Here is a 72,089-nt window from a genome sequence, read left to right as displayed (position 1 = left end):
GGGGAGAAAAGAAATCTGGTAATGTCCAAGTCAGACAACATCAGGCTTAAGATCAGCAATGCCAATCAGCAATCTTAAGATCATTACCTTTAGAAGGTATAATGGAGCCCTGCCTTCAAAGCATTCTGACTTTAAAATCGTAACTGATAACATTATGAAGACATATACACAAGAACTTGGAAAGCATACCATCCATGTGCTTCTCTTGAAATAAAAAAAATACATATATGGCATTACAGTTTTTCCTTTTTTTAAAGATTTATTTATGTTAGAGAGGGATATAGAGAGGGAGAGAGTGGGGGCAGAGAGGGGCAGAGGTAGAGGGAGAAAGAGAATCTCAAGCAGACTCTCTGATGAGCACAGAGCCCAACACAGGGCTTGATCTCACGACCCTGAGATCATGATCTGAGCCGAAACCGAGAGTCAGATGGCCAACCGACTGAGCCACCCAGGTGCCCCGGCATTATATTTTATCCTACCTAAGTGAAAAGAAAAAAACAAAAACAGAACAAAACAAAACAAAAAAAACCTCTCCTGTTACTGAGAGTATAGGGAAATAAATAATGGTATAGAGAAATATGTAAATTAACTTGTTTCTGGAGAATTTAGCAAAACACAAAAATCCTAAAAATATTCCCACCTTTTGAATCAGCAATTTCATTTGCAGAAATCCATTTGAAGAAAATTAGCATCAATATAGGCAAAGATTTAACTACTAAGATGTGGCACGAAGCATCAAATATAATAGCGATAGGAAAGAGCCTAATGTAACTAGGCAGGCATTAACTATGATGTTGTAATTTTTAAAAATTATACCTTTGAAGTAAATACTTTGCGTCAACAAAATTTTTAAAAGATATAAAAATAATCTTTTTTTTTTTACTCTTATGCTCCAGCCACTGAGTTTCCTCCTCGAAGGCAACTGTTCCAATTTCCCTTTCAATCTTTCCAGAGACATTCTTCCCTGTATGTGAATACATGTATAACTAGATTATATAGTATATTAAATTATATACACATATATGTATTTTATAATGGTAGATACTGCTGCTACATTGCTCTGCTCTTGGCCTTTTACACTTAATTCTTCTTAGAGATTATTCAATATAAGCATGTGGATAATGACCTCATTCTTTTAAACAACTGTAGAGTATTTCTTTGATACGTGTCCCTTAATTTACCTAAGCCGTTTTGAGAAGATCACATCTGTAAGGGATTTATAGAAGAACATTTAATAACATGCATAGGTGTTCCTGATTTGTTAAATGAAAAAACAAATGAAGCAGATTACAAAGTGGTTGAGAGCTATAGTAGTCTGCAAGTCAACAGATGGTCTCTTCCAAGTGCTCAGGACACATACACATATTCACATGAAAGCTTGGACTGACTCAACTACTGTGCCCTTTGTCCTAGTGAGTTGGTCTTTGTAACCAGGGAAACAGCCCCAGTTCATTATCTAAAGAAATATTGCAGAGATAGTCCAGCTAAAGATAAGGAACAGGGTTATATTATTCTCTGGGTACTTGGTGATCTCTCTCTGTCTTTTTTTTTTTGGTTTTATGACTTTGACAATCAGTGGTTAGTTCTCATCCATATTGTCTATAGATAGATATTTGTCTATAGATATTTGAAAGTGGTGACAGGTACACAGGCAATCAATGTTTAGAGTTTGGTGAATCTTCATCCTCATTACGTTTCCTAGACAAGCACATGTGTATAATGTATAGCACATTCTTTGACCCAGATACTCACCTGAACCAGGTGTCGGTACACATACCTGGCATTTCCATCTCCTTCCAGCAAATTTCCAGATTTCTTTGAGTGCCTGAAGGGTTTGCTTCTTGAAGTCCACTCCATGATGTACATGGGATTGTCGATGGTATAGTCTCTGGTCACTACCCCACTGATAGCAGAATGACCCTTCTCTCCACCGTTCTTCTGGGAGCCATTCTGCAGGGCCCAGGTTGGAAAGACTTGGTGATCTTAATACACTTTTCTTTTCCAGGGCTTCTTGTGATGCTGGGCAGTGCCATGGCAGAAGCATCCAACCCCAGACTTCCCCGCTGCTTAGTCGAGCCAGGAGTGGCTCCTACCTCCTTTCCCCGTTAAAAATTGAGTTAGAAATAGATCAGAGGAAGGGACTAATCCATGAGTGACTAGAGGCCTTTCGGTCTTGTAGAAACTATAAAATCAACACTAATAGAAAAATGGGTTTGAGTGCTGGGATCAGTCCTTCGGGATCTGCCTGCCCTGCGTGGTCTGAGTTTTCCCGTTTGGCCTTACTATGGCTGGACACTGGACTCTCCCTGGGAAGCAAAGACAAGAAGGGAGGAGACCGGTTCAGACCCCGATGGTGTGAAAAGCCTGTCACAGCTGGAATCTTATCTCTGCCTCCCTAAATGCTATTCATATTGAAACAAATATCCTTTAAACGGCAACGACAACAATACAACCTTTTATTTTGGAATAATTCTAGATTTACAAAAAAGTTGCAGAAAATGACTTATAGTTCCCGTATATCCTGACCCAGTTTCCCCTGATGTTAACATCTTCCATTACCATGGCACATTTGTGAAAGCCCAGAAACCAATATTGATTCAAACCGTTCACAATTCTAGATTTTATTTAGGTTTCACTAGCTTCTCTGCCAATATCCTTTTGCTGTTTTAGTATCCAGTCCGGGATCCCACATTGCACAGAGTCATGTCTCCTCTGCTCTATGACAGTTTCCTAGCCTTTGTCTTTCACAGCCTGACAGTTTTGTAGAGTACTGGTCAGGTATTTCGTAGACTCAACTTTGGTTCATCTGATGTTTTTTCTCATGATTACACTTGGATTATGGGCTGTGGGAAGAATACCAGAGGTGAGGTACCCTTCTCTTCATCCCAGATTGGGGGTACAGGACACCAGCATGGCTGATCACTGGTGACGATAATTTGGATCAGATGGGCAGGTGCGGTCTGCGGGTTTCTCCACTCTCAAGTCTATTTTGTCCCTTTCCATACTCTCTTCTTTGGAAGAGTCAGCAAGTCCAACCCACACTCAAGGGGAGGGAAACTGGGCTCCATTTCTTGGAGGGAATAGTGTTTACATAGATTATCTGGCACCGGTCTGTAAGGAAGCTTTTGTCCCTTGCTGCCCTTCCTCCCTCATTTATTGATTTATGTGTGTATTTATGTATGTATATACAAGCATCCTTTTAGTTAAAAGTAATAAATAGTCTTGTTTAAGTAAAGGGGCTGGGTCAGTACTTAATGAATACAGACCCCTCTATGGGTTCCTAATGGATATAAGAACAGGGACTCTAAAAAAGACAGTTTAATCTCAGCTCTGCCACATATTAGCTATATTACCAAGGGCAAGTTACTTAATCTCTCAGTTTTTCTTTTTAAAAAATGGACATATTATATATAAAAAATACTATTTAGTGGTGCCTGGCTGGCTCAGTTGGTAGAGCATGCGATTCTTGATCTTGGGGTTGTAAGTTAGAACCCCACTTTGGGGGTAGAGATTACTTAAACATAAAAGCTTTAAAAACTACTATTTTGTAGAGGCATAAGAATTTAATGAGGTAATTTAAACGCATAGCATAGGGTCTAATGAATAGTTAATGCTTAATAAATATTAGTTGTTATTTATTACATGATTTAATTTTATCAAATTAAGTATGTATGTAATATATGCATGTGAATACACATAGACTCAGCAGTTGATGATATCCTTAGTGACTTTCATTTTCTTCTCTTTGCTTATTTGTACATTTAAAATTTTCTATAATAAACATTTTTTTACTTTCCTAGTCAGAGAAAAAAAAATAATAAAAGTCTCCAGATTGATAGCACCTGCTCCTGCCAGAAGTATAGAAAATGTCCACTTTCTCATATCACTGCTGGGGAGAAAACTTGCTAATTTTTTTCTGAAGAATATACTGGCAATGACTAGCAAACACCTTAAAATTTTGAGGACCATCTAACTCAGCAATTCCATTTCTAGCTATTTATCAGATGAAGATATTACAGAATATACACACAAAGACTTATCCTTATAAATGTTCAGTGCATCAATTATAAAAGCAAAAACTGGTAATAACTGAATCTTATATATGAATTACAGTCTTGGGTAATCAAAAGGTCATTTCGTAGAAAAGTATTTAATAAAATTATTAGAATGTTGACAATATATCTAAGTGACAAAGGGCAAAAATTATGACCAGTATAATTTTATTTTTGTAAAGCACACACAGAGTTGTTTGAAAAATATGTCTAAAGGGTGACAGTTGTTGGATCGTGAGCGACTTCCTATTTTCTTATTTGGGTTTATCTGCATTTTCCAGATTGCCTACAAGGAACCTAAATTATTTTTGGAAATAGAAAAAGCCAATGCTATTTTTAACATGTTCATCAAAGAGAATTTGGAAAATATAAAATTTTATATAGAAGAAAGTAAAGTTACAATTTTACCAGTTAGGACTATTACTAAAATGTGTTATATTTCTTTAATTCTTTTACGTAAATGTGTGTATAATCTTTGCCCCTCCCCCCCCACAGATTAGGATCATACCATGTGCAATGTTTTGTATTCCCCGTTTCTAAAAAAAAAAAAAAAACTTAACACTGTATCATTAACATTGCCCTAACTCTTGAATATGTTTAAAAACAATGTTTATAAAAAATACCAAACTAGTGGGCCAAATGTGCAGGAACTGATGTATAAAGATTCATTACAAAGCACACAAAGCAAGTTGCAAACCGTATTACACGGTGATCATATAAGATAGTCATCAAAAGCACATAGTTTCGATTATCTTTTAGGAGGAGGAATTATGGGGAAATAGTTGGAGGTTTAAAATTTTAAAATAATGTGTATATTGTTGTTATCTCTGTAATAAAAAAATAATGCAGATTTTCAAATAGATAAAAACATTTTTAAAGGGCTGTGCAATATTCCACTAAACCATAAAATGTCCCGTTGGACATTTGGATTTATTTCTGCCTTTTCATTATATGAATAATGATCATTGTAGCGTGAATATCTTTGCTTTCAAGCCCTTTTCTGAGCTCTTTATATCCTATGATAAATTTGAAGAAGAACTCCTAGGTCAATTTGTGTGTACTGATCTTAAAGGATTTTGCTTGAAATGTATGCTTATACGGAAATGTATGCCTCTATATACAGAGTAACAGATTTAACTTTCTATTTCTTAATAGAAATCAGCAAGACCACTTAGTTTATAGTGTCTGGTTTACTCAGAGAATTTCTCACGGGAAAAAATGTACTCTCTTTTGAAATATATTCCAGAGTCTTATTTGAAAACTCCAGTAGAAACTTCGAAAACTGGCTAATAGTCTACAACAGAGAAATGGAGGCAATAGATCAATGTTCTTGATTCATTAAGCTAATGTGATGCAGGCCAATTCACTAGCAGTACTCTGACATGGAATTCAGAAGAGAGACTAAAATAAATAGAAAAAATTTAAAAAGTCATTAATCCATGGTTTTCTCCTCTATCCTATTTTAAAAAGTAAATACAGGGGCACCTGGGAAGGGCTCAGTCAGTTAAGCGTCTGACTCTTGATTTCAGCTCAGTTCATGACCCTGGGGTCCTGGGATTGAGCTCCCCCCCCGCTCGTGCTTTCTCTCGCTCTCTAATAAATAAATAAATAAATAAAATTTGAAAAGTAAAAAGTAAATATAGCCCTACTCTTTTTAAAAAGTAAGTTTTATTGAGGAATAATTTGTATATCATAAAATTTACCTTTTCAGAGTATACAGTTTGATGGTTCAGTATATTATCACTGTGTAACCATCTCCAACTTGTTTTAGAACATTTTCATCATTCTTGCTTTTGGAAATTATTTCCCCATTTTATTTTGTAATTATTATACACAGAAGCTGCCTCAAATCCATTATCAAATGAGGCAACGAGGAGACGCACGTAGTTAAATAAACAAATACAGTTTTGACCACCCAGTTAATCTGTGTTTAACATTTCTTTGGGGCGTTGAACATTTTCAAGGCCTTGGTTTTCCTATCTGTAAAATCAGACGGTTGGTGTGCTCTCACAAAGGACTCTGACTTAAATTCTATCTTTTTGTGTAGCATTCATCTGACTGTTCATATTTCATGATAATTTAAGTCCCGTCACTTTGGTTAGAGCCAGGCCTTGCATACACAGAGGAGGAGTACGCAGATGCCTTTGTTACCAAATGTGATGAGATCTACCCAAGAGAGACACCACCTTTTACAGTCTGGGGCTGGCCAGTTCGCTAAGGACACATGTTTCTACATGGCTACTTTAGTGAGGATTGGCCTTAGAGAGATTACAAATATCAGGCTGTAAGAATTTAGTGAAAATTGAAAATGCCCCAAAGCAAGGGACCTGGCTTCAGACAGTGAATGCTTACCACCTTTAAATGCAAAAATAAGTGAAAAGTTTGGTGGAAGTCTTCTGAAAATTTTAAAGCCAGCTCTGTCAATTCCTTGCTACCTCTCTGAACCTGAGATTTCTTACTTGTAAAATGTGGCTAATACCTATTTACTCCTGTGTCTGGGAGAGTATGTGGGAGAGTATGTATAAAACATCCAGTCCAGTGCCTGACATCTGAGGAGGGCTTACTGTAATTTAGTTCCCTTGGACCAGTTCATCTACCAAGAGCATAAAGGTCATCAGGAAAGAGGAGATAATACATAATATAATATGTGATACATGCATAAGTCAGGGAAATTAAGGATTAATTGAAAAGCTATGGGCCGCCTGGGTGGCTTAGTCAGTTAAGTGTTTGCCTCTGGCTCAGGTCCTGATCCCAAGGTCCTGGGATAGAACCCCAGCATCAGCCCCCCTGCTCACTGGGGAGTCTGCTTGTCCCTGTCCCTCTGCCCTGCCCCCACCAACCCTCCGGTTCCTGTTTGCACGCTCTCTCTCAAATAAACAAATAAGATCTTTTTTTTTTTTAAAGGAAAAGCCATAATTTGCCTCCATAATGCATCAATGATTTGTATTTCAAGTATGATAGCTGCTTTATATTTAGAATATTGATTTAAAATATTTCTTTCCTTTTTACTATGTAAGTCTTGAGATTTCCATTATTACTTAGTGCTTCTCTCTTGCTTGATCCTATCAAATTCCCTAAAATATCCACAGCTTTGGTCATTATTGCTCCCTTGTGGGTTTAGAAATTCTGAAAAATTAAGGGGTGCATGGCTGGCTCAGTCAGTAGAGCATGTGACTCTTGATCTTGGGGTCGTGAGTTCTAGTCCTACGTTGAGGGGTAGAGTGTACTAAAAAAAATTGTTAAAAAACCCAAATTCTGACTATTAAAAAAAACATACAAGAAACACTTTGTAAATTTGTGCAAGATAGGGTCTGATGGTTAACAAGTTGAGATAAAATAAAAGTACCATAAAAAATGTTCTAGGATTTTATATACTGAGAGCCCTGGAAAATTTCCTAGCAATGGAACTAGATGGAGTCTTCTTGGGGATCTTGGCCAAAAATTTACTTTAATCCTTAGGAATTGTGCAATTTGAAAGTGGAAGTTTCAATTTCACTTGTACTTAATGGCTATCTTTCAGCCATACATATTCTTCCTTGTCGATGTTATCGATCAAAGGGCATGTTGTGCACTTACTGGGCAAAAATGATATTCTTTCTCTTCAGAGTGGAATCCAGCTTATCTATTTATGGCATGCCATAATCTGTGGCAACAAGGAGTTTAAAGTGCTTACAAAGGCAAAACAAAACAACAGCAATAACAAAGCCAATACCAAGCCCAGTGTTGAATAACGTAAACCCTCTCGTACCTCTTACGTATTTCTGGATTGCTGAAAAATGGACAGCTGAGCTCTTGCAAAGCAACTGCACCCTTAGGATTTCACACTTGCCACCACGGAGCTAGCTCTCTGTAGCAGACAGGTTGGAGAAAGGAGATCTTAGAGTAGATCGGGAAGGTGGAAGGACCCAGGACTAGTCCCTTCCTTGTGAGGCAGTCAGAGCATGATCCCTAGCTAGGTTTTTGCTCTGTCCTCGTTTCTCTATTCAGTCTGTGACAGACCTGAGAAAAAGAGAGGAGGAGGACACAGGTACAGGACAAGAGAATAGTGACAGTTGTTTTGTCTGTATCATTTCACAAAGTATTGTAGCCAGAAGGATCCTTAAAAACATCGAGGGGCCAGAGAGACACAAGAGAACATGCTTAGGACATAGCAGTTTGCAGTGGGGTGGGCTCTAGAACCCTACCCACGCTATTTCCCCTTGCCTGCACAGCTCTGGTGTGTGCTCTTTGTAAGAGATGTTGGCCAGGCGTGCCACTAGTACATTTTTTTTTTTTTAAGATTTTGTTTATTTATTTGACGGAGAGAGAGACAGCCAGCGAGAGAGGGAACACAAGCAGGGGGAGCGGAAGAGGAAGAAGCAGGCTCCCAGCGGAGGAGCCTGATGTGGGGCTCGATCCCAGAACGCCGGGATCATGCCCTGAGCCGAAGGCAGACGCTTAACGACTGAGCCACCCAGGCGCCCCCACTAGTACATTTTTGAAGCCCACAGTTGGCTGTCGGCCTATTTCTGCCTCCATTTTTTACCCCCTGTGATAGCCTCCACTCCCAAGCCCCAAAGAGAGACTGGGGCTCTGACGTTGCCCTCCAGCCACTCAATAGTGCCGCCCATGGCAGCCCACATGCCCATTTTCTCAGCACACTCATAAGGAACAGCTCTTGGGAAAGCTATTTTTTTAAACAAATTCACGTAAAACCCGAACTGGGACTTTATCTCCCTAATCTTTTCAGTGGGATTACTCTGGAACCCAGATGCATTTCTAAATGTTAAATATTTAAAGTAGAATGAGGAAGAGATTTTTATCTCTTCTAGGCCAGTCAGCCTCTGGGCAGAATTAGTCATGGTCTTGCTCTATTTCAAGTGTGAAGGGTCTAGATGTAGGGAAAGGCAAACTGGGGAGTACCAGGGCAAGAGGGAAGAGGTCCTTTGTCCTGGGTTGGAAGTACTAGGAGCTGTCTAGATGTTAACCCAGCAGAGCTTTCTGGAGTTTGGCGACAGTAGCCATGAGTTACATTATAGAATCTGGATTTGGAAATGGAAGAGGGGATTGCCAATGGATCTCTTGAAGCCAGCTCGTGGCTGAGAACCTGTGATTTAGAGGGAACATTTGATGGAATCAATTTTGGTGAGGGATTTTTCTTCTAAATGTGATTACATTAAAGGAAGAATGAAGAGTATGGCATCTAAAGAGAAGTCAGTCTCTAATACAAATGTGTGTGTGTGTGTGTGTGTGTGTGTGTGTGTATTTTTATGTAAGCTCTACACCCAATGTGGGACTTGAAGTCAAGACACTTAGATAGAGTTGCATGCTCTACTGACTGAGCCAGCCAGGTGTCCCTCTAAAACAAATACATTTTAGAGATTTATTTGAATTCAATCTAAGATTATTTGCAAATTTAGTTTATATAAGGTAGTGCTGGTGTTTTACAGGAAGTTCTTATATTAGTAAGATTAAATGCAGCATGATTTTCTCTGACCTGAAAATTGCAGGTAGTAAAAGGGAGAGATTAGCCAAATCCAGGAGGAAGGAAATTGGATAATGGAACAATTTCTGCTCTTTTCTGTCAGAGCAGAAAGTGAAGTGATGGGTATTTGGTGAAGGAAGAAAGGAATGACAGAGGATAGGGATTCAAATCCAAGAAAAGTAAACGTGTGGCTAGAAAGGAGGATAATTATGAAAGAGGAAGGGAGGAACAGTGGAAAGGCGATCTTGAGATGGGGAAGGTGGCAGGACAAGTGACAAATGTCAATTCTTCCCCTAGGTGCACTTCTGACAGTTCCTCTCCTTTTCTCTTTTCCTCTCACTGCAAGCATTTCTCCAAGATTAGGACTGACTTTTCTTCTCATTGCCTCACAAATACAAATTGTCCATAGGATTTCAGTTGCCAGAACACACACATTAAGTTAAGACTTGTGTCTCCAGCATAGGTCTCTTGCTTTTTTCTCTAGTTGAGTTTCCAGTAGGTAATCATGTGGGACAAACACAATATTAAGCTTGTTTTGTGTATCCCCAGACCTAAGATGCTTTTTCATCCACATTTCGTTGTACCTCCCCAGCCAGTTCTTCTATCTCTGATGATTCCAACCCCTCAGGAAATCTCTTAGACTTATAGTCAGATTATCTCACGATGCTGATGTTGGTGTCTTCTCTAACTTTTCTGGTGAGGTCTTAATTTGTGGTTAACCCCATCAGGCTGTTTCTTCTTGGTGGCTATGTATTCCCTTGAGGGCTTGTTTTCTTCTGTGTCTGCCCAGTACTTGATAACTTGATAGTGTTTGCTAACAATAAGCAAATATTTTAAATAATACCAATAAATTCAACTGATGTAAAAAGAAAAACTTGACATTTTTGTCTGCTGGAGGATAAGGGCCTTTCCATGTTGGAAATGCAAAAGCCACTTCATGGAAGATATGAGTAGTTGAGGAGGATCAGGTCTCACACTTTTTTTGGGAGGAAACTTGGCAATCACTAAAAAAAAAAAAAAAAAAGCCTAGATTGTTGCCAGAGGGGAGCAGGGTGGGGGATAGGCCAAATAGGTGAAGAGGATATAGAAGTACAAATTTCCGGGGTGCCTGGGTGGCACAGCGGTTGGGCCTCTGCCTTCGGCTCAGGGTGTGATCCCGGCATTATGGGATCGAGCCCCACATCAGGCTCCTCCGCTATGAGCCCACTTCTTCCTCTCCCAATCCCCCTGCTTGTGTTCCCTCTCTCGCTGGCTGTCATTATCTCTGTCAAATAAATAAATAAAATCTTTAAAAAAAAAAGAAGTATAAATTTCCAGCTAAAAATAAATAAGTCATGGGGATGAAAAGTACAGCAGAGGGCATATAGTCAATAATACTATAATGACTTTTATGGTGACAGCTGGTAATACATTAACTGTGATGAACATTTTGAACTGTATACAAATGTCGAATCACTATACTGTTGTACGCCTGAGACTAATATAGTATTGTATGTCAACTACACTTCAATTAAAAATAATAGATAAATTAAATAGTCAAACTAAAAAATATTCTATGGATTTCTTTCAAAGGGCCACATATTAATGTAGAAGTTAATATATTCCCAAAGTTCTAGAGGGTAATAAAAGTAATAATCATCATATAGCTCTCTCTATTACAAAGCACATTAACATCATCATTTCATGTAATACTTTTAACAACCTCAGGTGTTAGGATTCTCATTTCAGGTAAGTGTTATTCTCACTGTAGAGTTGAAGACACTGATGATCAAAGGTCATGACCTGAAAGTGGCAAAGCCAAAATATGACCTGTGGTTGGATGTCTTTCTGGTTCAGAGAGAGGAAAAATGTGGAAAGACAATGGAACCAGTCATCTTGAATACTCAAGGTTGCTAGAGACCTTTTTGAATGAGGAGAAGCTCTGTTTGTGTAATGAGATAAGCCTTTTCCCTAAGAGCACACAGGATGACCACTAGCTGATGTCTGCTGAATGGGAGGATGAGTGAAGAGCACTGGTTAAAAACACCCACCAGGACCCAAACTGACTGATTCTTTTTTTGGGCAAAAGGTAGAAAACGAATAGTCTGACACCTCTCCAGTTATCTAACACAGACATGAATATTCTTCTTGCAAAAAGAAGGAAGGTTCCTCGTAGGCCCCTGTAAAGAGATCAAGTAATATTTCTGTCAAGCATGTACTCACGTATTTGGTAAAATCCAACGTGTGGATCATTTCTTCATTACAGTGTTTTAGATTTCCTGCATAGGGTAGTGCACATGTTTTATGAGAAGATGATGTCCTCTTTGGAAGCACAGTAGCCCTGACTAAAATAAATAGAATTCAAAGAGGGAGGCCAATGTGTAGTAGGGAAGAATGATTTTCAGATTCCCTAGAGTGTACTTATAGTTCTAGGCTAAATAACATCAGATCCCTGCTTTACTTTAAGTGTGCATATTGTTTGAGAACATGTTTCTCAAATTCAGTGGTAGGCAATTGAAAAACATACTCTTGGGGCACCTGGGTGGCTCAGTCAGTTAAGCGTCTGCCTTCGGCTCAGGTGATGATCCAGGTCCTGGGATTGAGTCCCACATCCGGGTCCTTGCTCAGCAGGGACCCTGCTTCTCCCTCTGCCTGCTGCTCCCCCTGCTTGTGCCCTTTCTTGCTCTTTCTCTGACAAATAAATAAAATCTTAAAAAAAAAAAAAGAGAAAAGAAAGAAAAACATACTCTTTTCAGTTATCCACTGCTACAAAACAAATCATCCCGAAATGTAGTGGCTTAAAACAATGTATTCTCATAATTTTGTGGGTGGGCTGGGCACAGCTGGGCAGTTATGTGTTCTACTTGACACTTACTTGGCTATATTCAGCTGGTGGCTGCACTGACTTGGAAGTTCCAAGAATGCTTTACTCACCCTTTGGTGCTCTTCCAGTGTCCTCTTTCTCTTCACACAGTATCTTGTCATCTGGAGGTCTAGCCTAAGCTTCTTGACAGCATGGTGGCTGGCTTCCCCAGAGAGAGAAAGCAGAAGTTGCCAGGCCTTTCAAGACCTAGGCCCCAAAAATGGCACAGTGGGACATCTGCTGCATTCTGTTTGTCTAAGGAAGTCACTGGTGACAAGGTGGGGAGAAGGGAGGGAGTTCACCTCTTGATAAAAGGAATGGCAAAGGGTCATTACAAAAGGCCTGTGGGATGGGAGAAATCATTGCAGTCAGCATTGGAAAGAATCTACTATACGCTTTCAACATAGCACTATTAAAAATAATGAAAGCAGAAGGGTTAGTTCAAAAGAAAAGAATTGAAGCATCTTTAAATAATGACCTCATTCATTATTTTACTAATTGTTTTTCTCTCTTTTGATCATTGGTCTAAGTTTGGTCTTGAGCCTCTTCAACTTTTTAAACCCACAACAGAAACTATTGTGATGATTTGGAATTGAAGTTGCAAGAAAATTTCATGTTTTGTAGCTCATGTATTGGGAAGGGTCAGAGAAATATTTTGATGAATTGAAAGAAAACGAATCTTACAGCCTCAAAGTAAATGTTCCCAGGAATAAGTATCTATCGGGTCGGACTGGAAAAGATTTTCTTAGTTTTTCCATTTGTGAAAATTGCCAACCCAAGGCACAAAAAGGAAGAGGTGCTATATCAACTATTCAGATAGTCCAACGGAGAAGAAACAAAATAACAAGTTCTGAAACTTACATGTGACTATGACAGTTTTCCTCATTTAAATACAAAGTTTTAGGCAATTGGACTACTAGGTGAGTTGAACAGAAATAAGAAGACAGAAATATTTCTAACTTTTATTAAAATAAGCTAAAGAACATGTTCAGGTTAAGTTATATATACAAATATAAGGTCACCGAAGTATTTAAGCCCATTTTTAGTTTTCTAAATATCTTAAGCTAAATTTTTAAAATATTATATATATTTAACATCATAACAACTAAAACTGCTCTGTAGTGAATTGTTCCTGTGGTATAAGTTGCTGTTATGTGAATTATTGTGTGCTAATTATTATTACGGCTACAATTTCCTGTGATTTGAAACAGACCTGCTTCTATACTAATATATTCTAAAATTGTAAGTAGACCCATCTTCAATGTGACAGTATCGAGAGACATGGTCAGTGACTAGGGTTCACAACAGAAAAGAAAAATTTTAACTTTAATAAATACAGGGTGTTTCTACTCTTGATAAGTAGGATAAACGATTCTCAGCTTGAGTAGATTACAGGTTAAATATAAAGTAGACGGAACCGGAGTCTCTGCCGCTCAAATATAAACCGGGTAGAATTCAGATATATTTGTACAGTTCCCTTAAGTTACCATTAACTGAAGGCATTACAGGTTTTGCTGAAGTTAGAAATGTCCTCAGTGTTCTTTGCCTTAATGGATATCTTAAATTAGTATTTCCCAGCATGTGTCATTTCCCAGCTAATTAGAGTTAGATTAAAACATCAAAGAATGATTACATATTACTCTGCGTTTTAAAAGCACACCTGTTTTATTTACATTAATTAAAATTTAGTGATAATTAGCTTTAAAATCCACGTTAGTTTATAAAATTGAACTTCCATTAGACTGTTGTCTGCAAACTACTACTGATGTGATAGAACTAGCCGGGAGTGGCTGTGTGTGTGTGTGTGTGTGTGTGTGTGTACGAAAGCAAGCAAGCGAGGGAGACATGAGAGACGGAGAAAGAAGGGAGGGAGAGAGAGAGATCTAGCTCCTGGTTAGATCATAAAACCCAAAATTTATCTCGATGTTGTTAACGAGAAAAGGTCTCTAGAAAGCCTCTCCTAGTGGAAGAAATGTCCAGGACAGAAACGCCATGTGCTATGGAGAATCACAGAGGTCCACAGCTGAATAGGAGCCCTAGAAAACACCTAGCTTCTCTCTTCCCTTATTTTTCAAATGAGAAAAAGAAGTCACAGAACAGTTACATGTTGTGACAAGGCTACACGGGGAATTGCAAGCCAGTCAAGAACCTGGTGTCCCAATGCCCAGACCAAATGATAAGTCTATTATTGTTCAACCTACCACTTGCAAAGGCTTTGTCTTCTACTAAAACAAGAATGAAGTTGTTGAGTTCATGACTTTAATAGAAAACACACACACACACACACATACACACACACACCCAGAACCTTACTTTATTGTGTGTGGCATTTTATCTCTATGTCTTAATTGCAGGCATCACAAATTTGTATGTAATGCATTATAAACTGGAAGCTGGTGATTCAGCTAATACCTTACACTGATTCCCCAGTTTTTTCAAGACTTTAAGGCTTGTGGGATTTTAGGATCATTCCTCTTCTGGCAGTATGTTTTAATTAACGATAAAAGTCTTTTGGTTTTGTTGTTGTTGTTGTTTTGTTTTTTCTTTAGAGAATTCTTTGCATTCAAGTTGCTCCACAACCTGGATTGGAAATCACTGGTGGTGACAAATGACTAAGAAAGTGCCATCTTTTTGAAAAACTGTGATTCTATGACAAGTAAGCTAAAGAACCATAAAAAAATCTTCAGAGTCGAGATTTTTTTCAAAATAACTTATTAATTTTCTTAGGTCTTGTAGCTTGGGGGATCTGCATGAGCACTGAAGAGCAGNAAAAAACTGTGATTCTATGACAAGTAAGCTAAAGAACCATAAAAAAATCTTCAGAGTCGAGATTTTTTCAAAATAACTTATTAATTTTCTTAGGTCTTGTAGCTTGGGGGATCTGCATGAGCACTGAAGAGCAGTGATATGGCTCACTTAGAAGGGGGCTAGTCTACTCTCTGCTCATCTCTTCCTGTCCTGCCCAAGAGCTTTGTTTGCACCCCTTACTCAATTATCTCCCTAATCCAAAGCATGCAAAAGCCTCTTGAACACAACTTTGTGATGATTCAGTCTAGTTAAAATAATCTTCAAACAGTGACCCCCCCGCCAAGAGGGCTTTGTGGTTGGGGGCAGGTTGGAACAAGTGCATTCAAATACCACCAGGACTGAAAGGGAGCCCAAAGGCAGAGTCCAAGCAAGCAGCCTTCCGCGCTGAGCAGGGTCTCCTTTCTCTGCTGTATTTCCTTCTTCCCGAAGAAGCAGCAGGAGCACAGAGAACGAAAGCCCGCATTTTCAGTTCTCTGTAGAGTGCTCTGTAAACAAAACAAAACGCAAACAAAACAAACTGCTTGGCTGCTTGGAGAGTGTCAGGCACAATGCGGAAAGTCTGAGGAACTCAGGGTGCAAAGAGATCGTGCCCGGGGTGGCGAGAGGGGGAGCACTGCAGCGGTGCCGCTCGCCAGGGTGGCGCAATATTTGGACGGCACAGGAAAGAGCTCTACACATAAATGAAAAAGCTTGAAAGCTGGCACGGGTGAGACAGGCCGCAGGTGAGCCAGAAACCTGACAAGGGTGTGAAGGAAACGCGTGCTTCCAGAGCTGTGTGGCCTTCTGGGAAGAGCCTGGTGAGTTTCACAGAGGTCATTCCTTCATTCGGGCGCTAGATGCGGAGGCGCAGCTGTCTTCCACGTGGCTGAGGAAACGCACGGGAGTCTGTGCAGCACCGAAGTGAGAACCAGGCACTCGAAACAGAAAAGAGGAGCCGGTTGAGGTCTGCGTGATTCAGAGGCGGGTCGCCCAGGGAAAGGGCCAGTGTGCAACGCTACTCAGAGGATTATTTTTCTTCATGGTAAAAAGACTGCAACAGAGCATTTTCCTAAGCATTAGATGCTTCTCCTCTCCCCTCACCACCCCTCCCCAGTGATCTCTATATGATGGATTTGTCTATGGGGAAAAAAAATTGAGAGAGAAAAACGCCAGTTTGCATTAATTCTTAAAGGTAAGCAAAAATAAGAAAAGACAGTCACCCTATCAACCCTTGCCAAAAAGTCCATCGTTGTTTGAAGCATGATTATAAGCAACATGGGAACTGGAGTTGTGTGCTGTATTCTGAATTTCTGTGTGTGTGTGTGCTCGTGTGTGTGTAATATAATGTAGATATTTCGGAGAGCTGGGGTAGTATGAGTAGCTTGGCAGTAAGGAGACTTACATGATAAAAACACTATGAAAGTTTAAAAGAAATCTTTCAGGAAAGTTGCCTTTTATCTTTTATTTCTCATTCTCCTTGTTCCTGTGGCATCGTTTAATTAAAAATGCAAGAAACATACAAATCTGAAGAGGCATACTCTTGATGATAAGATGACAATAAGAAGATCACAGAAGCTTATATTCACACTAAGCATGTTAAATGGCCAAATAAACCCACTCGGAATGTCCTTCCAGTGAGCAAGAAATTATTGCTGAGATGCCGTAATTCCTAAGTGAAGAGATGCTTCCAAATAAGTGAACAAGATTCTCCAGAAGTTTCCATAGCCGTGTTTATAAGTGCAGTAAACTTTTAGAGGTGAACATAAGATGTTCGTGTGTTTTCCTAAAGGCAATTTATGCTAGGTGTATCGGTGCCAGATACACGGCATTTCTGGAATTATGTGTATTTGCAAAATTTGACAACGCTCAGGTAAACATGCCAGACCCAGGAGCAGACAAGAGTTAATGAAATAATCTTAATATTTATTGAAACATCACTATTTTGTGCCTTTATGCCAGACAGTGATAGACAACCCCATGCTATTATTTTACATGAGTTCCTTGTTAGCAAACGAAAAGCCCATTAAACAGACTGCATCATTCTTACATGTCTAGGATAAGAGGCATCTACCATGATGTTTCAGAACTTATAAGCATATATGTGTATGCGTGCATATGTGTGTACGTATGTATGTCGGTGTATCTGTCAAGTTTACTTGGGAAAATATCCCAGTGTAAACTGGGCTTACCTATTGTGTTTCGTTTGTTTGCTTCTTTTTTTTTTTTGGTAGGAGACCCAAAGAAGTTAACTGAAAGATCATCTTTCTGTTGGAAGCATTTACAAACCTGATCTGATCATGATACACAAGTTCACAGAGGCTATAGGGTCAAATGTTTGCAAGAGTATCGACCGTGAACTAAATATTGAGGACACACACCCAACAGGATACATCTAGGCACTGAAATGACTGAGTCAGGAAAAAGAATAAGAAACCGTGATGTTCCGAAGGACAGCATTAGAGTCAGCAGTTATCGCAGGGCATTATGTCATGAGGATGGTAATTCCTTGTAGTTCCTTATTTGCTATGTAAATGTATGGAGTTTTCTCTGGCTTGCTTTAAAATTAGAATCATCAATGTCTCATGAGACAGAGAGAGTAGAGTCTGCCCTGGAATCGAGGGATAAACCTACGTGACATTTCAAGGTTCCCTTCCTACACCAATATAAAATCCAGCATTATTCAACAGACCTGGTTACAATAAGTGTGAATAAAATGCAGAAACACAATGTCATTCCTTACACAAACAACAGCTAGGCAAGCTATTTGATAATGCTCTAAGACATTATGTGGTTAGGTAAACCAAAATGACATATGTAAATCTTTTTCAAAAATCAACATACAAGCCTACAAATTCTCTATAATCGCCTTGGGAGGGGCTGCTCTGATGAAATTGAAAATGTCTCCTCCATATGTGCTCTTTCAGACTCTATAACATTTAAAGAAAATGCTCTAAAAGATAAAGTTGGCATGTAAAAAGCATGGGCAGAAGTATCAGTAATGATCAGAGCAAAACAATTCTAGAAGGCATCTTAATTTTCATATGGCTCATTTGCATTTGAAACACTGAGAATTCCTATCTCTCTTGTACAAAAATGTGTACATATTAAATTACTTTCCACTTGAAAGAACATTTTCCTAAATGTTTGGAAGATGATCAAATTTTAACTGGAGGACTTGTTTTCTTCCGTCAGGTGTGGGGGAGATGTGGCTTCCTGGTAGGAGAGGCAACAGTTGATTCTAATAGCAGAACAAAACAAAAATAAGAAAGTAAATGGAAAAGAATTCCTATTTGTACAGTTTGATTTAAAGATGGTAAAACAAAAAGGATACATATGATACAAAGATGTCAAAAGAATCAATTTAAAAATCAAATAGGGTTACCTTTCCAAAAATTGTGATATTCTGATACTTGAAAATTAGGTTCTATTACTTACTGTGGAATTCTCATGGATGTAGTTGATATATTTCAGCATGTTTATTTCTGAGTATCTAGCCAGTGTTTAAAAGGTAGGTGCCCATCAGCTGTCAGATAATATTTCCAAGAGTCTACGTTCTACCTATCTTAAATTTTTAATTTTAGGATATTTGGCAAAACAGTAAAGATTTAAAACCTCTTTACTATCAATTTTAAACAATATTTAGTCTTAAGGAAATTGTTGGTTACTCACTCAGAGATCTAGAAGTTGGTATCCGGGGGAAATTTGAACTCACAAAGTGAAACCACATTGAATGAAAAGACTTTTTGAATTTTTATTTTATTTTCTGATACGGTAAAATGTTTAGGGAAGAGGCACATGTTCAGAAAGAAAACCAGAACCTGAACGACATCCCTGTCTTCCTCTTGGCCTTGCTTTCCAGAGACTTCACCTGGTGGAGGGAGCTGCTCAGGCATGGTCTCAGTGGTGGGGGCTCTAGTAAGGCTTCCTCGTGAAGTGGGACAGGATGCAGTTGACTAAGGACAGAGAACATGACCTAAGTTCTGTAAATGAGATTATCTAGGTATATGCTGCTCTTTGTGCTTCTTTTCCTTTTGGAGAAATAAAGCCCCTGATCTGAATCAGCTGTGCTAGCGGGTATTAAGGAAAGGGGAGCACAGCTGTGAGCTGGAGACGTACAGGGAGAGCAGCACCCCTACCCCCTCGAGGTGAGGCTGACCGCAATCAGGAACTGAGGGGCAGGATGGGGCCATGCTGCTGCTCACCCTCCCAGGCCAAGCGTGGGGAATCTGGGGAGATGTACTTTAAGGAGACTGTTTTTACACACAATTCACCCTGTATTGCAGACTGCTGCCTCAGACTTATTTGAGCAAACCCTAATCTTTTAGGGTTTGCAAGTCAAGCCCGGTGCACTTGACTTGCAAACACAGAACTTAAAACAGTAAAAGATAAAATGGCCTATGTAGTAAAAAATTGAAAATCATCTTAACATGTCATCTTATTGATTAGTTTGATCTTTCTCTCTCAACAAACTTTGATTTTAATGATCAAAAGGTTGAAAAAAAAACAAACAAACCCTTCTTCCTTTATGGTAGACATGCTAATGAGAAGATAAATGACCAATAAGTAGATCGAAGGTGGAAGCTAAAGCAAACATGGAATGGGGTGATTGTCAGTCCGGTAACTACAAAGTTACATCTTCATTTATTAATAAGCAATGTTCTTCTATTTATTTATTTGAATAATATTTACCAAGTACCTTCTATAGGTCAGACAGTTTTAGGGGCTGGGGACACGGATGAAAAATAAACCCCAAACCAAAACAAACCTACTTCCATGGGGTTTATGTTTTAACTTCAAAGTTTTTCTGAAACCAAGTAAAGCACGGTCACCTAGACAACTGCAGAATCAAGGTCTGTCGTATCCATCATACTACTCTACAATATTGGCATATTTTAGGAAGAGCTTGGTTCTCAGGTATTTGAGTTTCATCTCTTAGCATCTGCCAGAGCTTGTCCTTGGTTTTGAGTAAAGGCCTAGGGAAGGCAGGCCTAGGTGCCTGCCAGCGGTAAAAAGACGGAAAGAGTTAAGTTTTCATACAGTGTGTCTGGAGGCGACAGAAGGGTCCCGGGATTCCTCAGTAACATTCAAACTTAGTCCTGCTGAAATTGGGGTTTTATTGTACGAAGTTGTTATATTTTGGGTCCATGATCTGGCAGGTAAACTATCCAATCAGCGTAGCAAAAAGTTGAGCAATACTTTGATTCAAGATATTTGGAATAAGATTTTGCAACAAATTTGGATATTTTCATAGTTTTATGGTTTTATTACATCAATCACCAGAATTTATTAAGCTAAATAAATACAACTAAACCAGTGCAAAGAAAGGTCTTGGTGTCCACTGAGTCTCACTTTGAAAGGTAGGAAAAGGAAAGAAAAAGAATCATTTTTATAGCGTTTTAGCTTTTGAACAGAGGTACCTGCTGGCGTCTTCTGTTTCGTCCTTCAGTACATGCTTTTCTTTTAATTTGGTCCTCGTGAAAAGAATCAAAGTAGGGGCTCTCCAGTAGTTGGGCACAGGTTAATCTGTCATCAGGATTCATCTTCAGACACTCCTTTGGAGGAAAAGAAAGTATTAAAAGAGGGGCCTATTTTGTTACTGTGACCCGAAACTGAACAACTTGTCAGAGCAAATATCAGTTTAGAAAACCTTCAGGTGTGTCTATTATCAAGTACTTGAAACTTGTTGATAACTAGAATTGCTTTTCTTTTGCCATTTCAAAGTCTTGAGGGTAGAATTCAGTGTCTCTGGAAGGGGGCTCGAGTACAGCAGGTGTTTTTTTTCCCCAAAGATTTTGTTTGTCAGAGAGAGAGAGAGAGGGAGTGAGAGAGAGAGAGCAGCAAGCAGGGGGAGCAGCAGGCAGAGGCAGAGGGAGAAGCAGACTCCATGCTGAGCAGGGAGCCTGATGTGGGACGCCATCCCAGGACCCTGGGATCATGACGTGAGCCGAAGGCAGATGCTTAACCCACGGAGCCACCCAGGCGCCCCATAGATTAGGTGTTTCTACCAATGACATGTCTTCATCACTTGTCAAAGCAAGTAGTTTGTGGGACACATCGAGTGTGATCCCGAGCGCGGTCCCAGGACCAGCTGCATCAGCATTACCTGGGAACTTCTTGTCAATGCAGTTCCTGCTCGGTCAAAAAGCACTGGGGGTGGGGCCCACAGGCCTGCATTTGATAAGCCCCCTGGATGATTCTGATACCTGCTCAAGTTTGAGAACCACTGGTTTAGGGAGATGGCTGAAGTATTAGTTTTCGTAACGCAACAAGTCTAAAACCCGGATAATCGGGGTGTGTGTGTGTATTTATGTATATATATATGAATAGCTAGAGGCAAAAAGGAAAAGGTAGCATCATGACCCTTTATATTAGAGGCTACTAGAAACTTCTAGCTTTGCCTCTGAGAGGGGAGGACTCTGGCCGCAGTGGGGTTGGTGGAGTCCCGTCACAAAGATTTTCTTCAAGAAGTCCTGATACTCTTTGGCCAGAGAATGGGGCTTTTCCCACGAAGAAAGACAGATTATGATCCATAAGGAATTAGAACAGCCTTAGAACTCCCAAGCACAGGAGACCTGAAATTTCTTGCCTTAGGACCATAATAAAGAAGTAAAACTTACCAACACAACAAACATAGTTTTGAGGCATTTAGGTGTCCAGATAATTATGTTGACTGAGGCTGTCCCACACTGGGCTGCCCTGTGGTGTCCATTCCTCCCTAATCCCAGCTGACCTCAGGTCTCTGAGATCCTTGCAAATGCCGCCACCCCCACCGTCTCATCTGCCCTTCAGAGCCGTGTCTGATTGGACCTTGTTTTAAGAAACAACCCTGCTCGGGATAATCAGCACAATCAGCTTCACCTGCCCCTCCCCAGCTGCCACCTGCTCCAAACAGACCCCATCCCAGCCCCACGTTAATGATCCGCACCATAGTTAAGTCTATCTGCTACTGGGGGTCTGACTCCTCAAACCCTAACACTGACAGGACTGTAACCAGCACAGAAAGACTGATATTCAAAGATTCTGAACACAAACTATGGTAGTCCATTTCTTCATCACTTCGTTCCGGCTTTTGCCTCCATCATTGCACTTAAGTGACTCCTGTTATTCATACCTATGACTTCCATATTCATAAATCCAATAGGTAGATCATGTTCTTATCCCCACAGTGTTAGACACTACTGACCACATTCTCCTCCTTGTAACTCCCTATGGCTTCTTGATGCTTCCCTTTCCTTCTTCTTACCTCGTGACCACCCCTTCTCAAAACAACCTGTGTTAGTTTACTCTCTTCTCCACAACGGGTGGGTGGAACTCCTCCAGGCTCAGTCCTAGGCTTTCCTTTCTCCTCTCCGTTTCTAGCTGATCTCACGGATTCCTAAGGCTTCAATTATTAAGGTTTATCAGAGACTTCCACATGTATATTTCTGGTCCAGACACCTCCTTTGGACTCCAGACCCACACACGCAGTGGCCTACTTAACAGTTCTGATTTGTCTCAAGGGCACTGTTGCGGATTGACTTGTGTCCCCACCAAACTATGTTGAAGTCCTAACCCTCAGTACCTCTTCATGTGACCTTATTTGGAAATAGGGTCTTTGCAGATGTAAATGGTTAAGATGAGGTCATACTGGAACAGGGTGGACCCTAATCAAATGGGATGGTGTTCTTATAGGAGGGAAGACAATGCAAAGACAGATACATAGAAAACACCAGAAGACAGAGGCAGTAATTAGAGTTCTGTTGTCACAAGCTCAAGAATGTCTGGGGCTACCCAAAGCTGATAGAGCCCAGGAAGGATCCACCCTAAAAGCTTCAGAGAGAGCATGGCCCTGTCAACACCTTGGTTTGAGACTTCTAGTCTCCAGAATTGTGAGGATAAATTTCTGTTGCTTGCAGTCACCCAGCCTGTGGTACTTTTGTGACAACAGCTCCAGGAAACTGGTACAGATATCTCGTGGTTGCCACCCTCCTCTATCCACTCCCCAGATCTGAATCATAACTAAGTCCTATCAGTTTTATTTCCAATCACATGTTGAATTCATTCACTTTCTTTAATGGGCTTTCAATCTGTTGAAATCTGGTCTACTAAATACCTATGGGCTTCTACTTTAAAGAACATTTTTAGATTCTAAGGCAACGCTGCTAATGCTGAGCTGTTCCATGGGGCCTGGGCTAGAACGATATCCCATTTTGTTAGTTTTGGGAGCAGTGAGATGAACTGGGTGGAGTTGAGGCTTCGGAGTTCCCGATGGCCTGTACTAATACCTTTCTATGCACCAAGAGGCTGATGAATTCTCAGAGGTGTTCCCCGAGCAGAGTGTTCCCACCTCAGGAAAGGTTTTTAAGATGAGGGACGAGAAATCGGAACTGCAAAGTACATGTCAGGATCCTTTCCTTGAAACTTCAGATTTCACAGAAAAGCCTTAAAAATATTTCCAAGAGCCCACAGACTTCTTCTTTGGCCAGATTAAACTGATACAGTGGTAGGATGTTATGGCTATGAAAGCAACTGAGAAATAAATAATACGGTGTCTGTTGTCTCATTTAAAACCTAATGGAGAGACACAAAAGCTGCCGTAGATCAGCCACTGCACGCCTCCACTGGCTTTGGCACTGTCACTGGCTGGCATTTCACCCATTTGAGCAGTTGCCTGCATAGATAATGGCCTAGTCCCATGGGATGACTGCCTGTTATGGTAGCTAGGTTTTATTTGTTATTAAAGATGTCTCAATTGCAATTAGTGAAAGAAAGCCTTCTTTTGGGGCACCTGGGTGGCTCAGTCGCTTAAGTGTCTGCCTTCGGCTCCTGTCATGATCCCAGGGTCCTGGGATCGAGCCCCGCATTGGGCTCTCTGCTCAGCGGGGAGCCCACTTCTCCCTCTCCCTGCCGCACTGCCTACTTGTGTGCGCTCTCTCTCTCTCTCTCTGTGTCAAATAAATAAATAAATAAAATCTTAAAAAAAAAAAGAAAGAAAGCCTTCCTTCATCTAGCCTGGGGCAGGAGTCTAGGAGATAGGATGTGGCCCATGGAACAGCATAATCCTTGATGCACTTAGAGAATCCTTGGGTCCCAGCTCAGACATTACAGGTATAAATCAAATGGTTGAATGACAAAACTAGCTTCATCCAGAATTGGTCAGGCAAACAGGGTACTTCACCTTTGCAGCTGAGGACAGGCAGTTTGTCCTATACCTTGGAGTTTTTCTGCCCCGGAGCTGCCTTCTAGGAAGTTTTCTCTCTGGCTAGTTAGAGGAGTAACCAGCAGAAGACTTGGCCTGTACCCGAAAATGGGTTGGGTTTGCAGCACTGGGCAGATACCCTCCCCACAGGAGATCTTGCTAAATTGTAGGTGGGTCAGAACAACCTGTTCAGAACAAGGTTGGGAAACTGAACTTCTAGGACAGGGCCTGCAGAATGCTGGGTTAAGGCAGGTCAGAGCAGGGTGACAGAGAGAAGGCAGCTGAGGGCCAGTGAAGCACTGGTAAGGGCCGTCTGAGAGCACAGAGGTGTCAGGCTTTCTGGAGGACTCAGACCAAAGGAATCCAGCACCCTGGATAGCACCTTGGCAGTGACCACCACTAGCACAATGGCTAGTCTACACAACTGACTCTAGGTCATCCAGGTGGCTCTGCCTCGAGATCACATACTTCTGAGTTAGGCTGTGTGTCATAATCACCTAGGGGGATGTTTAAAGATACAAAATCTTAAAAAATTATTATTAAAAAAAAGAAGAAATAATTTGTTTTTGAATGGCTATAGTAATATTTATAGAAACATGTTGATATTGTAAACTAACTTCCAAACCATTTAACATTTTCCTATATGCTCATTGTGTTTATTCGACTAATGTATACTTAAAATACATATATCAAATGTTTGTGAAAATAAAACCAAAGACAAGGAAAAAAAAAGATACAAATTCTAAGGTCCTGTACAGAGAGATTCTGCTTCTGTAACTCTGAGGATAGATACTGGAATGTATATTTTTAAAAAACTCATTCTGATGAGTAGTCATTCTGATGAATAGTATGGAAACCACTGCTATAGATAGAACTTAATTGGTTGCTAAAGATAGATACCTTTACTGATATCTCCATCCGTATCCCACTAGGAGCTTTCAGTATCCACAGTGGATGTAAGAGTCACATCTTCTAGCATGGGTCAATTGGTCAAGCATGAATGGCAGACTAGTCATAGGTGAAATTTCGTCTGCTTTTTATTAGAATTTGTCCTGTGTTTGACTATTTCTTTTGGGCCTAGTGAAAGAGCTATATCTGGTGTCTGCATGTCTCTGATTTTGTTTGGTGTACTAATTTTTTTAAAAAATGATTTTAAATTTTATTTAACCCAATGTATCTAAAATATTATCAGTTCAACATGTAATTAATATCCTAAAACTTCTTAGTGAAATATTTAATATTCTTTTTTATAGTAATTTTCACAGAAATCTAGAACATCTTCCTTCTAATTAGCCATATTTCAAGTGTTCAATAGTAATATGTAGCTAGTGACTACCACCTTGGACAGTATAGTTTAGACCTTCAAAGATTCATCCTCATAAATTTCTATAGACTGAATATACTGACTTAACAGTCAAATTTCCTAATAAATGCAAAAGAAGTAATGGTGTTCATCACAGCAAATGCTAATTATACTCTTCTGTCTTTGACTAGTTTTAATGGATATGTTAGAAAAATTACTGCTTCAACTACTGATGTTCCTTTAACTATAATTATTTTACAGTTCCTTATTATTTTCAATGACTACTTGGCATTATTTGCCCTCACTGTCAATCCCTCCCAGAGTTACCAGCTTCAATTATTACAATTTCCAGTCAATAATGGTTATAATTGATTCGTAAGTACCTTCATGAAATTTAAAGACATGGGATGAGCATCTGAGAACTTTTCTTCAAGAGTTTCCTAGAAAACAAAATAAAGAACTTCAATGTTACGTAACAACAAAGTTATGTTTATTTTTAATATTTTAGAAATAACACTTTGGAGAAAGACCTCCCCTAGTAGGTTAGATAATTCCTTTTAAGGACTTTTTTAAAGTCCTATTTTTATATAATTTTACACTATAGTATAAAGGTTTAAAAGACAAAAACTGGAATTATTTTCTTTCTTTTTTTTTTCTTGACAGAGAGAGAGAGAGAGAGAGAGCACAAGCAGGGGGAGCAGCAAGCAGAGGGAGAAACAGGCTCCCAGCTGAGCAAGGAGCCTGATGCAAGACGCGATCCCAGGACCCTGGGATCATGACCTGAGCCGAAGGCAGACGCTTAACCGACTAAGCCACCCAGGCGCCCCTACAATAGTACTTCAACACCTGTGCAGATTTACTTATGGGATGCCTGGAGCATTAATGAACATGTGTTGAGCTACATGTGTATGAGCACTACGGAAAGCAAGAGAATGATAAACACAAAATTCCGAATAGTAGGGAAGGAAGAGCATGGGATCAAGGGAGGAGCACATAGGGAAGGGGGAGCTCCAAAGATAATGGTAATAGTCTCCTTTATGTTTTTTAGGGGTTTTTTGTTTTGTTTTGTTTTGTTTTTTTAAGTAGGCTGCACACCCAGCATGGAGCCCAATGCAGGGTCTGAACTCACAACCCTGAGATCTGAACTCACAACCCTGAGATCAAGACCTGAGCCAGGATAGAGTTAGATGCTCAACCAACTGAGCCACCCAGGCGCCCGGGTAATAGTCTCCTTTAACTAGGAGCAGGTACTTGTGACTTTGTATTCCATGCTTTAAACTAAACTGTTATATAAATACTCATTTGTAATTCAAGCTCTAGCCTTGTTAATTCAATTTTAACCTTTTGTTATATTTGTTAAAACCTTTAACAAATATAGGGGTTGCTGGGTGGTGTAGTTTTTAAGTGGCTGACTCTTCGTTTGGCTCAGGTCCTGATCTCAGGGTCGTGGGATCAAGCCCCGGGTTGGGATCCGTGCTCGGTGTGGAAGCCTGCTAAAGTTTCTCTCTCCCTCTCTCTCTGCCCACCCCCACTTGCTCATTCATGCCCCTCTCTCTCAAATAAATAAATCTTAAAAGCTTTAACAAATGTAAGAAAAGGAAATCTATTATAATATATCAAGGTATTACATAAAATGCTGAATTTAAAATGAGCAAGGTGTCTAGAGATAGTTAGGATTGTTCGAACCTCAGATTGTTCCCGTAGCCATAAATCATGATGTGGCCTTACAGACTTTTCCCATCCCTGCTCCACTCTTGTACCAACACACAGCTCAAATGTGGGCACACACCTCTTCTGACTGTCCTTTCATTCTATAGGCAGAATTTAAACCACATGGAACTTTAAAAATCATAGCCCACACTTAGGTGACACAGACAGGAAATCAATGTCTATAGAGAGTAAGAGTGTCTAGTAGTCATTGACACATTCCCAAAGAAAGGCAAAGACCACAGAAAGAGCATAGCAGTGATCAATGTGATTTGGAATTTTCATTTGGATACAATGAGGATCATTTTGTAGAATGACTTTCCACGTGAAAATATCTGTTGTGAAGAAATGGCTTTTATGGGCTTGAGCTTTGTTTTACAAGCTGAAAAAATCAAGAATGCATGTTTTCAAAATAAAGAAGACTACAGTAAGCCATCTCTGTAAAAAAAAAAAAAAAGAAGACTACAGTAAGCACTGTTTAACAGTAGATAATTATTTCAGGGAAAGGTACTGAGTGTTTTGACTAAAAGGATCAAGGCATTTATGTAAGGAACTAAATATACTTTCACTTCAAATTTAACATTAAGTTAATCTTTGATTAGACAGGGCAAGCAGACTTTTAAACCACTCTCTTGGTTAATTTATGCTGTTTTATATAACTTCTTTGATCTGTGTCAAGTGTGCCAGAAGGAAAACAGGAGCCCAAAGTACAGATATTTTGAAAAATACCCCTTTAAAGAAAGTTGCAACACAACAACAAACATCCGAGACTGAGTGGCTTACCATGTCTTCTGGCTCAGGAATACTGATGCCGTGGAAAAACTGGTTACTTTTGAAGATAGATTGATGTCTTGGGATTAGTTTTCCTGTAAAATACAAACCACATAACTCATGACAAATTTAATAAAAACAAAAGTGTTTAGAAGGTTAACTTCTGAGGTCCAGATATACAAGAAATACTGACCCTGATCATTCCTTCCAGATTTGGGAGGAGTGAGTCCCTGCAAAAACATGCCTCTCAGGGAAGGGCAGTCCTCCCACGCAACTCTCTTTGCCACATGTGGCTTGGTCTGCCACTCAGCCCCCCGCCAAAAGAGGAGGCAAGAAAACCGTGCTGAAGCTTTACAACATGATTTCAGAACTATCTTACAGTTCTTGCTATTTTTAATGAGCAAAATGAGGCTCAGAAATTTAATAACTGTCTAAAGTCACATGGTCATTAAGAGACAGACACGGGATTCAAACTCAGGTCTGTCTCATGTCTGCTTATGTAAATTTCCACAATCCTTTTTGAAAATCAATCCAACGATATGTACTTAAGGTGTAGCCTGTGGTAATCCTCTACCCTACATTTTTCATGCTGTAGAATTCTCCAGAAGAATGTGTTGGAACCAAACAGACACCTGCATCAGACCAAACAGCAGTGCTTCCATTGTCCAGCAGCTGTGCTGCCAGGATAGGCGAGGGGCAGGAATTAATAAATACCCATTTGGTGTGTCAATGTATCACTTTCCTTGCATCCCTGCTGCTTGGCATAAAGCTGCAGCCAACCTTCTGGGTTACGTCCTCTTCCAACTGCCACGGATGCTGACACAGGGTGGAAGCTTATGAGAGAGGCCCCTTGAGTCCCATTCTTCTCTGCATGTAATTGTTGTATGACTCCAGGCCAATCATGGAAGCTCCCTGAGCCTCGGTTTCCTCGTTTGTAACGTAGGCACAATTAAAAATGTTATAATGTCCTTAATGGGTTTTTCTTGAGACTGGAATTTGTAAATTCTTAAGTGTTATACAAAGGAGCAGAGTTGAAGAGTTGTAACGGAGACAGTTTAGCCTACAAAACCTAAAACATTTATCATCGGGCCCTTTATAGAAAAGTCTGCTGACCCCTGCTCTACAGTAAAGGGAGGAAACCCCTCCTTTGCAGTGGGCAGAAATGACATTCGACCAAATATCTCTTAGAGTCCACACTGTGCAGATGACTCATATCCTTGTTCCTATCTTAGCCTGACACAAAAGTAAGTGGATAGTTTACTCCAAGGCAAATTGACTCGACTTGGAAAGGAACCGGAGAGCCCCTCACTGAGCAGAGTTATGGCGCCACATGGAGAAAATGGTTGGACTTTGGCGATAACCCAGCACAAGCAACCAACCAAGTAGCACTTCGGAGAAGCAAGAAAGCTCTTGTTCGTGGGGCGCCTGAGTGGCTCAGTCGTTAAGCATCTGCCTTCGGCTCAGGGTGTGATCCCAGGACCCTGGGATCGAGCCCCACATCAGGCTCCCTGTTGGGAGGCTGCTTCTTCCTCTCCCACTCCCCCTGCTTGTGTTCCCTCGCTTGCTGCCTCTCTCTCTCTCTGTCAAATAAATAAATACAATCTTTTTTTTTTTTTAAAAAAAAGAAAGCTCTTGTTCGTTATAGTGACGTCCTATCACCGTTAACAATTGAGCAACTCTGTAAGCCATAAAATGCCAGCTCCTACCCAGTGTTCTGATGATCAGATAAAGCTGGTCCACATCTGATTTTCCAGGCCAGAGTGGCTGGCCTGTCAGAAGCTCTGCAAAAACACACCCAGTGGCCCACACGTCTACCGAAGAACCGTACTGAGTATCTCCCACGAGAAGTTCAGGAGCTCGGTACCATCGTGTAGCGACGTAATCGGTGTAGGCGTCTCCTGGAACTGCAAGTGCGGCAGTCAGATCAGGTGGGGCACACTCTTGTACCACGTGACCTATTCCGGGGGGCGGGGCAGGGGGCAGGTCAGGCACTCAGGCGAGCTTCACTAACTCCGAGGCCACCATGCTCCTAACTGTTGAGGCAGCCAGGCTCCAACTGTCCAAATACTTCCACAGTGTGCTCAGCTAGTCAGTTCAACTCCCACGGGTCCCCGGGCTGAGTTCACATCTGTATCATCCCACCCAGACCGGGGGGGCAGGAAGGAGGATTTCTGTAGTGTAACCTCAAGTCGAAACCAATTTCCAAGTGCATTGCAAAGCCACTGTGTCTGTCCTGTCAGGATACTGGGTGTGCACACACGCTCTTGCAGCCAGTCGTTGCGAATGCCTGTTTCTGCCTGCCCTACAGTTCTAGATTCAGGCAGAAATAATGATTTGTTCCCCTTTCCCTTTGGTTTCCCCTGTCTGGGATGACTTCCTTTCTCTTAGCACTGTCTCTGAAGCCTCTCCTTAATTTTCCATTTATGCTTCTGGTCTTCCCAACGCCGTGGGGTGTTCCCGACCTCTCTGGGGCACAGTCGTGTCTCCCTCCCTCGTCTGCACCCTCGCTTTGGAACTTCCCCGAGAACCATCTTGTATAATTGTCTTGTGTCTTTTACTTCAGACTCTAAGTGCATGAAGAGCACAAATGCATCTTATAATTCTTTTCCTCTACGAGGCAAATCACATAAATATGACCTCCGATAAACTGGAGTGGAGTGGAGCGGACTCGCAGTGCACACTAAGGTACTGGCTAAAAGGCAAAAGTGAACTTTTCCTCTTTGACTAATCACAACGTCACGCGTAGCATCCGTTCAATATCTAAAGCAAGTAGGAGTTTACATCATTTCATAAGCATCTGAATTGGAGGAATAAGCGAAAAATTATTACTTACTCAGAATTCGTGCAAACCCAAAGTCACAGATCTTGATTATTCCTTGCTTAGTTATTAGAATATTTTCAGGTTTTACGTCTCTGTGAATACACTGTAAGGGAATATTTGATTATTTCTCTGAGTCATCAAAATGACAAAGCATAATAAACATTAAGTATTAGTTTAGGTGATAAACACAGCTTATGAGATAAAAACAAATATGCTTTTCCTTCATTTTTCTAAAAGAACTTTAATTGGCAAATTTTCACTTGTAAATCTGATCACACCAAAAGAAAAAAATATCAAAATGCTGCTATATAAGTGAAGAAATTGAAATGATAATTGTTGGATAAGAAAACTTTTTTTTTTTTTTGAGAAGGCTGTCCCATACAATTATTTCTTCCACACTTTACTGGGCTCTACTTAAACTGCAAGAGGTAAAGCCCCGGATGAGATGAGAGTCAATGTACCTCTGATAAGAACCGCCGCCCAAGAATCCCAATTCAGGTTGAATAAGTATTGCAGATTTGAGAAATTGGAAAAACATTTGAACGATAACAAAAATAACTTGCTTAAAAACTGGCTTATAACCAGAGCAACGATATTATTTGTTGCCCAAACTGGGGTGTGTGAAAGGAGCTCTGTTAGTAATTACGCCGGGACAACAGGCCCAAACCACAACTGTCCTGGGTAAGCTGGGAGGTGTGGACACCGACTTCTCCAGAGACCCTGAAGCCTTCAGCATCAGGGGACGAGGACCACTGCCAGCTGCTCAGCAGTGAGCTAACCCGGGAGGATTAGCAGCTCTCCTGAGAGATGACCACACAGGGCTGTCTGCTGGGGTCCCTCCTGGGAGAGCAGGACGCCACCGTGAGGCGTTGTCCCCTCACAAAGGCTCCTGTTATGCCTGTGGAGGCAGAGACCCTACAGTTTGCTGCATCACCGTCATGGCCCTGAATGGAGCATGTGCTCCTTCTGGATGTGCGAGGGCCACGTGGGGGTAAGGAGGAAGGCAGGCCGCGTGAGCCTCACTCCTCATTCTTCCAGAAATGGCTGCTCCCTGGTGTGGAGGCCCTCCAAGAACACAACTCCGGCCCTATTCTTCAGAACTTTCTCTCTCCAGTCCTTCCTCCCAGACAACAGATAGAACTGATGCTCTTCTTCATGACATTGTTCGGCCCTCGTCTAGAGCTCCGTCCTTTTCCGAGTACTTGCACATGAATGGCTTCATTCCTGCCACAACCCCGTGACTGCAGGTGGCCCCTGACAGGGTCTCTGGATTGAGGGTCACAGTAATCCGCTCCTTTTGCCTCACTCCTCTGCTGTGCTGTCAGTCCCTTTATATAGTATTGCCACATTATCAATTCTGAAATAATTTTTCTTTGCTATCTGGGAAGAGAAAAGGCTGAGTCCCAAATTCATTGTAGGTCACAAAAATGGCAGTTGTACTAGAAGCTTCTTCCCCGTTAGTCTCCATTATTGTCAACTGTCTCACGATTTGTATGACCAACAGAAGAAACTTCTAGGCCTCTTGAAAGTCCTAAGGCCTTAGATATTAATTTTTAAAAATACATTGCTATGATATAAACCAACATAGTTTGAGGTCCTACCTTTTAAGCAACACATTTATGAAACGTGGATTAACACTCTTGAGCCCTATTCACAGTAGTTGGTGATTTACTAGGAATAGGTCATGTCCCTCAAAAGAGTTCGCATCAAATTCTCAAATTTCTGGACTACGTGTGGCATTATCAAGCAAATGGACTTACACTGACACTTGTCTTTCGGCCTACTTAGATAGGATCTAATGCAAATCCATGTGTCATCTTTAGCAGTTTATTTTCCAACCAAAAAAATAAAAGGCAAATGAAGTATTGATGTGTCCCAAAGAAACAGAAAAATTACTGGTGTAGGTGCAGGTAAGAGAAGCTACTAATAAAGAGGAAGAGGATATTGAAGAAAGAAAAAGAGAGTCAAGATGCCTGGAACAGTAGGAAGTCAAGCTTAGTCATAGGGTGTTTACTTTCCCTGCTGCAAAGCCACACTCAGTGCAAACTCAGTGACTCTTGCAATCAGCTCGCTTTCCACCAAAGAACAAGAAACCTGCAAGTCGGTGTTAACAGAAGCTGGTTTTTTTTTTTTTTCCTCAATAACTTAGGTTGCATACACAGCTTTTAGAAAATATTGTTCAAGTTCGGTTATTGTGGCTAATGTGTAATCTCGTTTTTACTGGCTCACAAGTCAACAAGAAGAGGTATCCGTGACCCTCAACATTAAGAAACTCCAGAACTTTCACAAATTGCTTCTTGTACAACTTGATCAAATAATAGTTTTCTTTCTTTCTTTCTTTTTTTTTTTAAGATTTTATTTTTCAAGTAATCTTTACACCCAGTGTGGGGCTCGAACTCACGACCCCAAGATCAGGAGCCTCACGCTCTGCCAACTGAGCCAGCCAGACGCCCCTAAATGATAGTTTTCTATTATCTGAGAAGGTTGTCCTCTTTGGGCTTTAGAGATGGATACTGATACAGCAGTGAGGAGAAGGACCTCCTTCTACACAACTAGAACATTAATGTTAACGAGATGATGATGGATGCTGCAGCCTGACACACACATCTTGGAAGCCACTGTAGTTTTGTCGTTTTGAGGTGAAGTTCTTTTTGTCTACTGTATCAGGTATACACAAATCCATGAGTTCATAATGATACTCCATGGGTCACTTCAGTTAACGCATTCTAGCAATATTGGAGCGTAAGGAAGAACAAAGTGAGTAGGTACTTTCTTAAGTCCAGTGCTTCTCAAAATTTAATGTGCACATGAATCCCCTGGAGATCTTGTTAAAATGCAGATTCTGATTCAGTAGATCTAGGGTGGGCCTGAGATTCTGCATTTCTAATGAGCTCCCAGGTGATCTCTATTAACAAGGCCTTAATCCCTTATTACTTTAACCTTCCTTGTCTTGGTTAGGATCACCACTCTGGAGATAATAAGGTAGTCATGGTCGCCATAGGTTGAAAGCTGTGAATTTTCAGCAACACCATTGGGTCTGATTGCCTTTTCTATTCTTTGAGAGTGTCATGAGGGTTCCTTTAAAAATAAGGAGAGGATAAAGGTTTTAGATGTAGTATTGTAACAGCTTATGTATGACCTGAAGTTTTTCCTTTGCATGCGTTTTAGTAATAGATAAAAAGATACACAAAGGCTTACCATAGCATAAGAAACTGAGATAACCAGAGTTCAGAAATAATTCCCATGATGGAGGAGGAAAGTTTGTCTGAAAAATTATCCATTTTTAATAGAGGTCATGGATTATCAGTTGGAGGTTTTAAAACTTAAAATACAGAATGTGTTGTTCCGAGCAGAGAAATGATGGCAGTTGCATTGAGCTATAATAGTATTTGGGTCTGGGAATAGTAAGTTACAATCAGGTAGGTAAGTTGATTGACTCATTCATTCATTCATTCATTCATTCATCCAGTTATTCAATTGAGCGAGCACCTTTTATCTAAAAAGATCCATGCTAGGTGTTGAAGAGATACAAAAATAAATCAGCCCAGACATTGCATTCAAGTTTATAACCTGGTACACAGGAAAGTGTCTGACTATTATATAGAGATAAAGGACAAACATTTACAGTAAACAGAATTTTCAAAAAATCATTTTAATTACCCACAAGACTCCTACAAGAACCTTAGGTAAACTTTAATACATCTGATAGCATGGTGGAAAGCAAGAGAGATGTGGTTTTATTTATTTTTTAATTTTTAATTTTTTTTAAAGATTGTATTTATTTATTTGAAAGAGAGAGAGAGTGAGAGAGCACAAGCAGGGGGAGCTGCAGAGGGAGAGAGAGAAGCAGGCTTTCTGCTGAGCAGGGATCCCGATGGGGGGGCTCAGTCCAGGTCCCCAGGATCGTGACCTGAGCCAAAGGCAGGCTTAACTAACTGAGCCACCCAGGTGCCCTGAGATGCGGTTTTAATTCAGCATCATCTTTAGTAAGTATTTGAAAGCATTTGCATTATAAAAACCAGGCTTAAGTATCTTGTGAACAAAATTTCTCTATACCTTATTTTTTATTTTTATTTTTTTTTAAGTAGGCTCCATGCCTGGCATGGAGCCCAAGGAGGGGCTTAAACTCACGACCCTGAGATCAAGACGTGAACTGAAGATCAAAAGCCGGATGCTTAACCGACTGAGCCACCCAGGTGCCCCAACTCAATACTTTACTAATAGAAAATATAAGCTTTTTATTGATCCTAACAGACTCTTCATTGACTTTCTTAAAACTAAAGGAAGCTTCCTCTAAGTATTTGTTTCCACGATTTTGCATTCTTTTCCAGCAATCCTAGACTATGATAGACATTCTGCTGACACCAAAATTAACCATATGGTAGTCTGTATCCTTGCCCAGGTACTGCCTCTGTCTAGGCACCATCTCAAAAGGTCTAGAGTTATTATTTTTTTTACAACTATCATTATAGCAAAAGCCCCCAGAAGCCAACTTAAAGAAGCTCCCACTGGCCTAAGGTGGGACAACTGGACAGCAGAGAGAATGATGACTGCAAAGGATTGAGACACATCAAATATATAAGATCCATGAGTTTGTAATGATGCTTACGTTCCCCTAAAACCGTCATTGTTCACTCTTAGAGGTTGCTAAGATACCAACTTATCACTCTGAGTATTGACAAATAAAGGAAATAATCACATCTTTATCTTACTGTGTTTTACAGTTACCAGAGTCTGTGAGGGTAGGTTCTTTTCCACAGAATTCAAATTAATAAATGCAGAAGAAATAACAGAATTTGAAAATCACCATCTTTTAAGCCTAATGAAATATTAGATATAGGCAATCATCATCAATGGATGCTAAAGCCATCAAGTAAAAAGGTTGACCAGGAAATTCGTAGTGGAGAGGATCAAACTAAAATAAAACTCCTGAACCCACTAATCTATTTCAAGACGATCAAAAGTGGGACAAGGTGACATATGCCTCATGATGTTGATGCAAGAAGACGTGTACAGCATTACATATGAAATATTCTTTTTTTTTTTTTAAAGATTTTATTTATTTATTTGACAGAGATAGAGACAGCCAGCGAGAGAGGGAACACAAGCGGGGAGTGGGAGAGGAAGAAGCAGGCTCACAGCAGAGGAGCCTGACGTGGGGCTCGATCCCATAACGCCGGGATCACGCCCTGAGCCGAAGGCAGACGCTTAACCGCTGTGCCACCCAGGCGCCCCTACATATGAAATATTCTTGTCTGAAAAACTGAACCTGAAATGATCGAGTCTCTAGACACAAATACCAGTTTACCGGAAATACAGGTGAAAGAACAAGTTAAATGACACACAGGAAGCAACAGGCCGCAATGATTTCTAGAACACAGTAGTATTCAAAGTGTGTTTCTTGGACCAGCAGCTTCAGTATTAACCGGGCAAATGTTAGAAATGCAAACTCTCGGGGCCCTACTCTGGACCCATAGAATCAGAAACTCTGAGGGTGGGCCCGGCAAACTGTATCTTAGTAAGACCTCCAGGGGACTGATGTGTGCTCAAGTTTGAGAACTATGGGTCTAAAAAACTAAGGCTAATTTTTTTTTTTTTAAAGAATAGAGGAAGGGGGCCTCTTAGAGAATAAAAGACACAAAAAACGTAAAAACAAAATCAAACCAAGTGCCATGGGGAGTTACACCACTGCTATCCTGCAAACATATTTAACCCAGTTTAAAAATGATCACAGGAATCCCCAATAGGATGGCAAACAGAACATTAAGTTTACATAAGCTTTTAATTCTTAAGGAATTAGTAATTTGGTTCTCATGGAAATTGGGGGAAAAAGCCATGGATTGCGTTTCCCATATACTGTGACTTTCTTTCTTTCCCTCCATCTTTAGCTCTTTAAGGCAATTCCTGAGCGATTTAGAAGAAAAGAAGAAATTAACAAACATATTGGAAAAGGTTACTTACGTTATGTTTATGACAGAAATTAAGAGCTTGAAGTGTTTGCCATAATACACTTTTGATCACTCCATCAGCAACTCTGGGGGAAAGAAAATTAAAAAGGAAATGAAAACTCTACGATGGGGAGTCAGGAGCGGGAGCGGGGAACAGAAATGGAGTGGGTGTGGCTTGCCGTGGCCAGCAAACATGGTGCCAAGGGTGTGCTGGAGATATTTCTTTGAATGTGTTCATGAAAATTGCTTTACCATGTTTTCATTATAGATACATAATTTTCTCTTGTAATTTGAAAATTTCAGATCTGTAGAAATGATATATGCTTATCACAAAAATCCAAACAGTATCGCGAAAGAGGAGTAGAAAGTGCTGACTCAAAACTTGCCTCCCCAAACTAATTGCTGTAACGTACAGTGGCTTTCTCTTCGGGCACCTCTGTTTCTCTCCCTCTCTCTCTCTGCATTTACTTTTTTTCCCTCTGCATTTACTTTTTAACTTTAATTTGTTTTTAGAGGGGGTGGAGAGAGGGGGTAGGGAAGAGGAGGGACAGAGGGAGAGAATCTTAAGCAGGCTCCATGCCCAGCACAGAGCTCGACGTGGGGCTCGCTCTCATGACCCTGAGATCATGACCTGAGCTGAAATCAAGAGTTGGATGCTTAACAAACTGAGCTGTCCAGGTGCCCCTTTAATTTTAAATAAATGCATTCATATGGCTCAAAATTTAAAGAGTATAAAAGTATATCCATGAAGAACTCTCTCTCACACCTGGCTACTCACACATTTCATTCTCTGCAACGTCCCCCTCCTCTTTCAGGAAGCTTATATGCATAGAAGTACAAATACTAATGCATTTACATCTATTTCGTGGTCTCATTTTATGGATATGTTATAACTTACTTAGTTCCCATTGGTGAGCAATTAGGTTGACTCAATTTTATTCCTAGAAACAACATTTCAGTGAATATCTGCAATCATCTGTCTTACTGCAGTTGTGCAATTATCTTTTTCAGGCAAGTTCTAGAAGTGGGATTTCTAGGACGGATGATAGGCACATGTTGCATTTTGATCCTGCAGATATGACCTTCAGGCAGACCTAAAACCTGATTTTGCAGGAAGAAAGGCATACTTGAAGATTGACTTCAGTGGTTTGGTGGTAAACACGCTTGAGTACGTGCTGTAGTTGTGTAACAGTTTCTCACACCTGGTGAGCAGCCAGGTACACAGCCGGGGAGGCCAGGGAGAGCACACGTCCCATGAGAATGAGAGCCTGGTGCTTCTTGTCCTTGCAGGATCCTGGAAATATTGGAAGGCATTTTCCATTGTGGAATTGAGGATCTGGGCAACTCACATTCTGTCTGGGAGTTGTCTACCTGGTGTAACCATCTTTATAAATTATAGCAATTACATTCCCTTTAACTTTCTGTTGATGTCTTTCCATGGCTCAAATCACTGTCCCATTGATGGCACCTTCAGTTGCATCATGCCCACCGACCTGTTCCGGTCCCTAGGTCCTCATTGTCTTGCCAACATCTGGTTTTGCCAATGTTATGTTTGCCAAACTGTGGTTAAAATAAAAAGACAGCTCATCTTGGTTTTCACTGGCCTTTCATTAACTATTAGAGACTTTTGTTTTCATATGATTGTTGGACATTATGTGTCTTCTTTTGAGTATTTCCTGTTCATGGCCTTTATGTCTTTTTTGACTGGTCTGTTTACCCTTTTTTGAAATGGATTCATGACGACTCAATATATACCGGAGTCTGTATATGTACTGCAAATATTTTTATCCATGTGTTGTTTGTTTTTCAACCCTGTTCGTGGGGATGGGGTGGCTGTTTGCATAGTTTCGAAAATCTGAAACGCAAGATGTCTTTTGCTAAGTGTCTACTGTAAGAATTTTTTAATTAAAAAATGTAAAATAATCCAATATTCCAAACATACCCATCACTTGGCCTTCATGTTTTATCAGACTTGGAAATTTAAATTCTATGTTTAGATCACTTTTTAAAAACTAAACTCATCCTACGGGTGTCGCTGGTCTTACAGAGGAGTGGGACGGCCTACGTGGGACTTAGGCACCGAACCAGCTACAAGACCTCACCATGCAAAGCTGTGGCTCCCACTGAGAAACAGCAAGAAGTGTGTGGAGGTATTTTTCTCAGGGAAGTTTTCTGACTTCAGGTCACAATTATGGTGGCACATTCTTGATATCCATAGTCTGGTGGCGGCCCTTTGACTTCCACTCTTCTAATTATTAAGTATTATTAATATAGTGAAAGCCCCGAATTCTCAGTATTAAATCCCTTTCAGCTAGAAGTGTCTAGAGCCATTTCTATTTCCTACACTGAATTCCTTTTTTTTAAGGTTGCTTGTTTTAATTTAACTTAATTTTACTTATTTATTTGACAGAGAAAGAGAGAGAGAGAGCATGAGCATGGGGAGTGGCAGGCATAGGGAGAAGCGGGCTCTCCACTGAGCAGGGAGCCTCACATGGAATTCGGTCCCAGGATTCCAGGATCATGACCCGAGCTGAAGGCACTTAACCGAGTGAGCCACCCAGGTGTCCCCTACACTGAATTCTGATATAACCTGACCTTTCTCTCCTCTTTGCCTAGAGCCATGCTGGAGACAAATTGCTTGAATGTTTTTCTAAGAGAAAGAATAGTACAGCCATTTGAGCCCTATGAGGCAGGGTTCAAATCCGAGAGATGCTGCTTTCAAGTTTTAGAACCCTGGGCAAGTTATTTGTGCCTGCAGATTTCCTCATGTGTAAAAATGGAACAATGCTGCATAAGTTTATTGAGAAGACTATCTCCTGAGAGTCTGGGTTTTCATATCTCCATAGGTTTAGGAAATGAGGGTCTGAGATCAGGTGAGGCCAGTGGAGGGGACTGAGACCCTGTAGAAAGACAAGAAGAGCCCCAAGAGAACAGCAAGAGGCTCTGAGGTGAGAAAGAACAGGGAGTGTGGGAGAAACAATTAGGAGGCCAGTGTGGCCAAAGCATGAATGAAGTTGGTGAGGCTGGCCGGGGCCAAACCACGGAGGGCCTTATAGATCTGGGGAAGTAGTTTGGATTTTCTGTAAGTCTTAAGGAAAGTCATTGAAAGGACTCAAGTAGACAAGTGGCATAATATGGAGAGTGGATTTCTGTGGGCAGAGTGGAGACAGGAAGGTTGATGAGGCCATAGATTTAATAATGCAGGTGAGATGTGGTGATGTCGATTAGAGTGGTGGTGGTGGAGGGAAGGGAAATGGATTTCAGTCCTTGGAGGGCCTGGCAAGAGAAACACGTGGCCCGATTCACATAAACATGGAATGCTGGGCGGGATCTAAGCACTCAGGGACGGGGATCCACTCCTGGGATTGGGAAACAAGATAGGGGCAAGGGTTCGGAGACTGGTGGAACTGAGTGTTAATAACACGGATTCAGGCACGAACGAACACCGTAGCAAAGTCCTGAGTTCTTGCTGTGGAAGAGGAACGTTTGTGTCGTGGCAGCTCCCAGGACGTGTCACGGCTCTGCTCTAAACAGAACAGCTCCGATTTCGAGAAGCCAGGCTCCACCACAGGCAACACAACATATGTACAAAATACCAGCTACAAACAAATACCACCGGTCTTACAGAGAGAAGATAGTTATCGAAGAGAAGACAGATTCGCACAGGGCTCATTCCAGAAAGAGGATTGCAACATGCTTCAGCCACAGGCAGCATGTTTCAAAGTGTTTTGAGGTGAAATAAAACCTTCAGAAGTCAGCTGACACTGGTGTTTGAATATCATATGCTGGGTAAGGGCAGAAACAAATACTGCAAGGAAGAGCGAAGGCCGGAGAGCAGAAACGAGACGTCCTAGCTCAAGACTGCAGAAGGGTGTCGCGACGGGGGACTTTTGACTGGGTGCCCGGCCACTGTGCTCTCTCCGTCGCTCAGGGGGATCCTGACAGCAGGACTCATCAGCTTTGCCTGAATTCCTCATGTAACTTAGCAGGGGCCAACCTGAGTTCATTGTTAGTACCCAAGACAAAATAAGTCCTCGGTAAACCCTTGGCTGTCTGAGACTACAAGCCAACCTTGACCCGGTCTGCCAGCCCCTTCACGCTGCTACTTGGGTTGGCCTCCCCCCTCTGTCTCCTCCCAGCCCCATTGGTTTCTGCCATTCTCTGAGCATGCCCAGCTTGTTTAGCCTCCAGACCTGTGTGTTTATTGTTCATTCCCCGCCCCTCCCGAGGTGTTCTCTGACCCCTCCCTGTGCTTTCTTTCAATTTAAGGCCTTCATCTTGTTCACTTGTAGTCTGGGGCCTAGGATGGTACCTGCTATCTAGTAGGTACTTAACTCAGCTTGTCTCTCTGGCATGCTCAGAAATTTTATAAACTAGCACCCTGTCATAAATCCCTTTCTGCTTAAACCAGTGAATTCTGTTGTTGAATCCTGACCGGTTCAGAATACGATACCAGCAGCGGATGTGGGCCAGAAACTAAGGCCTTGGGAATTGGGGATTGGCTATCCGATTTAATCAGGTCTAAAGGCAGGAGAACCTGGTACCATTAGAGAAAGGACTAGCTGGCAGAGGGGCGCCCAGAACGGATACAGTGGTTAAGTCATCATCTGTGGTCATCTGGAATAAAATGCCTATTCAAGGCAAGCCTTCAGCGGACTGAATGGGATGGAACAACGCGGGAAACGTAAATAATACAAGAAAAGTGGGGCGGGTTGGCTCTTTCTAACTTCATGAGAAACTTTTATAAAGGACGGGGTTAGGGCTTTAATATCTTCGCTCAAGGCACAGTTAGGAAACCAGGAGTTTCAGTGCTTGCCCTAAAAAACCCCTTATTACTTGTATCTATAGGACTCACTTCATGGATCTATAGGAATTACGTGAAACGACTGAAGAATCAAACACGGAGAATAATCCTGCAGGGTGCGGACAATGTCGATTTAACTTCCGTGAGGTTAATTAATTTCTCAGTTAATTAACTGAGAAAGCTCCCTATACTTCAAGAATTGAAATGTGACACTCGGGAGTATTCTATAACTAAGAGCGCCCCAGCTTCCCACCAAATATCCCGTCGCAGGCAAACCAAACCCCCAACTCGTATATGAGGCTGGTTTTGTCGTGACGAGAACCCTCTCGTGGTCTCACTTGAGGTAGCTGTGCTGCATGGGGAATTTCCTCAGACCTGGAGAGGTCTCCAAATGTTAACTAAAGTCAGAGTTCAGCATGTCCCGGGGGGCCTGTTACAAAGTCCAACAGAGGCAAAGGTTTACACAGCAAAAAAAACTATAAAATGCTGCCGATTTACAGTGGGGAATGCCTGTGTGCATGGATTTCACTGAGGTAGGGCCAGAGAGGAAGAATCAGAGTTTTAGATCGGGTGCTTGTAACGACACGGGCACACTGACGAGAGATTCCAGTTTCACCAGACGACCTGGAGCAGCTAGGAATGAGTCTAGCTGGTTGCTAAATTGGTTGATTGAAACCTGGATGAAGGGTTGCCTATGGCAATTGAAGTTGAATGCCAGAAATTCATTACTAAAATGAGGAGGAGGAGATCCAAAGATCTGAGGCGATAGGAGTGTTGGAGAGGATTTTTCATACGCAACACGCTCATCTCCCTCCCAACTGGGCCTCGTCAAAGTCTTTAATGGTAGCGCCAAGTTCTGCTCTTCAAGTGCGTAGTATGGCTTTCAGTTTTCTATTTTGGTAAAGCAGCAGCATACCAGCCACTTCTACTGGGCTTTTTCTACCCCAGTAGTTTTCATTCCTTGGACCAGAGCCAGCCGGCTCTTTCTCCATCTGTGCGGCATCTACTTCAACTCTCCAGTTAGGAAATGGGGAGATAATCTCAAGGATGGATTTGGGGACCTACCAGGACTGCTGTGAGATGGATTTGAGTCAAGATTCCATTTACCACCAGACTTAATGCTTCCTGCTCCCCATTTCTCCCAAGCTGAACACAGTGGCTTTCAAGGTCACTGGTAACTAGTTTTACCTCAGAGACTTGTCCATTAATTCCTGAAAGAGAGGATATTTCTCTTTTCCCAGCATACAGCCGTCCTGATTAAATGGCTCCAGACTACTAGGGGGCAGGCCGAGAGGGAGAATTAAGTACAGATGTGTGATGTTATTGCAGGGCCATTCCACAAGGACACCCTCAAGGATCCCTCTAATCACAAGGCCCTGGTTTTGTGAACTGGCTATTGTGGTGACTCAAGTCAAGCCTCTAGTCACCAGTTTTTATAGAAAAATAGAACCTTAGTGATCTGCCCATCTATTTTGGTTCAAGAGAACCTATGGTCAATGAAACCATTTTGATCATCACTATGACTCTGTGGCCTGTTACAGCAATTCTGGAAATGAAGAACTACTACTTGGCCTCTGTTGTCCAGGGATCCTGTCATCCCCACTGAAATCAGGAAGCCATTTCAAAGAAAGGATCTCCCCACTTTGTTATCTGGCACATGACGCTTGTGCAACCCTCACTAATGTGTTTCTTGGTACTCATGATTCATGGCCATCTTTCCACCAAACCACACCGTCTTATGGGAAATTTTCTATGAACAGTTAACTGAGAGAGAAAGTCAAAACTTTTATATGTCAATTATACCTCAATAAAGCTACAATTAAAAAGGAAAGAAATTGAAGCCTGACTTACGGATGCGCATAGTGTGCTCCCATCAGCCAGAAGTGGAGTGGGCAGCTATAGTTTTGTAAACCCATTAGTACTTTTATAACACTGTACTTGCTTATATCTGTTCCTTTGTATTTCTGATCCCTCATTTGATCTTAAGCTTCTTGAAGGCAGGATTATTCCATTATACACAGTGCAATGGGAAGGAAAATCCTTCCGCTGCAGTGGGAGGCAGTTTCTATCACATTACCAATTAACTTACTCATTGTACTTACGGTAGAACACAGAAGGGTCTTAGAGAATGGGAATAGATTATTTGAAGTTTAATCAGGTGATGCTAGTGTCGGCCCCTGCACATACATGTAGTTTCTTCACTTGAGCAAATCCAACACCCGTCTCAGTGCTCAGTACTCAGTACACAGCTATTGATCTAAGAAGTGCTTTTTTCTCTATCTAAAAAGTAGAGGACACCAAAGGTCTCATCTGGCAGAGGAAGCAGTACACTTTTACCATCTTAGTGTTAAATCAGCTCTTCTTAATGGTATAATTTAGTCCTTGGGTCTCTTGATCATCAGCTCCCCATCCCACAGCTCATCCCACACGTCTGCTATGTTGATTGCCTCATATCTGCACACCAGTTATTTCTCCAAACTGTGAAGTTACCCTAATAAACAATGGCTCAAATAGGGTTGGTATGCATGCGGTCTGGTTGTTTACCTCTGTTTGCCATTCGCTAGATTTACACTCTCTTGGCTGTTATTTAAGTAGGTTTTAGGAAGGGAGTGAAGGTAGATGGATGTTTTAAATTAATCACTGTTATATGGAAGTACCCAGCATTTCATAAGAGTGGCGTGTTCTGCACTGTTCCTAGTTGTATTCCCCTGTGTAGATCCAAGTCTCAGGGTGGACCAAAAGTATACACTGGCACTGCTAAATACCCTTATAAGACTTATAAGAGTGGAAAGTAGGTACTTTAGAGATCCCTGTGGGGGTGGCTGGCTGGCTGGCCCAGTTGGAGGAGTGTGACTCTTGATCTCAGGGTCATGAGTTTGAGCCCCATGCTGGGTATAGAGATTACTTAAATAAATAAAACTTCAGGAGAGAGAGAGAGATCCTGTGGTCGCTAAATACATATTGAATGAAAGGTTGCCTGAGTACGCTTTTCTCCTTCTTGCTGCGCATTCCTCCAAGACTGCCCATCTGGCCAACTCTTCCCTTCGTAAAGTCTCAGCCCAAACGCTTCCTTCTCTGCAGAGACTTCCCTGATTCCCCAGGGGGGATGTTGCAGTTGTACCAACATTAACCCCATCAACATTGCCATTTATAACTGCCCCTCTGAATGTCTGTCTCTTCATTAGATTTTAAGCTTCTTGAGGGCAGGACTGTGCCACTCTATCTTTGTACCCTCTGCACCAGCAGAAGGACTCAGTAAAAGATTTCTGAAGTGAATGAAAGAATGCTGTACACTGAGGAAGCTATTAAGATGAATTAGCTATTAAGATGAATTAGATATGAATTCTGCACTCAAAATACTTACAATCCAGTAAGAGAGAATGCAATAAAAACACATAAGGCAGAAGTACAAAGTACCATAACAGGGATAGAAACCAAACTCTGTGGTTACGCAAAGGAGGGAAGCAATTCCACCCAGGTGGAGGAATCTCTGAGATGTTGGGAATATCTAGGATTTCCCATTTTATTTGTTTTTGAAAGATTCTATTTTTAAGTGATCTCTATGCCCAACATGGGGTTTGAATTTACAAGCCCCAGATCAAGAGTCACACTCTCTACCAATTAAGCCAGCCAGGCACCCCTAGGATTTCCCATTGTAAAGATGATGATAGAGATAGGGAAAGTGGAGTGAGTTAGAATATTCCAGGTTAAAGGAAGAGCATCAGCTAAGTCCCACAGGCAGGAAGGTTTATGGTACATAGACAGAAGAGAAAGATGGCTAGTTCAATTAAACAGGTATGTGTAATGTATGTATTGTATGTCTTATTTTCAGGGCCTTGAACAATACACGAAGTTTACATTTCTAACTTTAGGAAAATGTACATTAATTTATAAATTAACTTACAGGATGGCTGAACAATCTGTCCTCTAAGCCAATACAAACCCTATTTAGCTCATAATAAAGTTGAATTAATTCATCATGTAAACTGGTTTTTAAATTAATTTTTATTTTAAAAGTAAAATACATGCATTCACTGGAATATTGGGACAATTCAAAATAAACTTCAATTACACTGAACATTCTACTCTAACCTCATTTTTTTCATGTACCAATTCATGAACATGTCCCCAGGACATGAACTATTCTACAGCTTCCTTTTTAATGGGTCTGAAACATAGTGGTCCATCGTATGCACATAGCAAAGTGCATTGAACCAAATCTCTACTATTGGAAAATTAGGTCAGTCCCAATTTTTTGTTCTTGTTGTAAATAATGATGTGTTGAACATTCTTATGTGTAATTTTTTGCACCTGATTATTTTATTATAAATTTCTCTAAATGGAATGTCTTGGTCAAAGGATGAAAACCACTGAAAGAACTTCTATACATACTGCTCAATTTCCATGCTAATTATACACTCTCTCCAGCTGTGAAGGAGAGTGCCCGATTCCCTGACTTGAACAATGCTAGGTATATTGGTTTTTCAAAATTCTTTGCCAATTTGATAGGCAAGAAATGGTACCCTATTTTGAATTATTGAATTTTTCTTTTTTTTTTTTTTTAAAGATTTTATTTATTTATTCGACAGAGATAGAGACAGCCCGAGAGAGGGAACACAAGCAGGGGGAATGGGAGAGGAAGAAGCAGGCTCATAGCAGAGGGAGCCTGATGTGGGGCTCGATCCCATAACGCCGGGATCACGCCCTGAGCCGAAGGCAGACTTAACCGCTGTGCCACCCAGGCGCCCCTAATTATTGAACTTTTCTGATAATGGGGAGGATAAACGCGTTCTCCGAGGTGTATTTGCCATTTTCCCCCTTTTTATGATTTGCTTTTTCATGCAGAAATTGCATGTAAGTTCCATAAAGTTAGGCAACTTTTTTGGAATGTTCTATTTACTGCTAAATCCTTAGCACCCAGTTGGAACAACAGTAGGATTTTACTCAAGTTTTTTTGAACAAATATATTTTCCAACTGGGTGTTAATCTTTTAAAACATTTGATTTGCAAAATCTGCAAATGAAATGATACTAATTCTTCATCTGGCAAATAAATTACCTAAATTGCCACTTCTTCTTTAGTTTTGTTTATGGTACTTTTTGTCAAAGCGAATCTCTAATAAAACTAATTGATTTAATATTTGGCAGTTAAAGTCCCTTTTCTTCTTTTAAAAAAATTTATTAATTTAGATAACTTGATTTTCAAGTTAAAAAAAATTCCATTGACATTCCGATTAGATTTTTGTGCAATAAATAAATTGGGGAAGCACTATCTTTATAATAATGAATATTTCCATCCGGAAATATATGTTCATTTCAATAAAATCATTTATGTGCCTCGTTAAGTTTTGTAGTTGTCTTTATGTAGAGGCTGAACAATTCTTTTTATCTTTATTTCTAAACTTTTTTGTTGTTGATATTTGAATGAGATCCTCTCCACTAGATTTTCTAGAGTGCTGATTGATACAAAAGCTGCTAATTTTTATGTGTGGAATTTGGAATGCTGTAGACATTATACTGAATTCCACTGCTTATAATGACTCTTCAGGCAATTCTCCTAGATTTTGTAGAACACTGTCATCCAGACAAAGATGATTTAATCTGGTTTCCAAAGTTATACATTTCATTTGTTTTTCTTATAATACTACATTGGCTAGAGCTCTCAGGACAGTGTTAGATTATAATGGTGACAACTGACTCCCTTGTTTCTCACTTTAGTGGTGGTTCTTTTAGTGCTGAGTATAAAATTAGCTGTTGATTTGAAGAGGTGTGTGTGTGTGTGTGTGTGTGTGTGTGTGCGCACGCACGCGCAATGCAAGTATCTTAATCCTAGTTTGTTAAGGTTTTTTTTTTTTTTAATAACCAGGAAAGGATGCTGAATTTATCAACTGCCTTCTCAAATTTTATCAACCACGTGTATTTTATTTCTCCTATTAGTGAATTATATGAATTCTAATATTGAGTCCTAATTTTGAACCGTGGTTCATTCCTTGAATTCAGATAGTCCAGTACAGGCATACCTCATTTTATTGCTCTCCACTTTATTGTGTTTTGCCTTATTACATTTCACAGACATTGTGTTTTTTACAAATTGAAAGTCTGTGGAAACCCCATGTGGAGCAAGTCTACCGGCACCATTTTTCCAATAGCATTTGGTCACTTTGAGTCTGTAATTCTCATAATATTTCAAACTTTTTCATTATTATTATATTTTATGCTGATCTGTAGTCAGTGATTACAACTCTCTGAAAGTTCAGATGATAGGATTTTTCAAGCAGTATGATATTTTTAAAGTATGTACCTTGTTTTTATAGACATAATGCTATCATACACTTAAGAGACTACAATATAGTGTAAGCATAACTTCTACATGCACTAGGAAACCAAGAAATTCATTGGACTCACTTTATTGCAATATTGCTTTATTGCAGTGATCTGGAACTAAATCTGCAGTATCTCCGAGGTCTGCCTGTATGTAAGTTAGCCTTGAAATGCACTGTGATTTATATTTGCAGTTTGTCTTCCTAAATACTTTTACTCTAGGTTAATATTTGTTTCCCTCTGAGCACATCCTAAGATGGGAGAGGAGTAGCCAGCAGACGCATCTTGGTAGAGAGAGGAGTGTGTTTCTGATCTGAAATTTGCCACAGTTAATCCCACATATAATGAAACTGGATGGCCATACAGAGCCTCAGTTTCCAGATTACTTACCCTTTGGGGTTTCTTTCCAGCTCGTTTAAAAGTGTGTGATCACAGTATTCAAAAACTAAATGCATTTTCCTTTTTCTCCTGAACACCTCAATGAGGTTCACAAGGTTTGGGTGTTTTAATTGCTGCAAAGGAATTGAAATACAAAGTTCAGTGACTTATTTCTCCTGATAGTTTCTCCCCAGATCCCTTACAATTTAAACAACAGAGGCCTTGTTTATCATTCTCTGTGCATCTCTTGTGGATAATTTTATTATGGTTACTCACAACAGAAACTACTCTTAGTAAGAATCATAGATACTTAAGGTTGAAAAAAAGATGACGACATTTTTCTTCTTCTTCTAATGTACCTGTAACAGATGGTAATTAAATTGCTTGAATCTCTCCGGAGATAGCAAGTAAAGTACACAACATAAAATACAGGCAATGATACCATAAATACTTCATGGATTTTAGGAAAATTCTAAACATCCAAGTCATAAAGGAACCTGGATAAAAAACTGAGGAGATGGAATTACTGAGTAAAAGGCTATAAAAATTATCACTCCCCATTTAGCTTGCATATTGCCACGGATTTAATATAAATGTCAGCTGGATTTAAACAGGGTCTGGATTTTAGTGTTGGCTCTCAGAAATACTAGATCCCAACTTTCAAACCTGATTAAACTGCCTATTGTAGGAATCCCTACAGTATGTTTTTAATCTGTTTATGTATGTTTTCAGCTCTGTTCTCTGATTCTGTAGTTTTTTCTTATGCTTAGATGTTTTATGTTTTAAATTCTACCTCAAGATGAAGCATTTCACAAGGCAGCCTCTGTTCAATGCTATACACCAGAGGAAGAATTCTAATTAAGTTAGATAACCCATCATAGAGTAACTATATAATTTATCATTCTATTAGGGTAAGGAGTAGAAGATGAGACTGTCCCAGGCAAACAAGGATACAGTCACCCTGCCTAAATCTCGGGTGACCATATAATTTAGCATACAAACCAGGATGCTTTTGAAAGAGGGTGCTAACCAAACTGGACTCTGGGACACAAGCTATAAACCAGGACATTCGATCACTTCCACTTACATATAACTCATCTTCCCTGTTCTCCCAGTATACTAGCGACATCACTTTTCAAACCCTATGCCGCTTACCCAGAAAGAGACCTATACCGAGGGACACAGTATTTTGCATACAGTGGGACTGCACAAGTATTTTGCAGGCCCAATAGCGATAGCATCCTCTACTTCAGTATCTGTAAACACGGTTTGAGGGGAAAAAAATCACCCTGTAACTATGTGCTCAACAGCTTGGGTAAAAGGACTCTATTACATATTAAAAATATGTCTAGAGCACAAAATCAATTTGCCATTGCCTAAAAGAGCAGAAAGGCAGAGTGCAGGACACAGGTCACACAGGTAAGCCAGCTGCTTTGTGCTACACTATAAACCACGGAATAGAAATGAAACAGTGTCTTTACCAGGAGAGTAAGGGAATCATAGATGCTAACCTGGTCAAATCTGTCTTTGGGTAGATAAGCAATTTATATCCCCTTTGCAAATGAAATTAACTTAGCTCAGAAAAACAGTGACTTGTATAAGTAAACAGGTAACAAGGAGAACAAAAATCAAATCACATTTAAATAATAGGATAATGTGAGGAAGGTAGGGTAAATTTATCATGGAAGGAATCTGTTCAGGGAATGCAGGGGGTAACACATCAAAGCTGGCAAGAGGTCCATTAGAGAACCATCACCAGACACCAAGCTGAGGTGGAATCTGGCTACTTTTTACCTTAAAGTCCATTTCAAATTTGGGCATTGTGACCCAGGACGTACTACCTGAGCATTAATCTTCCTTGCAGACATGAGGAGGAGGGAGGTGGTGGATAAAAAGCATTGCTTTTATTAGAAAACAACCCACAGCGGGGTTCAGACACACCCTGTAGCTTAACTCAGTGACAAAGCTGGCTGGCTAACCAGCGCCCTCTGCCGGCGATGAGGTAACAGTGAACCGGTTTTTCTGATGGATGTAATCTTGAAAACTCCGAGTACATTAACTTATATTTTAAACCAATATTAGTTTGAGGAAACCCGCTGCAAATAATCCTTGGGAGGACAGATAACATGGTCATTTTTACCTCCCTCTAAAAATGCATTTCTGGGGTTTTCCTAAAAATGATGATACATGTCAAAAGTAAACGTCAGCTGTTTGTTCTTGAGGAAATCACACTTTTATTACTCAAAGTGTGGTCTACCAGCACCTTCTGTGCCATCGGGGAGTCTTCTGGAAATGCTGTATCTCAGGCTGACCATGGACCTTTGACTCAGAATTCTGTGTTTTAGCAAAGTCCCCTGGGGAATTCCCACATTAATTCTGCACATTAATGTTTGAGAAGTGCTGTCCTGTGCCTCAGTTTCCTTTCTGATAAGATAAGGATGCTGGATGAGAAGAATCTCTAAATTCTTGTATGGTTCTAAAACCAGAAGAATTCTATGATAGGAAAACATTTACACTGAAGAATTACGGATGTTACATGTCAAATCCTTTCAGAGTAAAAACAACTTTAAGGGTGCCTTGCTGGCTCAGTCTGTAGAACATGTGATTTGATCTCTGGGTCCTGAGTTCAAGCCTCACGTTGGGCATAGAGCTTACTTAAAAAAACAAAACAAAACAAAAAAAACAACTAACAAAATATTTGTGGAAAATGTGAATACATAGCTGGGGGAGATACTCGATGTGCCTGAGAACCGGTGGACAGCAGGAAGGACCAGTCCATATCGATGCCCACAGGGGCACTGGTAGAGTCCTGTGGGCTTCTGTGCCAGGAGATGTTTTTGTAGTTGCTGGTTTGTGGGGAGAAGGATCTGGGAGGGGGGCGGGCAAAGAGGCNCCAACCAGAATGGAGGTACTTCACTATCAGAACGGCCAAAGTCCAAAGTAATAATCAATTTATTTTCCATAGTTGCTGAGACCAAGAAATTTAAGTCCAATGACAAAAAAAGATCACTTTAAAATTCATTCAAATTGCAATTTTGGCATCCATATTTCATCCAATACCATGATGTTGTCGATATACAGAGAAAGTTTATCTACCTTCAACATACGTATTTCTCTTAGTGCGATTTTTTTAACAACTGGATCATCTTCAGATTCCACAAATTTTTTAATAGCTACCACTTTTCCAGAGGTTTTGTTTCTGCATTTGAATACAACACCGTAGGACCCTTCTCCAATCTTAGCTAATTTTTCATACTTTTCCATTATAGTTGAAAGGACTTAAATTACTGTATTGATTGACTTGCAGCACCTGGAAAATAAGATGACTCAGCTGAATCAAGTGATCAAGGACAATGTTCTCACAGTTTCATACATAAAACCGATTTACTCAGGATGCCAAAGATTTATTTCCATCAAATAATTTTAAATACACTTAAAAATATTTGAGCATTTATTTTGGTAATTCAGTTGTCTTAATGTGGTTCTTCCAGCTACTGCAAAGATTTCATGTATTTCTTATAATGGGTCTGCTTTTACCTCAGTTGAATTAAAGAATTGTGGAAAGGAACCTTATCTAGTCTATTTCATTATCCTCAAGTAAATGATTAAAATATGGTGCTGTAAAATCCAGCTGAAGGAACATTTCATACTCTTGTGTTCAGTGTTTATCTTTTCCCTCCTCACCCCTTGGACCAGGGGAACTAGGAAGAATTGAGAACAAGACACAGTACAAAGTGCTATACTTCCACCTGGTGGAGAGAAGAAAGAGAAGATGTGGACTGTGGAACAAAGCAGCCATTAAAAACAGTAACATCTTTTTAGTGCATCATTTATTGCTCTTAGCTTTTATATGTATGAAGGAACAGATCCTTAAATTCTTAGCTCCCAAAGAAAATAAAAAGCACAAAAAAGAAGACAGGTTTCTCTAATTTTTCATGAATGCTTTCTTTCATCGTGATTTCCACGGAAATATTTAATTTTTCTGTCCTGCCTCAGCCACTCATGAATTTCCTGGTGACTGGATTACATATTAAATGATAAATAAGGCCAACATTATTAAATAAATCAGTCTAGGAATTAAAAATATAAAAATTTGAGTAAGTCTCAAAAATCCCACCCCACTTTGTCCAGCAGAATCTTAATATAATCTGATAGTGATAATAATAGTTAGCACTTAAGTAACATTGTCCTATGAAAATTACATATAATGTCTACAACCATTCTATGAAGTAAGTGCTATTTTTATCCAATTATGTGGATGAGAAAACCGAGGCAAAGTGAAGCTAGTATGGAATTGGAACCCAGGCAGTCAGGTTCCAGAGACCACAATTTGAATCACTATGCTATGCTGCCTCTCAGTTAATTCAAAAGAATGCACAGTCCAGGTCTTAGTATTAATAAAATGTCAAGTGAAAGATGTGACCACTTTTTAAATTTCTCATGTTTCAAATGAGTACCCTTTTTTCTTTCTTTCTTTCTTTCTTTCTTTCTTTCTTTCTTTCTTTCTTTCTCTCTCTCTCTCTCTCTCTCCCCCTCCCTCCCTTCCTTTTTTCTTCCTTTCCTTTCCTTCTTTCTTTTACTTCACTAACATCTTTTCCATCCACAGATTGTCTCAATGGAGAAAGAAATTCTACAATGCCATATATATATATATATATATTTTTTTTTTGTAGATTCTATTCTCTCTCTTATGAAAAGGAGAAAATGGAAGCATACACACTTAAAAAACATGGAAAATTCATCACAGATTATGTTCTGGAAACTATGAGTTATACTGTGTTGTTACATGGATATTATCATCTCAAATGTATTTAGATACAAGCATGCATACATTTGTTCTTTAGCCTAGTTATAGGTGACGGAAGAAAACAGCAGGAACTAGGAATTTGCTTTAGAAAGTTATTGGTATAAATTTTTGTGGATTTATGAATTTAACCTGCTTGATAAGCCTTACAGTTATTGGAATAAACTATGAATATGTCAAAAAGCTTAATTATGATATTTAAGTCTATGTATTATTTTATTTCCATCTAGGTAGATGATTTGATCTATTGATCTATGATTTTTTTTCCCAAATGGCTTAATAGTGATTGAGTTGTCAGAATGATATTTAGATCTCTCAGTCACATCAACCAAACTTCTGAATATGATAAAATAAAACACCAGAAAATAGTACTTTATCTGGTAACCTCTCAATAATATCTGTTTTCTAAAGCCCTTATATGTTCATGGATGATAAGTCTGAGCATGCAGGCAGGAGTTAGACCAAGGCAGAAATTCCTCCAAGGGATTTATGGCTCTAATTCCAGCTTTTTAGGACTCTATCAGAGTGTTAAGGAGCAGTAATTCCTAATATCTTACCTGAGGTACAGACCAACTAATTGTGTGATGACTATCTCTACACAAATAGAATCATCTCAAAATCAATTTGTTTTAAATTAAATGCCTTCTTTCTTATCTTCTACCCCTACCCAAAGTTCTTAAACCTGCTACACATTATAGCCAAATGGCTTGTGAAGATGTATATGGTGGAGAACTTTGAGACAGCTGAGGATAATGGCGGCTGTCTTAATTAAATCTCTTCACACAGCTTTCACAAAGCTGTAGAAATCAACCAGAACAATAAAACCACATAAATGCAATACTTCCAAAGTAACAGGAAGACAGAGGAATTTACAAACTTAAGTAGAAAAGTAAACTCCAAATTCTGGAAGAAATCTCTCTTAAGGTTCCACTATAAGCCTTTGCAGAGAGTAAATACAGAATGGGGTGGGATCTGTAAAAAACTGTAAAGAAGAGAGTAGAGGAAACAAAGGGCCTAAGACAGACTTAAAATCATCCCCCCTCCTTTCCCTGAAGAGAAAATGCATCACAAGTGCAAAAACACTAAGTGTGTCCTGGTAGATCAGAGCATTTGCCACAGGGAAGGGCCTTAAAAGTCATGGATATTGAGGGGGCATTGGTCAGTGTGACACTACTCTTGGGGAAGAGAAGGGCAAGAGGGGAGGGAGAGGCTTATCGAATCTCTGTCAGAGACTGGATAGTGAAGGGAAAAAGAAGCAAGAGGGATAAATTTGTGCCCCTGAAAGACAAAAGAGAATCCAAAAACTGAAGGACATGCAAATCTCTTCACCACTAATTACCAAAAAAAAAAAAAAAAACAAAAACAAAAAAATGCAACTCATTAAAGAAACTGCATGTTGGTACAGTGACAGAAAGGACTCTCTTGAGTTAGGATTACTGTCAGTTATTACAAGACAAAACCTGCCCAGGAAATAAAGAAAAGCAGTCTCCATACAAACTTATTGGAAGAAAATAGAAATGAGAATTGAACATTTCTGATGAAAGTCGTGACAAAAAACCCTAACAATGAAGCAGAAGAAAACTAACACAACACTCCAAACTGATTTAAATATCTTCTAACATTCATCTGGAGATATGAAAAGCCACTTAAAAATTTTTTTTTTATTTATTTGAGAGAGAGATAGGGAGAGAAAGCATGAGTGGGGTGGGGCTGAGAGGAGAGGAGGAAGCAGGCTCCCTGGGGCTCTATCCCAGGACCCCAGGATTATGACCTGAGCTGAAGGCAGAGCTTCACTGACTGAGCCATCCAGGCACCCTATGAAAAGCCACTTTGAATCAGAAATTCAAATAAGACCAGAACAGCAACAAAAAAACAAAAAAAGAAAAAGAAAAAAGAATAAAAAAGATAGTTGATTGAACTAAGGAAAGAAACAAGAAAAAGACAAAATCATCTTACAAACAAAGGCTAAAAAACACAAGATGCCAATGGGATAAAAGATTCCAATGAAAATTTAATAAGGAGAATTTTAAAAAGGCAGAGCAACAATTAAGAGAATAAAAATGAGGAAAAAAAAAAGTAAAAGAGTTTAGAGAGAAAGTGGTTGAAATGGAAGACAGGCAAAGAAGGCCCAACATACATAACTAGAGTCTCTGAAGAAAACAGAACAGTGGAACAGAACCAATAGTTGAAACTATAAACTATGAAATTTTTCTGGCAACAAAATAATATTGGAGTATACATATTGAAAAGGCCCATCAGGTAGTTGGAAAAACTGAATCAGAGAAATCAACTTGAAGATGTATTTGAATAAGACTATCAAAGAAAATATCTCATAGCCTGCAAACATAAAGACTAAACTGAAGTCTAGAATGAGAGTGACATTGGACTTTCAAGAGAACACACCACGCAACATAAAAATATAGCAGCCTTTTGAAGAAATTCAAGAGAAGAAAGTGAAAGCCAGGATTTTACACTCAACCAAGCTGTCTTTCAAGTAGCAAAGTTATAGATACAGTTTAAAATATACAGGCCCTCCAGGAATACTGTATTCATGAATTTTCTCAAAGAATCTACAAGAGGATAACTCACCCAACCAAGAGCTGATTGGGAAAACTTCAGGAAGAGATTTATAGTAAGCATTTAATATATTTAATTGAAGACTACAGCAAAGGTGGGGACAAGGGTGGAAGAATAACATAAATGTCAGAAGTGCTGACAGTGTAGAAAGTAGTGCAATTAAAAATACGTTTAAGAAGTGGAAAGAGAAAGAAGCAGATTAACTCATTGATAACTGAATAGATGGAGGAGTAAAATATACCATTAAACACAGACAAACCAGAGAATAAAAGGTTAAATAAGAAAGCAGGGACTAAGAGCATTAAGAAAATACCCAAAGAAATGTGAGAAATAAAAATCAAACACAATACTTAGAGAAAGAAACACAGATTAACATTGTACACATAAAAACTATAACATAAAATAATATGACAAAGTAAAGAGTAATATCAGTGTTATCAATAAATATGAGTGGGCTTACTCATTTATTAAATGAAAAAGATTTTCAATTTGGCTCACAAAGCAAGATCCAAGTATAAGCTCTATGCAAGAGACACATCTAAAGTGGCTCAGAAAGGTTAAAAATAAAAAGACAAGCAAAGGTATTCAGGACAAATGGAAACATTAAGAAAGGAGATTTGTGATCCTGCTATCTGACGAAGTAGAATTAAAACTAAAAAAGCATTAAATACAACGAAAGGGGGGTATTTTTAATGCTAAAGCCACAATTCACAATGAAGATATAAGAGCCCCAAATAACATAGCAATTACTGTTATAAAGCAGAAACTTTAGGACATGCAATAAGACATGTACAGAAACACATTAACAATGAAACTTAAACACAAGGAAATGAACAAAAGATATGTAACTATGTAGAAGACCTAAACAATGAAACCAATAAGGTAGGCCTTTAGGAGAGAGATACATTGAATTTTATACTCTGATAATCTAAAATATACCTTCTTCTCAAGCACACATGGAATATTTATTAAAAAATGACTATATATTAGGTTACAAAGAAAACAGAAAGTTTCATAAACTAGAAGTATCATAAAAACATTCTGATCACAAACTATCAAACTAGAAATTAGAACAATTTAAATATATTATTACTTATATATAAATTATATATAAACATAAATGTATAATTATTAAAATTATTATTTGCATTAAAATATATATCACATATAAATAATACACATACATTATACATATACATATAATAATATACATAAATATACATATATTATTTACATATATTTATATTACATATACTTATATATATATAATAAAAAAAGACTTTCTACCTAGAAACTAAAAAAGGCTTCAGTTAAATACCTGTTGGGTAAAGGGTGAAATACAAACTGAAATAATGGAATTAAAAAATAATAATAATGAAAATACTATGTATCAAATCAATGAGATACATTTAAAGCAGGGTTTCTCAACTGGGGGTGATTTTGGCCCCCAGGGGAATTTTTCAATGTCTGGAGATATTTTTGATTGTTATGAGATGCAGAGGACAGGGATGCTGTTAAATACGCCTCCATGCACAGGATAGAACCCCACAATAAAGAATTATCTATCCAAAATGTTCATAATGCCATGGTTGAGATACCCTGACATATAGAAATTAGGAGAAAGAAATCCAGAGATCAAAACAATATAGAAGAAAAAAGAGAAAAAATAACAAATTAAACTCAATAATCAAAAAAAGAACAATAAAATAAACCAAAAGAAAGCACAAGAAACAATAAAATTGAAGCAGAAATTAATAGAGAATACAAAAATAACAGATCTTATTAACAAACCCAAATCCTAGTTCCTTAAAAAAATTAAAACAGACTAACCTATAACTAGCCTAAGAAAAGGGAGAAAGAATGAATATACAAAATAAGGAACGACAGGAAGTAATAATCATCGAAGAGAACAATTTTCTTAAATCATGAGGCTACTTGCAGGCATCTATAAAGATAAATCTGAAAACTTAGATGAAATGGATAATTTTCTAGAAAAACAGAGTTTACAAAAATTTAATTAGAGATTGAGAATTTAGAGTGGTTTCTGTATAAGAAATAGTTTGTTTTTTTGTGCTTTTTAAAAATCCCATGAAAAAACAACAGGGGTCAGACTTTGACTACTATGGAGTAAAGAGGTTGGTGAATCCTCTTCCTAAAACACAAGACCAGGCAAAAATTAAAAACAAACAAACAAACAAAAAAGAAAACCCCAAACCAAAACCCAAAACAACCCATAACAATTAACTCTGGAAATTAACCAAAGGCAAAAAATAAATTGAGAAGTATTTATTCATGATAAGTTAGAATTCCACTTAAGGACAATGGGAGTCTGTGGCTTCTTACCAGATTCTGCTGTCATTCTTCCTCTACCCCCATCCCCCAGGTCAGCAGGTGCAGCAGTTCTATCACTGTGAACTGGCCATGAAACAGAAGCCTTAGTCCAAGAGAAAATGTGCTTGACATGGCTCAAAACTGTGACAGGCTGAAAACCTATGACAATACTGTCAGTAAAATTCTTACGAATTCAGTAGCAAACAAATGGGGAAAACCCCCACAGCTTTGCAAGCCTAAGGTTGTGGTTCCAGTAGAGGTGAGCTGCAGACTAGCCAAAAATTTATGGGAAGATCATGGAAATGAAAGAAACATAGAAGGGTTAGGTTGGCTTTACATATCTCAGGCTAACTGGGAAACTATGAGGAATGCACAGGGAAGATAAGGGAAGGCCTTGAGGGAAGTTAAAGCTGAGGAAGATTTGAGGACTGACTGGACTATGAATGCACTCTCCAAAGCACACACTCATCCACTGGAAGAAGGTGAAAGACTATGGCTAGAGTTATTTAAGTACCACCACTGCCCAAATTATTGGTGACCACTAAACTATGCAGACAATGGTGAGTTCTAGAGAGCCAGGCTAAAAAAATAAAAAACTGAACACAGACATCAACATTCACACACTTGAAATGAGATAGATTCTGGAATACAGGCAGGTTGCAAAAACAAAAACAAAATGAACCCACAAAAAAAGCCCTCAGGAGAAAACTGGAATCCAGCATAGATATATCATCTAAAGTGTCCAGTTTTCAATTTAAAAAATTATGAGACAATGCTAAGAAAAAGAAAGTATGCTGGTTACTCAGGGGGGAAAAAAGGCAATATAAATGGATTCTGTATGGATCCAGCTATTTTTTTAGCTGACAAAGACTTTAAAGCAACAATTATAAATATGTTCAAATAATTAAAGCAATATAATTTAAAGAATTAAAGAAAAATACAACACTGACTTAATAAATAGGAAATCTCAACAACAAAAAAGAAAAGTAAAAAAAAAAAAGAATCAAATGGAAATTTTAGAGTCGAAAAGTACAACTGAAATGAAAAATTCACTAGGTGTGCTCAACAGCAGATTTGAGACAGCAGAATAAAGAATCAATGAATCTGAATACAGATTAATAGAAAAAGACTAGTATGCAAGAGAGAAAAAAAACTGAAGATGAACAGAGCCTCAGAGGCCTGTGGTACAAAATAAATAGTACCAACATAAATGTAATGACATTCCCAGAAAGAGAAGTGAGAAAAAGGGGGAGAAAAAAATATTGAAAGAAATAACAGCCCAAAATGTTCCAAGTTTAATGGAAAACACTAATCTACAGATTCAAGAGCTAAATGAATCCCAAGTAGGATAAACATTAGGAGATCCAGTTCTAGATATATCATAGCCAAACTGTTAAAAACCAAAGATAAAGAGAATATCTTGAAAATAGTGAGAGAGATCCATTCACATACAAGAGAACAATATGCCTAATGACTGACTCCTCAAAAGAGAAAACAAAAAAAAAAAAATCAATAAAACAAAAAGCTAGTTCTTCAAAAAGATCAACAAAACTGATGAACCTTTAGACTAAGAAAAAAAGAAAAATTACTCAAATACAATTACCTACAGAAATTAAAAATGGTTAACAGAAAAATACAAACGGTTTTATGCAGCCAAATTAGACAACATGGTTGAACAAATGCTTAAAAAGACAAAATATTAAAACTGACTCAAGAAAAAGAAAATCTGACCAGGCCCATAGCAAATGAAGAAACTGAATAAAAATAAAAAATATGCCCACAAAGAAAAGGGTCAGATGGTTTCACAGGTGAATTCTACCAAACAGTCAAAAAAGAACTGATACCAATTCTTCACAAACTAGTCCTAAAAATAGAAGAGGAGGAAACATTTTCTAACTCAGTCCATAAGGCCAATATTACCTTGATATGCAGTCAGGCTAAGAGATTACCAGAAAACTACAGATTATTATTTTCATGAATATAGACACAAGAATCACCAACAAAATAATTGGCAAACCAAATCCAGACACATATGAAAAGGGTTATATGCCATGACTATGTGGAATTTATTTCAAGAATCCAAGGTTGGTTTAATATCTGAAAATCAATAATGTATAACACCATAATAACAGAATAAAAGACAAAAACACATGACCATTTCAATAGACATAAAAAAAGCATTTGACAAAAGCCAAAACTCATTCATGATAAAAATCTCAATAAAAATAAAAAATAAAATGAAGTTAATCTGCTTAAGGGTGAAAGACAATGCTTTCCCCCTAAGACTGGGAAAACAGTTTTGCTTTTACCACTTCTATTTAGCATGGTATTGGAAGTTCTTCTGTTGCAATAAAGCAAGAAAAAGAAATTAAAGTTATATAGATTGGAAATGGAAAGTAATGCTGTCATTATTCAGAAATGCCATGATACCAAATATAAAAAATCGTAATGAATCTATAAAAAAACAACTTGAACTAATGAACAAGTCTGCAATGTAGTAGTATACACGATCAATAAACAATAATAAATTGTATTTCTAAGCACTAGCAACAATTTGAAGATGAAATGAAAACAATTCTACTCAACAACAAAAGAATAAAATATTTAGAAATGAATTTAACAAGTGAAGTGTAAGACCTATACACTGAAAATTAAAAATATTGCTCATGAGATTAAAGAAGAGATGAATAAAAGGAGAGAAATGTCAAGATCATGGATTGCAAAACTCAGTAAGTTATCTGTTCTACATAAATTCACTGACAGATTAAATTCATTCTCTATAAAAATCCCAATAGACTTTTTTTGGGGAAAAATTGACAAAATGGGGGCACCTGGGTGGCTCAGTCGTTAAGTGTCTGCCTTCGGCTCAGGTCATGGTCTGGGGGTCCTGGGATCGAGCCCGACATCTGGCTCCCTGCTCTGCTGGGAAGCCTGCTTCTTCCTCTCCCACTCCCCCTGCTTGTGTTCCCTCTCTCGCTGACTGTCTCTCTGTCAAATAAATAAATAAAATCTTAAAAAAAAATTGACAAAATGAACCTAAGATTGATATGTAAATGCACAGTACCCAGAACCGCCAAAGCAACCTGGAATAAAAACAAACTGGGAAGACTTACAATATCTGACTTCAGATTTTACCATAAAGTTAGAGTAAATCAAATGAGTATGGTATTGGCATAAAGACAGACATATATACCAGTGAAACAGAGTAGAACATCAAGAAATAACTCTTTTTATTTATAGCCAATTGATTTCGACAAAGATGCCATGGCAATTCAACGAAGACAGAATGTTTTCAACAAATGATGCTAGGACAAGTGGTGTCCATATGTAAGAAAATAAAAATAAAAACAAAAAAATTTAGATACCTACACAATATACCAAAATTAATTCAAAATGGATCACAGACCAAAATGTAAGAGCCACAACTACTACTGACTTCTAGTAAAAATATAGGAGAAAAATTTTTCTGACCTTAAGTTAGGCAAAAATTTCTAAGATCTGACACTAAAAGCATGATAAAAGAAAAAAACTGATAAAATTGAATTCATCAAAATTTTAATCTTTTGCTCTTCACAAAAACTGCTTTATTAAGAAAATGAAAAAACAAGTCACAGACTGAAGGAAATATTAGATTAGGAGGATTTGTATACACAATACATAAAGCACTCTTATAATTCAACAGGCAGCCAGAACCCAAGTTAAAAATGGACTAAAGATTTTTTCAGGTAAACTCTACCACCAACATGGGACTCAAACTTAAAACCCCAAGATCAAGAGTCACATGCTCTACCAACCGAGACAGCCAGTCACCCCAGAAATGGACAAAAGGTTTGAAGAGACATTTCACGAAAGAAGATATACAAATGGTCTAATAAGCACATGAAAGTCTGCTATTAGTCATTAGGAAATGTAACTTAAAACCAAAATAAGATACCACTACACACACACCAGAATGGGTAAAATCCAAAAGACTGACAGCATCAAGGATTGATAAGGATGTATAGAAACTGGAACTCTCACACATTAATGGTGGGAATGTTAAGTGGCACAGCCCCACCAGGGAAAAACAGTTAGGTAATATCTTAAACATAAATTTAACATAAAAGTTAAATATAAAAAGCAATTCCACTCTTTGGTGTCTACCCAAGAAAAATAAAAATATATGCTTATACAAAGACATGCATGCAAGTGTGTATAGTACCATTATTCATAAGAGCTTCAACTGAAAACAAACTAAATGTCCGTTAACTGATGAATGAAAATCCGTGCAAGGAAATACTTGTTCAGCATTAAAAGGAAAGCACTGGTACATGCTAGTATGTGATAAGCCAAATTAGACAACACGGTTGAACACACACACAACTGAAAACATAGGCCATGTGAAAGAAACCAGACAACTCCCCCTTCACACACATATTGTATGACTCCATTTACATGAAATTTCTAGAAAAGGCAAATGTGCTACTGAGAAGGACCCAGCATCTCCTCAGTGGTACTATTGCCTGAAATGCAAAACTTGAATCAAATCATGAAAAAAAAAGTAGGCAAAATTTTGGCATCCTACAAATAACTGGCCTGTGTTTTTAAAAAAAAAAAAAATGGTAAGGTCATAAAAGACAAAGGTCAAGGTACTGTTCCAGAAGGAAGGAGAATAAAAAGATATGAAAATGAAATGTAATGTGTGATCCTAAATTGAATTTTATTTTATTTTTTATTTTTTTAAAGATTTTATTTATTTATTTGACAGAGATAGAGACAGCCAGCGAGAGAGGGAACACAAGCAGGGGGAGTGGGAGAGGAAGAAGCAGGCTCATAGCGGAGGAGCCTGATGTGGGGCTCGATCCCATAATGCCGGGATCACGCCCTGAGCCGAAGGCAGACGCTTAACCGCTGTGCCACCCAGGCGCCCCCTAAATTGAATTTTAGAATGGGATAACTATGAATAGTAATACTGGGATAATTGGTGAAATCTATTGACTGTGGATGAGGTACTAAATTTCCTGATTTTTGGTAATCTGTCCTGTGGTCATGTAAGAAAATGTCCTCGTTCTTAGGAAATATACACTGAACTACTTAAGGGTAGAGGCACATGATGTCTGTAACTTACTCTCAAAAGGTACAGAAAAATTAACATACATGTAGTTATACATGAAGAGAGAAAGGAAATGATAAAACAAATGGAGCACAATTAATGAATGTAGATGTATGGGAGTTCATAGCACTTTTCTTGCAAGTTCGAAATTCTTATACCAAATTCAAGCTATTTAAAAAACCTACATATGGTGGGACCGAAGTGTCTTAACTCACTTTTTTCTGCATATTTACTTCCGTTACATGAAAAACATCTTTCTCAGATATTGTCCTTCCTCAAAAATGTCTCATGGCCTCTGATGCCACAGAATACAGTTCAGATTATAGTAGGATACTTACAGTCCTCTACACTCTGGTCCCAATGTACCTTTCCCACATCGCTTCTCAAATTCCTCCCCAAACACTTTCAGATCTGTCTCTGCTTATGCCACTGCTGGGAAGGTCTGACTCTGAAATCCTCATCTTTTGCAGTTCAACTCAAATGTCCTTTCTTTTATCCTTCCCCAATCCCCAAAGCCAAGCTCTTTCTCTGCACACATCCTATGTTCACAACTCCTCTCGCTCCTTTTTTACACTTTATTCATTACACCTGACTTGCATTCTTAGCCCACCGGCTGGCACCCGGCAGGTGCTCAACCTGTTGAAGGCCTACCATGATTTTATTCTCTAACCTTTCTGCTAAATACGTAAAATAATTTTCTGTTTTAAGTGAAGGAAATAATCACATTTTGATTGTTAATACAGCACCTGCGCAGGAAATCAAGATTAAACAGTGATATAGCCACTGACAGGGAATAGATGAAACTGGTTGAAAATATTTTTCATATCATCAGTGACCTTCATCTGAACTTATATATCTCTTGGCTATGGGGCCTCCTGACTTCAAAATTTACTGAATACTTGACTGTTAAATTAATCAAGTTCTGTGTACAAAGGCAAAAACAGATATAGACTTGGGGCCATTGGTAAATATAGCAAGATTATTTGAGTAGATAAGATATGTGAGTGGATCATTAAATTCTTTGAAAGTTGCCTGTTTAATTTCCTTAGTCTGAAGGAAATGATGCACACAGAAACAGAGAAAACACTGGGAGGCAGATTATTTTCCATGACTGTATCACAAAGCAGGTCCTGAGGGCTCAAGCAAGCCTATGGAATGCACTGGGTGAAGAAAAACAAAATTAAGAAAGGGAGAGTAATCGGATGAAAAAAATACTAATTTCCTAATCTTAAGTTTATAGGAAACTGGTGTGAACAATGGTGTTAGGAATGAGGGAAGCAAGGAGACATTTTCAAGACCAGGCCAGCCCAGTTCAATTCTGCAGGCTTAAAGTCACAATGTGCTCTGTTTATCGTTGTTTCCAATGCACCCACACTTGTAGTATTCATATTCAATAGAACTGATCAGGAAAATGGGCTGCAAACGCATTCTGCACCTGTCTTACGAACATAACACTGAATTACAGAACTTCAAAAATATACACACCTGTTAATCAACGTCTTGGTGATATTACAATCAGGTTAATTAAAAGCATCCCCAGGAAACCAGAAGATCGTATAATTTATATAATCCAGGAAACGAATTTTGTTTAAAACATCACATTTCGTATGTACACGTGTCTGGAAGCTTGGCATAGTCCACTTTACTTCCACGCCTCCAAAGCGGTCTCAACCCTTCAAAGGCAGTCCAGCTTTTCGGCCACACACGGGTCTCCCAGAGCGCAGGTGCGCGCCAGGGGCCCCCTCTGCCACCACCGCAGCCGCGACCCACCTGCAGCCCTCCCGCGGCAGCTCGCCTCCTCAGGGCCGCACCTCCCTCTAGCCCCTAGGGAGCCGCAGCGGGTGGGGCGTGCGGCCGGCGGGAGCACCCCGTCACCTCTAGCCCTCGCCCCCACCCTGCCTGTCCCTCCGGAGGCTACCGGACGTGGACGCTCCCCCGCCCTCAAGAACTTTCCCTTATCTGGCAGCGTGCATACAGACCCTAGTCCTCTCTCCTTCAGGCCCCCGCCCGCCGCCAGCGCCCCCACTTACGGCGCGGACCGGGGGGCGCCAGCGTCGCCGTCTCGCGCAGGCCGGAGCGGCCCGACTCGGCGGACGTCGCTGTACGCCGCCCGCCACCCGCCCAGCAACTGCGGAGCGCAGGGCCGCGGCGTCTCCGGGGCAACCGGACGCTCAGGGCGCGCGGGCCGGGCGGCTTCCGGAACGGTCCCCCGGCGTCCGCCGCACGGGAAGTCGGGGCCCGGCCGCCTCGCCGGGGGAGTGGGGGTGGGGCAGCCTCCCGGCAGAGCCATAAGGTCGGGGGTGCAGACGCGGCAGCAGTTTCTGCTCCAGAACCCTGAAGATGCGCCAGGGAAGGCGCTCAGGAAACATTTAAGCTACTTTTCCATGAACGCCGTGATTGCAGGCGGTCCTGTCCTTTCCAAGTCCTCAAGAGCACGGAAAACGAAGCCCACCTAAACGGTGAAATGAGGCCGCTTCCCCGCCTGGGCAGAGGCCTTCAGTTCGTCAGAGCCTCTCTTACTAGTCAGTACTTCCCAGTCCTGCTTTATTGTCCAAGTAGCTTTTCCGCACACTTGGGGAGGCTCTCCCGTGACAGGCAGCTACCGGCTGCGGGGCACACTGCGGCCATGTCCACAGTTCAGCAAGCACCGTGGTACCTGGCGCGGATTCGGAACCGGACAGATATGCCACCCAGGGGGAAGCAAGTCCGGCAGATAATGCGATGAATGCCAGATTTAAGTAAATGGATTAACTCTGCACAAGCTCATTTTTACCAAAACTTACCCATCTTGTTCCCAAATATGAACTTTAAAATACTGTATGTTAATAAGCACATACATACTTGTTTAGCATCAATAAAACGCTCCCCATCATGCCGGATTTAGGGTGGTCACGCTTCCCCTTCTTCAGGTGACTGTGCTCTTCCTCATCTTCGATCTTCCATTTGCTTCAGAAATAAAACCAGAAACCACCTTTATCTCTTTTCTCTTTCAAGACCAAGAATACTCCCTATAAACTCATCTACATAAACTCACATCTACTCATTTCTGCCCTCATTAGGCCATAGAAAATATTCTCAGTAAGGATACAAGTCACCACCGACGCACAAACCCAGAGGCCTGTTTTCGTGGGCATGTGTCTGGTCGCTGCAGTTCCTAGAACTGTTGACTGTGGAGCTTGCAGCTCCTTTTCTCGTTAGGAAGCGCTCCACAATCAGGCCCAACTTTGTTTTCTAACTTTGTGCCCATCGCTGTGCTCCAGGCGCTCTAACCTAAGCTCAGGTGCATTTACGGTCACCGCTCCACGACCCTGCATTCAAGGTCCTTGAACCTTAGTCTAACCTACAGCTCACTACCCTTTTGTCCCGCACTTGATGAACTCTTCATCTGTCAACAACCTGGTTTATATATAATCTTCCACACAAAGGCTTTCTTTTTCCCAAAGCATAATTAGGTGCAGCGTTTTGTACCTTTTTTTTTTTCATCCAAGTGGGCTCCTTGAATACTGGAAATGATGCCTTTTCCATCTTTTTTTCCAGTGTCAGTGAGGTGCCTGGATAAACTGTAAGTGATATATGTTGGTTAAATAACTGAATATCTTGCAAAAGTAAAATGAAAAAAACAGTCTTTGCAATGAGTTTTGACTAGACTTAAGCTTTAACTGTAAAGTTATTTTATACAAATCCTTTTATTCTAATACAAAACACTTTGAATAAAGAAAAATGCTTTTTGGTAAAGCCAAAAAATTAAGACAGGAAGTTAATTTCTTTTGTTCCGAGAGACTGTGAAAATCAGAATTTGAAATGCAACTCCTGGAGAAAATAAATCTAATTTCTGGGGGGAAAATTCTTCATGTATTTTAGAAAGCAGTGGATATACTGCTTGCATTCTGTGTAACACATACTTTAGGATAGTATTTAAAGGAATACACTTTGAACCAAGCGGCCTGGGTTCAAATCTTAGCTCCACCTCTTATCAGTTATATTCTTTGGCAAGTTATTTAAGCTTTCTGTGCCTCAGTTTCTTCATTTGTAAAATGGCATTAACAATACCTACCCACTGGGCTGTTCTGAGGCTTCCGTGGGACAATCTGGCAAAACACGTAGAATCACACCTAACACATGGATACATGCACTGGGTACTTACTATATTCCCTCAAGTAATACTCTTAGTGCTTACCCATTATTTTGTATAGCGTACATTTTCATCTTTCTTCAGTAACGGTGAAAACTGCTATCTGTCCTTTCTTTCCTCATCTCTCCTAGAATCTGTGTAAGCTGAATGACAGCAACAGGCCCAGAAACAACCGATCTCATTCTTCTCAACACTACTGCCTAAGAAACTAGCTAATTAGATAGACAGCTTGAACTTCAAATGAAGATGAAATATATTGTCTCCAACATTTAGGTGAGTGGCTCTTTTCCTTTTGAGTGAATAAAGATCCTTAATAAAAAGTTACTAGGTGTGGGGCGCCTGGGTGGCACAGCGGTTAAGCGTCTGCCTTCGGCTCAGGGCGTGATCCCGGCGTTGTGGGATCGAGCCATATCAGGCTCCTCCGCTGGGAGCCTGCTTCTTCCTCTCCCACTCCCCCTGCTTGTGTTCCCTCTCTCGCTGGCTGTCTCTATCTCTGTCGCATAAATAAATAAAATCTTTAAAAAAAAAAAAAGTTACTAGGTGGAGCTACAAAATTTGCATTTTTTAAGAGTCATCAAAGATTATTCTGAGGCATATATCCTTGGAAAACTGATTTAAATTCAGGTCAACCAATGTTTCCCACATAGGGACTGCACATCAGAATAATCTGCATGACTTTATAAAAATAATAGGTTATTGGGCTTGGCCCCCAAAGATTGATTTCGGGGTCTATGTTTTTAAAAAGCCCATGAGTAACACACAAACCAGTAGTATATTTTCTGGAAATAATTTCAAGTGTTTGACAGTTAAATATGATTGTTAAATTTTTTGAGATGTGACCCTTTATATGACTTATAGGACTTGGAAATTAGAAAAAACAGTGGCCCAGAAAAAGGATCAACAACCTGGTCAATAAATGCCAAGAACGGAATCTTGATTTCTTGAGAATCTTTTCCATGAGTCTGTTTTTCAACAAGTTGACCAAATGTTATACTGGCAGAGATGTGTTTTTAAAACAGTCATTATTCAGTCATTAATGCTAAGATCAGTGACAACGTATATATTTGGGAAAAGAGATACATATACACAACTGCCAAGACTATTAACACCTATGTGATTTAGAAGTCATGTTTTTAGATAAGGAAACTTCTAGAGTCAACAACTTACCTCAAGTCACAGAAAGGTAGTGGGACTAGCAAAGGTAGAAATGGTGCCTCATGATCCACCATCCAGTTCTTCCCACCTAATTGTCCCCTTCTTCAGTCTCTAGAACTGCATTCCCCAACTCTCCCCTTCTTTTCCATAACCCAGGAGTCGGCAAACTTTTTCTGTAAAGGGTCAGATGGTAACTATTTAAGGCTTGTAAGCCATAAAGCTTTCTTGCAACCATCCACCTCTGTCACTGTAGCACAAACACAACCATAGACAACACATAAATGAGTATGTGGTGTGGTGTTCCAATAAAACTTTATTTACAAAAACAAGTAGCGAGCAGGATTCGGCTGAGGTATGTTTGCTGACACCTGCTCATACATAAGACTATGAATGTTTCATTGATTTTCCTGATCAGAAAGCTGAAGATTTTATAAAAGATACCCCTTTAGGAAACTGAGATGACAGTCAAATAAAAATACGATCTGAGGGACCAGAATGGGTATATTGGATTCAATGCAGAATAATTAAAAAACTGTTTTTCTCCTTAATATATTTTAGTCTTACTCTATATAGATTAAGCCAGATGACAAGCTACTATACAACCGCATGTTAAAAAACATGTTTATTTTACACTATGTACAATCAGGAATATATTTAAAAGCATTATCAATTAAAATAAATGAAGACCATAAATCACAATTTAGTTTGTTCCTAGTGTATATACCCACATTAAAATATAAAGAACATATACCAAAAAAGAGCCAAAGTGTGCATTTTGCTAAAACTTGGTATATACATATGCCATTGGAAAAAAGCAATTGAAAGTGACTTTAAACGAAAACTAAGTTCCTGTGATGTGTAGTAACCATTATATTGTTTATATGAGGTAGTAACTAAATTATTTTGACCATGTGTTAATACTCTAAGTCAAAAGAAATATGAAAATGATCATAAAATAAGGCCAACCAAAGTAAAAATTTCACTAGAAATTTGAACCACTCCACTGTATGGAACGTTATAGGTCTTCAGTGTGATTCTATGAAATGTTTAGTGTGGACTCTCTAATAATGCTAACTTATTTTTTGTGCATACTGTAATTCAGACAACTGTAGTGTTACACCATGGTACCGCTATTCTGGGATTCAAAATTTTTTCAAAGGTATGTTTTTAAGCACAGATAAACAATCTTACAGGATTCTGATTAAATATAAAAAGACCAGTTACTACAACAGGTGGTTAATTGGTTTGTTTCAGATAGAAAACAATCCAAATACATTTAAAAAAGATGTTGTGGAGCCAAATGCACATTGACAATGTCACAGCTTACTTTTGTGACTTAATACATCACATATCAATACTTTGTGCAAATATAAACACCAGTGTACTTGCATTAAAATTAAAAACAAGATTATAAAATGATTATAGCCTCCATTACAATTTGGAAAGTTACAAGATCTATATTCATATTACTAAATTACATATAATAAAAATACAATAGTGTTAAATGTACGGTTTCATTGCCAGCATCCCATTTTGTAATATAGACACACCCAAGAATGTACTAAGAATTCTTAAAATATTAACCCCAATTGCATTTTCATTAACATTTACATCTGTACAGATAAGACACGTACTTGTACATCTCATAAAAGTACATTATCTACATAAATTCGTAGTGTATGTCTTCAGCAATATGAAGTTTCACAGAAAAATACTGCCTGTATGTACAAAGATTACATAACAATGAATTAAGCACTTGTGTGGTTCAATATGCTAAATATATCCATACCACTGAAAACAAAAATTCTCCCCATCTCGTCTCATGCCACAATAAATTACAAGGGACTGAAGCCAGGTCACTGCAGCCTCTGTACAGCTTCAAGCTTTCGTCCACGGTGCAGCAGTAATGCTCGTTCCAACGCTAACTGTCGAAGTACAGTCTTCCTCAGTAACTGTTCTCATGGCCCGCCAGGATGTATAAGTTGCTATTTGCCGTGGGGTTATCAGTAGGCCTACTTTCCAAAACCACGACCCTAAAGGTGATAAACAAACAGAAGTTATTCTTGAAAGCTACTGTTAGCAGAAACATTTTCCATGGCTTCTTCATTTTATGCCTCTATAAATGCTGTTTGATTTGTGGGCAGAAAATGATTTGCAAATCACTATGATTAAAGAACCAATTCCAGCTCCAGGAAGTACTTTTGCTGCCCACCACCTCCCACCTCTAAGCCAGTGTTGTAAGAGTCAGAGGTGGGGAAAACCTGTATTTGGAATAATCTGGGGGAACTTAATTCTCACACAGTATAAAACAACCTGTCATTCAAGAATCAGAAAGTATATCAGAATAGAACCCCAAAATTCTATTTGGCACTAAAACCAAAAAGTTTTCTTTGTTAGCATATGGTATTTCCTCTTTCTGGTGCTGTAAATCATACTTTAGACAGCACGTTTAATGCAAAATGAGTACTGACAGATCTATATATTCCTGTTACTTGGAAGATCAGGCACATTCTCAAAGGCTTTATAACTTCCTGACTTGTGAATTCTTTAGTGTGAAAAATACAATGTTGAATATATTACTGTAGAAATTTCAATTCCCTTGAAAAAAGAAATCAGTTTCTTGCTGGATTTATAAAACGCATTTAGTACTCCATATTTAATACAACCCCTTTCCATACCTGTCAGATCCAAGCAGTCTGAAAATCCTTGTGTTATCTGAAATTTCTTGTGTTACCTGTTCAATTAAAATACAAACTTAATTTCTGGAATTAAAGGCACAAAATTTTATATGGGCATTCAATTTATAACTCCATAGAACAGAAATATAATTCCTAAGATGAAAACAGATCCCTATACCCTGCATGAGTGTTAGTTTAAGTCAGCACATAGATACATCAGTTAGTTTAGGAAAAAAGTGCCTAATTTTGAATTAACCATAAAATAGGAGCATAAGAAAACTATTTACTTATTAAATTACAGACCTAAAGGGAAAAATTTAAAAGCAAGCACGCAGTCCATTTATTTATCGGAAACCCCTGTCAGTTACGTTAATGCTAACAGCAAGGCCAGTGCAGTAGCAAGCCACCTAGATCTGGTCCTTTTACTTCAAAGGCTGCACTGTGGTATGACGGAAGAAACTCAAGACTGGAATTTGAATCCCAGTTCTCCTCCTCACTAGCTATGACACTGGGCAAGGCAGTAATTTGCTGAAAATGGGTTGTCTTCTGTAAAACAGGAGAGAAAATCTCTACCCGGCAGCAATACTGTGTGGTCTTACAAGCTGTGGTGGGTATAAAGCCGAGCTAAGGCAGCGCTCAACAGATGATTTTTCTTTTTTTTTTTTTTAAAGATTTTATTTATTTATTCAACAGAGATAGAGACAGCCAGCGAGAGAGGGAACACAAAAGGGGAGTGGGAGAGGAAGAAGCAGGCTCATAGCGGAAGAGCCTGATGTGGGGCCTCGATCCCATAACGCCGGGATCACGCCCTGAGCCGAAGGCAGACGCCCAACCGCTGTGCCACCCAGGCGCCCCTGATTTTTCTCTCTTGCATCTCCCCCAGTCTCCCGAAATAGTATATTCTGATGTTATATATTCTTTAGGAAGTCCTCAGTGAGACCCATT

General features: G+C 39.5%; 2 protein-coding genes across 11 annotated transcripts in view; both read right to left on the bottom strand.

Annotated features, from left to right (window-relative positions):
- Positions 1-15,139: 15,139 nt before the first annotated feature.
- Positions 15,140-66,708, bottom strand: CDKL4 (cyclin dependent kinase like 4). Of its 7 annotated transcripts, none has more exons than XM_034659625.1 (10): positions 66,021-66,625; positions 51,472-51,685; positions 48,388-48,509; positions 36,887-36,959; positions 30,938-31,028; positions 29,811-30,008; positions 28,117-28,199; positions 26,010-26,066; positions 20,563-20,697; positions 15,140-18,383 (listed from the first exon to the last, which is right to left on the bottom strand). In XM_034659625.1, exons 2-10 carry the CDS (start codon positions 51,637-51,639, stop codon positions 18,282-18,284), a joined length of 1,029 nt encoding a protein of 342 aa, XP_034515516.1. In that variant the 5' UTR covers positions 51,640-51,685; positions 66,021-66,625; the 3' UTR covers positions 15,140-18,281. The 7 variants fall into 7 exon arrangements, with proteins under 7 accessions (XP_034515516.1, XP_034515517.1, XP_034515515.1 ...); XM_034659624.1 differs by lacking the exons at positions 15,140-18,383; positions 66,021-66,625 and adding exons at positions 18,703-19,098; positions 65,159-65,740; XM_034659621.1 differs by lacking the exon at positions 15,140-18,383 and adding an exon at positions 18,704-19,098 and having other exon boundaries at positions 66,021-66,706.
- Positions 66,709-68,759: 2,051 nt separating this feature from the next.
- The window catches only part of MAP4K3 (mitogen-activated protein kinase kinase kinase kinase 3), a 185,445-nt gene continuing 182,115 nt past the window's right edge, over positions 68,760-72,089 (bottom strand). For 3 of the 4 annotated variants that reach the window (XM_034659618.1, XM_034659619.1, XM_034659620.1), the window contains 2 exons: positions 71,145-71,200; positions 68,760-70,499 (listed from right to left, as the gene is read on the bottom strand). In XM_034659618.1, coding sequence (XP_034515509.1) covers positions 70,412-70,499; positions 71,145-71,200 — 144 coding nt within the window. In that variant the 3' untranslated portion in view covers positions 68,760-70,411. The remainder of the gene's footprint in view (positions 70,500-71,144; positions 71,201-72,089) is intronic. The other variant, XR_004625031.1, reaches the window with a different exon arrangement.

Source organism: Ailuropoda melanoleuca, chromosome 4 (genome assembly GCF_002007445.2).
Source record: "Ailuropoda melanoleuca isolate Jingjing chromosome 4, ASM200744v2, whole genome shotgun sequence".
NCBI classification, from domain to species: domain Eukaryota; kingdom Metazoa; phylum Chordata; class Mammalia; order Carnivora; family Ursidae; genus Ailuropoda; species Ailuropoda melanoleuca.
Note: the sequence above shows the minus strand (reverse complement) of the source record. Positions and strands in the feature narration are given on the sequence as shown.

What these genes read in the sequence shown, in the direction of transcription:
- CDKL4 (XM_034659621.1), bottom strand. Translation starts at nt 51,639, where the DNA reads ATGGAAAAGTATGAAAAATTAGCTAAGATTGGAGAAGGGTCCTACGGT. An exon ending in ATTTCTGTCATAAACATAAC is followed by an intron (nt 31,029 to 36,886) that starts GTAAGTAACCTT and finishes ATTCCCTTACAG; the next exon opens with TGTATTCACAGAGACGTAAA. An exon ending in GAAACAGAAGACGCCAGCAG is followed by an intron (nt 19,099 to 20,562) that starts GTACCTCTGTTC and finishes CTCTGTCCTTAG; the next exon opens with TCAACTGCATCCTGTCCCAC.